General features: G+C 29.1%; 9 protein-coding genes across 13 annotated transcripts in view; 4 read left to right on the top strand and 5 right to left on the bottom strand.

The window, feature by feature from the left end:
• Positions 1 to 5,829: 5,829 nt before the first annotated feature.
• LOC113548133 (hormone receptor 4) lies at positions 5,830 to 19,651 on the bottom strand. The gene is made up of 2 exons (XM_026948833.1): positions 19,479 to 19,651; positions 5,830 to 8,958 (listed from the first exon to the last, which is right to left on the bottom strand). Exons 1-2 carry the CDS (start codon positions 19,486 to 19,488, stop codon positions 7,811 to 7,813), a joined length of 1,158 nt encoding a protein of 385 aa, XP_026804634.1. The 5' UTR covers positions 19,489 to 19,651; the 3' UTR covers positions 5,830 to 7,810.
• Positions 14,479 to 18,788, top strand: LOC113548132 (vesicular glutamate transporter 1). Its single transcript, XM_026948832.1, has 10 exons — positions 14,479 to 14,607; positions 14,780 to 14,918; positions 15,894 to 16,127; positions 16,221 to 16,395; positions 17,444 to 17,575; positions 17,643 to 17,771; positions 17,837 to 17,970; positions 18,040 to 18,182; positions 18,245 to 18,365; positions 18,428 to 18,788. Exons 1-10 carry the CDS (start codon positions 14,582 to 14,584, stop codon positions 18,590 to 18,592), a joined length of 1,398 nt encoding a protein of 465 aa, XP_026804633.1. The 5' UTR covers positions 14,479 to 14,581; the 3' UTR covers positions 18,593 to 18,788.
• An 18,610-nt stretch (positions 19,652 to 38,261) lies between the features above and the next one.
• On the bottom strand, positions 38,262 to 42,700 carry LOC113549532 (transmembrane protein 17-like). 2 transcript variants are annotated; one of them, XM_026950881.1, is made up of 6 exons: positions 42,614 to 42,700; positions 40,076 to 40,208; positions 39,747 to 39,850; positions 39,554 to 39,667; positions 39,385 to 39,440; positions 38,262 to 39,305 (listed from the first exon to the last, which is right to left on the bottom strand). In XM_026950881.1, the coding sequence occupies exons 2-6, from the start codon at positions 40,164 to 40,166 to the stop codon at positions 39,131 to 39,133; spliced, it is 540 nt and encodes a 179-aa protein (XP_026806682.1). In that variant the 5' UTR covers positions 40,167 to 40,208; positions 42,614 to 42,700; the 3' UTR covers positions 38,262 to 39,130. The 2 variants fall into 2 exon arrangements, with proteins under 2 accessions (XP_026806682.1, XP_026806681.1); XM_026950880.1 differs by having other exon boundaries at positions 38,262 to 39,440.
• Positions 42,701 to 44,892: 2,192 nt separating this feature from the next.
• On the top strand, positions 44,893 to 49,563 carry LOC113554726 (LDLR chaperone boca). Of its 2 annotated transcripts, XM_026958701.1 has the most exons (5): positions 44,893 to 45,198; positions 45,367 to 45,441; positions 46,058 to 46,215; positions 47,643 to 47,787; positions 48,083 to 48,257. In XM_026958701.1, exons 1-5 carry the CDS (start codon positions 45,049 to 45,051, stop codon positions 48,113 to 48,115), a joined length of 561 nt encoding a protein of 186 aa, XP_026814502.1. In that variant the 5' UTR covers positions 44,893 to 45,048; the 3' UTR covers positions 48,116 to 48,257. The 2 variants fall into 2 exon arrangements, with proteins under 2 accessions (XP_026814502.1, XP_026814495.1); XM_026958694.1 differs by lacking the exons at positions 44,893 to 45,198; positions 45,367 to 45,441; positions 46,058 to 46,215 and adding an exon at positions 47,445 to 47,573 and having other exon boundaries at positions 48,083 to 49,563.
• A 3,150-nt stretch (positions 49,564 to 52,713) lies between these two features.
• LOC113549658 lies at positions 52,714 to 55,166 on the top strand. 2 transcript variants are annotated; one of them, XM_026951056.1, is made up of 4 exons: positions 52,714 to 52,914; positions 53,877 to 54,026; positions 54,682 to 54,840; positions 54,919 to 55,095. In XM_026951056.1, the coding sequence occupies exons 1-4, from the start codon at positions 52,861 to 52,863 to the stop codon at positions 55,093 to 55,095; spliced, it is 540 nt and encodes a 179-aa protein (XP_026806857.1). In that variant the 5' UTR covers positions 52,714 to 52,860. The 2 variants fall into 2 exon arrangements, with proteins under 2 accessions (XP_026806857.1, XP_026806856.1); XM_026951055.1 differs by lacking the exon at positions 52,714 to 52,914 and having other exon boundaries at positions 53,633 to 54,026; positions 54,919 to 55,166.
• Positions 55,167 to 56,962: 1,796 nt separating this feature from the next.
• Positions 56,963 to 60,056, bottom strand: LOC113561311 (COP9 signalosome complex subunit 3). Its single transcript, XM_026967647.1, has 7 exons — positions 59,760 to 60,056; positions 58,865 to 59,125; positions 58,576 to 58,796; positions 57,755 to 58,104; positions 57,529 to 57,688; positions 57,360 to 57,473; positions 56,963 to 57,269 (listed from the first exon to the last, which is right to left on the bottom strand). The coding sequence occupies exons 1-7, from the start codon at positions 59,827 to 59,829 to the stop codon at positions 57,126 to 57,128; spliced, it is 1,320 nt and encodes a 439-aa protein (XP_026823448.1). The 5' UTR covers positions 59,830 to 60,056; the 3' UTR covers positions 56,963 to 57,125.
• A 317-nt stretch (positions 60,057 to 60,373) lies between these two features.
• Positions 60,374 to 64,575, top strand: LOC113547787 (caspase-3-like). 2 transcript variants are annotated; one of them, XM_026948286.1, is made up of 9 exons: positions 60,374 to 60,589; positions 60,697 to 60,927; positions 61,003 to 61,148; positions 63,108 to 63,237; positions 63,300 to 63,467; positions 63,562 to 63,791; positions 63,855 to 63,997; positions 64,090 to 64,199; positions 64,278 to 64,575. In XM_026948286.1, the coding sequence occupies exons 2-9, from the start codon at positions 60,793 to 60,795 to the stop codon at positions 64,443 to 64,445; spliced, it is 1,230 nt and encodes a 409-aa protein (XP_026804087.1). In that variant the 5' UTR covers positions 60,374 to 60,589; positions 60,697 to 60,792; the 3' UTR covers positions 64,446 to 64,575. The 2 variants fall into 2 exon arrangements, with proteins under 2 accessions (XP_026804087.1, XP_026804086.1); XM_026948285.1 differs by having other exon boundaries at positions 60,692 to 60,927.
• Positions 64,576 to 65,643: 1,068 nt separating this feature from the next.
• LOC113548565 (corepressor interacting with RBPJ 1) lies at positions 65,644 to 68,823 on the bottom strand. Its single transcript, XM_026949510.1, has 7 exons — positions 68,600 to 68,823; positions 68,013 to 68,107; positions 67,784 to 67,933; positions 66,783 to 66,883; positions 66,475 to 66,647; positions 65,986 to 66,065; positions 65,644 to 65,911 (listed from the first exon to the last, which is right to left on the bottom strand). The coding sequence occupies exons 1-7, from the start codon at positions 68,669 to 68,671 to the stop codon at positions 65,785 to 65,787; spliced, it is 798 nt and encodes a 265-aa protein (XP_026805311.1). The 5' UTR covers positions 68,672 to 68,823; the 3' UTR covers positions 65,644 to 65,784.
• A 2,747-nt stretch (positions 68,824 to 71,570) lies between these two features.
• LOC113561140 (leucine-rich repeat extensin-like protein 2) overlaps positions 71,571 to 72,089 on the bottom strand; it is a 3,211-nt gene continuing 2,692 nt past the window's right edge. The window contains exon 2 of the mRNA XM_026967379.1: positions 71,571 to 72,089. This exon is cut by the window's right edge and continues 946 nt beyond it. Coding sequence (XP_026823180.1) covers positions 71,869 to 72,089 — 221 coding nt within the window. The 3' untranslated portion in view covers positions 71,571 to 71,868.

Here is a 72,089-nt window from a genome sequence, read left to right as displayed (position 1 = left end):
TCTATATTTATATAAAGTATACATGCGTGAAAATCGTGAAATGATCTAACGACTAAAAAACAATAATAGCAATGACGGCGAGGCCTTTTTCCAGAATAACATTTATTTTCGTCCACGCGATTAAATTTCGCGATTACAAACTAACATTTAAGACAATAACCACAGGTAGTAAGAATAATACACGTACAATATATTATTATATTATATTTATATATATATATAACACAATATTTAAACTTGTTATGATAAGTTATTATATAAACAATACCTTTCATCCTACACGCACACAATTTGTTTACAATAATTATATAATATGACATTATCGACTTACGATTTCGTATCCGCAGCCATAAAATGTGTTTTATTTCCTCCGCATGCATGTGTAGTGGTCATATAGTAAAAACTTCAGCTACCTATCCGATAACTAGATGCCGTTTACAATAATAATAATATGTAATATTGCGTACAACTCGTATCAGTGGCTTCATTGTGGGGGGGGCACGGTGGGCATTTGCCCCCCCCCCTATCATTAGCGGGCCACTAAGTGGGTATGTGCTAGTTTTGGTATGTTTTGTTTTAATTTTCGTGAATACCTTTATACTCCTATTTATCGTAAATAGGACATAAACTGAAATAAAATTCCACTCAAAATTGAGTATACAATATATACTAAATAATATATATAATACTTTATATACTCAATGCTAATAGCCAATAGGTAATATTGGGTATCTCTCTACGTATTATATATGTATTCTTTAGTCATTGTTATCACTCAAACTTCAAAGCAATTTGTTATTTATGTCTAGAGTATAACCGCGATAGTAACTACTAGTTACTACCCCACAAGGCCATACCTGGGGGTGGATCCCCCCCCCCGAAATGTTTTCATGTTATATTATGTGGTAGTAAAATAACTATTTCAATCTCTGTTTTAATCAAAACACAATTTTTTTAGCTTAACCCCCCCCCCCCCCTAAATTAATTTCCAGTTACGGCCTTGCTACCCCATTATGTATACAATCATGTAAGAAGCATAAGCAGACATTTGATTGCATTTTTTGGGAGACTATGTCCAACATGGTAAGAACTAAGAAGGTTGTTTATATTGAGATAAAAATGTGAATTTTAGGGAGTGGTTTTTTTTTTATTATTTTAGGCCGTTTAAAATTTTTGTCTCCTCCTCTCAAAAACTGAAATAACGCCACTGACTAGTATTATGTTAAGCAATAATTTCTCACAATACTTTCTATTTATGATAAGTAGTTAAAACGAACCTAGGGTACCTATAAATTATAATATTACTCGTGGCTACATCCAAATTTCTCCTATAAGTACCATACCTAAAAATTATTAGAATAACGCGATGTTATAAAAATAAAAGAGAATGACAAGCTTATAATAATGTATACCTGATTGCATATACTATAGTAGATAATCCGAGCTTCTATTTCAACAATGGTACATGTTTTCCTTTATTTTCAACACGAAAACATTTTAATCAGCATAAAACTTAAAAGCGGACTACACACAAGTTAAATTATGCTTAGATACAAGATAATATATACTAATATATTATAGTGCCTACGTACCTACGAGGACAAATATAATATATCATATCTTGAATAACAAATCTCTAAATTGTATAGATTAGTTCGGTACAAATGCAGAATATTTAGTTAATTAGCTGGTGTTAGTTAACAGTTTGGTACATCACTTTTAGTTATTACATTATATTTTTAGGTAATAGCATATTATAAAACGAGAAACATAATACTATTCTCGTTATCTTAAATTATGATTAACCAATAATCTTCATGATCTTTAAAGTGTAATATTATTATTAACAGTCATATACTCATATATAATAGGTTTAAAAAAAGAATTTTTAAACTGTATTAGTTGAAATAATATTAGCTTAAGTAAGATATCCGTGATCGATTTAAATTTTAAACACAAAGGTACTTTTGATATCGTTAGGCTGATGCTTTTACAATAATTTATATTATACTACATACAATTGACTTTATTTTCGCTAAAATATAAGCACTAATATACTCGTAATTTACACAATATGCTTAGTAACTACAAAATATTGAAATATAAATGAATATACAAATTACAAATATTATCAATTTTAATCAAACAATCTTTGAACTATTAATTTTCTTAGTATCAAAATATCTGTTGTTGTTTTATTTTTTAACTCTTTTTCATAATAAAATGAATTAACAGACTAATTAGTGATAACAATCATACTATTTTCGAAAACGTGCAATTTGTTAACACTCTATTTATAAGCAAACCAAAAAAGGGGGAATTACGTCTTAAGAAACAATAGGTATAATCATAACCGGAGATTTGATTTAATCTTTCTACACAAAATGAGCCAATTAAAATAACATAAAAAAAAAATATTATTATCATTTTGGGGAGAGCATTTAATAATTTCTAGAGCGAACCACCCCGAGCACTTTTAAATAAATAATTAAATCGTGCAATCCGTTTTACCGTGTATATGTATATTTTTAAATTGCAATAGTTATAAAAAAAAATAAAACATCGAATTTTACAACAAACGCTTCATATAATAATATGCTTACAGGAAACTTTACGCTGTATATATTAGTATATTATAGTCTATAGATAGGTAAAGTTTTGTATTCCGAAACCCGTGGCTATTTACAGCAATATGATGCGGTTATTCGTGCGGTACAATTCAGAATCGGAACACGGAGGCCGGGGTTATATATATTATGTCGTAAGCTTATATATATATATATATATAAGAGGATATGTCGTATTATTAATAAATCTTTTAAAAGCGTGTGCGCGAGAAACCACTCGCGGTTTGTCGACTTGGCGCGGCGACGGAGGCAGGGGTTGTTTTTCCTCTCAGAGGGATTTATATTTCCAGCTGTTATCTACTCGTACAGCCCGTACCGCGGCTGTGTATTATATCGGACAAGGATATATAATACACACACACATATATATCATATAATAATAATAATAATAAACGTGTACGTATGTACGTGTATGTATATAATATGATGTGTGTGCTGCAGTGTGCGTATATACATCCATTGGCAATGGCGGCGTCCGGGTAAGGTTAAGACGGCAGCGGTATGGTGGGCTGCTTGTGTATTGTACGGCGGCGGGAGAAAAAAGAGGAGTAGGAGGAGAAGGATATAACACACATAACGCGCGGGGCGTCATCCGTTCCGGCCACCATGAATAGCGCCGCCAGGCTCCGTCTTGTAGATTTCCACTTTTATTGACCTCCCTACCCCGCGCCATACGCGCGAGATCGACCCTACACACGCGCACATATTACACTCGGCAGTCTGAGGACTAACCTTAAGGACTTGCGTGCGAGCACGAGTGTGTGAGTGTGTAAGTCTTTCGCTTTTTTTTCTCCATCATTCCCCCCCCCTCTCGCGCTCTCCGGAAAAATATGCGAAGGAACGCGGGGGTTATATATGTGATTTATGGTCATCTGCGGTAATAGTCGTTAGGGCTTTCTCGGTGCCCTCGGTCAATATGGATGGCGTATGATAAGAGTGGGAGAGAGAGGGGTGAACGACAGTGAGTGGGGGGTGAGCGATAGAGACAGAAATGAGAGACGGCCGGAGAGCGCCAGCCACAGATAGACAGCGACGGCAGGATGCGCGTGTTATTTTTTATTTTGCTTTTTTTTTTACGACGGTCTATAAGATATTTCCTTTAACCCTCGGATGAGACGAGACAATAAAAACTCGAAGTTTCTATATTATTATACATTTTTTTTTTTTTTTTTACGACGGATTTTTGATTTTTGCATTTTTATAAGACGTCCGTACGGGTATTCGCGAACAAATTATACATTCAATGGAAAAGCGAAAAACTCGCGCAAAGTAATAATAATAACGCACTGTTGTTTTATGATCAACCGGGGACCCGATTTAGCTCGGAGATGAATAAAAAAAAAATTGAACCTGTCATGGTTTAAAAATAAATTATTGTATAGTGGGAAGATCGCAATAAAAACAACAAATGTTCAAGTTGAACTTTGGCTTATCGTATATTTAGTGGTTGTTTCGCTAGAAGTTTTCAGGGTACGACACCTACTGTATTGTATGGGTATTACGTCTCGTTTTATATTATTCTTATGAACAGCATTGTGCCATTGTACGTATAATGATGGTAGTAGTAGTAGTAGTAGTAGTAGTAGTAGTAGTAGTAGTAGTAGTAGTAGTAGTAGAAGTAGTAGTAAAGGTTTGAATATGGTCCGTTGGTAAATATTTGACTCGTTTTAAATTATTTTATTCGTACTTATAATATTGATATAATATATTGGTGATTATTAAAATAATATTATGGTTATATTTTCTTATTGGCGTTTAAACTTACTTAATACGCTTTTTTATAATTATCTTTATAAACGCATTCTATAAATCATGACGTTTCACATTGATAAAATTTTACAAGTAATAATTTGTCAACCATAATAAGATATCTATTTAAAGCCTAGGCTATGTATAATCATAGGTATTTTAAATTAGAAAAACTCAATTTTTAAGCTTTTATAGCATTATCAATAATTAATTGAACAATATAATAGATTATACTTTAAAGTTGATCTTGAGAGAAATGAGGAATGTGTTTGTGTTACAAAGTTTATTTTCCATTATTATTAAACAGCCTCTCTTAAGTAGTGTTTCCATACATCGGAAATCTTATTTCAACGAAACTTTCACCGAATATTTTTCAAGTTTCGCAACACCTATTTAAAGCTTCCCGACAAGAGCGTACTTGAATTTTTTTTTAAGTATAGCTTCATTTTTAATTATTTACATATTATTTAATATGACTTAGTAGAATAAGTACACTTATTAAAACAACAATGCATTTCAACATAATAAAAAATAACTTGGGTTCTAAGTGTTTTGATTGAGACACTCTAAACTGAATTAACTTAATTGAAATAAGTTGGTTTTTCGGTCAATTTAATCTTGTTTAGGGAACATTCTGGATTGCTCAGGTGTATTTTGTATGACAGTTTTGAAGACAAGGTTAGATTAAATTTTGAATTTTAGTGAAATCTTAGGTGATTAATTACGACAATTTCGTCCAATTGTTTTTATACTTAGGTTTAAATTAAGAGATACATTTTAAAAAAACCACGAACCTATGGTAATGATTTGAAGGCACGTTGACTGTATGATTCCGCATAAATATTTAACTGGAAATATTAGCATAAGCACAGATACATTATTGTTATAAATGATTGAAATTCTAATTTTGATAACATTGAATAATTCTAATACATTTTTTTAGACGCGTAATATAAAAATTTCTCCTTGAACAGTTTTAGTTATTTTATTGTAATTCAAAAAACATTAAGTGAATCATTCCACTTTTAATCAAATATAGTTTTCTATACAGAATAACATTTTCAAAATATTTAGATTAGCTTTTATTTATAGGCATTTGAAATGTTTGAATTATATTCATAAATTTTGATAACATTTCATATTTTTTTATTTATAGGTTCATTGTATTATGCGCATAATAAACTCATCATTCTAGTGACTAATTAATAAAAAATGATTCAAGAATATAAGTTCCAAGTATTTTAAATTACTTAATATTTACCTTAATCTTTATTAACACAAATAAGTTCTTTTGTATAAACAAAGGAAATTTAAAGGAATGATTGGAAATGACGATACAATATTATTTTACGTGAAATGTAAATAGGAATAGGTACATAAAAATAACAAATTTAGATATTAAAACTTTTATTTATTTTAATTCAATAGTTCTAAATAATATTATCAGCAGGTTTTTCTAATCAATACTAACAATAATTTAGCGAATAACAATTCAGACACTTGACTTTCTATGCATGCATAGCAAAAAGAAGATATAATAATAAATTATGTTATGTACCTCTAATGGTTATATTATATGACACATAGAAACACAATTTAACATAAAACAAAATAAGAAATAGTAAAACGCTAAATAACGATTAATTTCAGTAACAATATTTAGATTAAATAATATTTATACAATAGAAAATACACTTAAACATAATTACTATTATATTGACACACTCGATTAATTTAGTTTAATTTAAAATATTATGAACCATTCATTCAATAGTAGCTAATTAATATGTATTGTTTATAAACAGAGGATATGGAACCTAATATTATCGAGACATTATAAAACGATATACTGACTAACTGGATATATTTTACAATTTATCAAAAAATTAGTAACAATGATAATACACACACACACACACACACGCATCTATACAGTATTGACGAGTTCACTACATACGTCATAACGAAATACCACGTAGGGAAAGTGTAGTGCGTGAATAGGTAGTCCTACAGATGTAATATTATAGAAATGAATTTTAAAATCGCTATCATTTGATTTCGGTCCATTTAATTTTAATACTAAAATCATACAAACAGTGATCACGTGACAATATTTATTAAGGCCAAAGGGGCATTTTAATCTATTTATCGGACCCCATTACAGAATTAAATTTTCCCACCCCTCAACCAACCCTCGTGGACACGGTTAATTATTACTCGTATTCGACTATGATTTGTATGGACATTTGTCATTTTTGTCGACCCTAATGGTCACCCTTGTTTTCGCATTAGAGGGTAAAGTGTATACATACATATATATATATGCTGTGTAAAAAAAGAAAACTACAAGACCGGCCAAAATCGAATTCGAGTAAAAAATATTATACATATTATCCATGCAAAGTAATTGAAAATTATAGCCGTCTTGGTCGTAGTTAATTTTTAATCCTATTTGAACGCGAATTCGCGTTAAGCTACACGATTCTATAACATAAAAAACATGCGAAAAGAAACAACTGTGTAGGTATATATTACAATTGTTGTGAATAATATATTTCTATAAAACAAATCTCATTAACTATAACATAACGAGATCTGTGTGAAATGAGGATGGGTATTTGGGTATACATTTAAAAAGATTCCTATAAACACCTATATTATTTAGTGTGTTACATTCACGGTTAATATTGGTACCTATATATTGGTCTATATATTTAGGATATACATACAATTTTTTTATATCGACGAATAATATGATTTCAATGTATTCTAAGAACTATTAAATTGAAACGTTGATTAAAACTTCGGTAACAGGACAGTATAATATAGTCCGATCTTCGTTGAAATTTCACTTTGTTTTGTATTTTCGAATATTTTATTGAATTAAAAATAAGATTATGAATTGTTCGTAAAATAAACCCAATAAATCAATTAAGACATACATACATGTTAGTCAGATAAATCTATATTATATAATATTATATACACGGTGTATCGTGGAGATATGACAGTTTTACATTAAAATTACATTTGAATGTATCAGATCGTTGTGATACACCCTGTTTACACAAGAGTCGTCTGACTGGAGAGATCTTCGCGTGAGGACATGTAATAATATGTGTATGGCTTTAGATTTTTCGTGTACTTACGACGAAAGTTCACGCAACACACCATTCGAACAAGATTATACCGCTGCGCACCGTTTGCAGTGACTCGAGGCACCTACACTGAATCGTGATAATATGACGTATCGTACGCTTAACGGACGAGCAATGAGATTCGCTCAACGTTGCTGGGGAGAGGTGGCTGGTCGACGGAGGGGAGGGAAGGACGTATGAGTGGCGATGAGAGAGGAGGGGCGTCTAGACGCGATGGTCGTCCGCAAAGCGTGAGTACGAGGCGTTGCGCCTCCGTCCGCCCGCGGCCGCCTTACGTCATTTAGCCCCTTGGTGCTGGTGCTGAAGCGGCTGGTGGTGCTGTTGCTGCATCGGCGCGTCATCTTCGTCGTCGAGCCGGTCGCCCTCTTTGTCCTGATGGGCGGTCATGTGCCGCGTCAGGTGGTGCCGCTCCCGGAAGCTCTCGTCGCACACCGGACACCGGAGCTTGTCCATGTCTCGTCGTTTCTTGGCATCTGCACCGACGCCCGCCGACGGCCCTCCGCCAACGCCGCCGCCGCCGATACCGCCACCGGCGCCACCGCCACTGTTGCCGTCGCCGCCCTTGTGGTGCGATCGCATGTGATACACCAGATCGGAAGTCATGCGGAAGCTCACGTTACACTTGGCGCACACGTTTTGCGACGGCAACGTGAGCGCGGCCGCGGCGATTGACGCGGGCAACAGCATGGCCGGGAGCGCAGCCACGGCCGCCGCTGCAGCAGCCGCTTGCCCGAACTGCAGGGGCGAAGGCGACGGCAGCGACTGCAGCTGGTGGTGGTGCTGCTGCTGTTGCTGTTGCTGCTGCTGCTGCTGCTGCTGCTGATGTTGGTGGTGCGACGGCGGTGGTGGTTGGAGTGGCGACTGATAGTCTTTGCAGCCGACCGCGGTGGGCTGCGGCCGGGGCGGCATCATCAGCGCGAACGGCGACCGGAAGCCAAGCGGAAACGGTGACATAAAGTGCGCCGCGGCCGGCGGCAGTGGTGGACTGAGGCTGCACTCTTGTTGCGGCTGGTGATGCGAGAGGAGCTGTTGATGTTGCTGGTGATGGAGCTGTCCGTGGTGCATGTAAGCGGCGAAATCCGATGGAGGTGGCGTGGCCGGCGACGACGCAGGCGACAGCGATGACGGCGGGTCCGGTGACACTTTAGTGAACGCGGACCGGGCGACGGGCTGCGTGGCCTGCAGTGGTCGCGGTCTTCGCTTGCTCAAGTCGTCCGGTGCCATCAAGAACGCCACGTCGAAACTTCGCTTCTGCGGCCTCTGGTGCAGTGCGACCACGGCCGCGGGCAACGATGTCTGTACGGGCTGCGCGATACCGGCGGCCACTGGCGGCGAGTACCGCGACGGCGGCGACGAGGACGCGGCCGTCGTCACGTTTCTGTGCTGGTGGACGTCCATTGTCATTCTGCTAAACTGGTTGTAATCTGAAAACACAAATAGACACATGACATTATAGTTTTCGAGTTATCACATATTATATTTGTAAAATTAAAGCAACGATACCAATGTTTAAAAATATTGTATTCACTGATTTCATCGCTATAATTAATCGTTAAACTTTACTGCGCTAGATTTTTTCGTTATTATTTTGTAAAAGTATTAAATTCAACTACTACTACTACTATTAGTCTCTGCCCAGAAAAATTTGCTCCAACTCATATAAACAAATTACAAGTTCAAATTAAAAAATCCTACATGTGACTTCAAATGTTCACTGTAGTCTGTACAAAACGATGCACTGTATACAGATTTTAAAAACAAACAATCAAGAGCTACACCTAAGGGAACTATCGGTAAACGTTTTCAGTCACTTGAAAGTTGCAATGCAAGCGGTCCACAACACTGCAAGCTCAATGACGTCATTTAGTAAAAGCAAACTCAAACGTGGTCGTCCTCGTGTTCAAATGTATACACCTAACTCAAGTTTTCTTAAGTCGAAAAAAAGTATATTAATAAAAAAAACAGTGAGTATATATTGTGTTATGGAATCTAAAAGGCTGATTGGCCGTGCACAGCATAAATATCGCTGTGGGTTTAGGAAAATTCAATCATCTATGAATATAGCTGTTAAAAGTCGAAATATGATGTACCGGTGACGAAAAATGTAATATATTCAACGAATGCATATTACATGGGAGAATAGTATAGAAATAATATTATTAACGCAGAAATACATTTCATAAGGTTGAAACATTTCGAGTACTTGGGTCAACAAAACGGAACTCGACATTAGAATGCTAAAGGCCAACGAGTGTCACTTCGAGGCTTAAGAAAATTTGCATTTGCTATTGAAGCAATTAAATACAAAAACTAATTACAGCTTAGCTGTACATGTGCTATATCTAAAATTATATAGTATATATTATGTATATAATATCCGTATACAAATATATAGTTAAAAACAAAGAATGGAATGAATGGATGATAAAGCAACTATTGTTATTTATTGTATATAATATACTACTATGACGTCGTGACCTGTGCGCATTGATAATACATTTTTAGATCCTAATCGGTTAACGGAACTTTATCACTATCATATTGTTTCGACGACAAAACTCTACTACAACCGTAATAGTTGACGGTAAAAAATTACATTTGCCCTTACACGTGATGAAATGATAATGTAACAACATTGGTCCGCGACGCGTATTCAATTACCTCCGTAGTTACCCCTCGTTGGAGCTCGGTGTAATAATGTAATAAAATCATGACTGTACGTGGGGAGACAACCGGACGGACGTCATGCGTATTCGTAACGATTGAAATGACTTGATAGACTTAACGTTCTTTGTGCGTGTTCAAAAACGATACTTGAAATTATTTCTCACGTGAATTTATGGCAATTAATTATAAATAGTAAGCCGCCGATAAGTATACAAACATATTATATTCCATTTACATGATCAGTACATTTATTTGAACAAATTTACGAAAATTAACAATTTTTTATATCTTTATAACCGCAAATATATCAAACTAGATTCTGAGTAGATAAAGAAAGATATCGGTTTAACGACATTGCGAATTAGTATGAGTATTATTTTTAATACTTTTTGTTAAACTAAATGTAAATATTCGTGTGGATAATATTATGCTGAAATAACCGTAAGACGTATACTGTTTTTTTTTTCATTATAATAATGTAATACTATATGTACCTATTATTTGTCTCGAATTCACTTTGAGAATACACTGTGAAAATTTATTTCGTATCTCTTATAATATATACACCAGATGCACACTTTTCAGAAATTTCGTCTTGATATTAAACATCGTATCACACGGCTACTCATTATTTAGCGTCTTCGGAGATTAAAAGCTAAATAGATAATTTATGACTTTTATTGTACTCAATTAGCTATTAAAATAACATACAAAATTAATCGCTATTCAGATATAGTCATATTTTATGACTTATTAAAAATGCACAACTAATAATTATTGCATGTTATGTAGATACATAGTAATAGTATCTACCTATAATAGCAATTATATTTATCCATATTTCAAATTAAACGCATTTTGGACACATGATATACAAATAGTATACAGATAACTATATTATAAAATACCAGTTGTCATAAATGATACGTGTTTTGCACCAAAATTGAGTTTAATATTTATACATAAATAAATAGTAGACATGGTGACAACGATTTATATGACATCCGTCGTGTACAATACTAGTTAACCGTTAGAATCATAAACTCGTGGAACTATAATACAGTTTATGCGGTCATCCAGTGGTTCTTAATAATGAACATTTAATTTGATAATTATTAAAAAATATTTTAATTCTTTAAATTAATATTTATATCAATATGATTTTGCAAGTTTCTCACTTTTTTAAAAGATAACGTCTTATTACATACATTTTTTATTTAATATTCCGAAAAGAGTTATTTTTCTGAGAATTTCGATAAATAAAAATCAAATTTTAAAATAATACATATTTAATTAGCTATAACTTATAATACTTATAAAATTATAACTTATAGGTAGGTACTTCATACACCTACTTATGAAGAACGAAGTTGAGAGGAACTGCTGCGGCATCTCGCAAAATGTTGCTCCCTTCTCCTCTTATCAGGTAGACTTTAAATACCTAGATATAGGTTTTAAGGTTTATGACTACCTAATTAACTATTGACATATTTAACGTTAATACCTATTTGATATAATGAGTAGTATTTACTGTTAAATGAAACACTCTGTTTGCATAATATAAAATATATTATAGTGGCTTGGTGTAGTGCGATCGTACACTCAACTGCGGAAACGCTCTGAGTGTACGTATCGGCCGGTGTTGCTAGCTCCCGGATGGGTGACCACCCGGGTCTTAGTGACAAATCCTTGCACACATACAAAAAACGTGTTTCAACCTACCGTTCCTCCCCTCTACAAATGAATAAACCATCCAATGGCCTTTGCTGCCGCAGATTAATTAATAAAAAAAAAAATAAAATAGAAAAATATATTATAATATTGTACTGTTATCAGGTGGCTGCAATATACTAATATACAGAGTGATTCTTTTATCAAACAACACTCATTATTTCAAAAAGTATTTATGTTTTTGAAAATATTTTTTTACATAGTTTCAAATTGTTAAAATAATAACGTTTTTATTAAAAAATATTTAAAAACATAATTCTTTAATAAAAACGTTGTTTTTTTTAACAATTTGAAGCTATGTAAAAAAATATTTTCAAAAACATTAATACTTTTTGAAATAATGAGTGTTGTTTGATAAAAGAATTACCCTGTATAAAGATTACAGGTAATCCAATGTACTCATATATTAGTTGTATTGTTTTATCTATTAAATACAGGTTGGACTATATACCTGGGTAATAACATTAATTTGTAAATGTATCGTAATCTAAAAGTCTAATTAGGACGTAAATTAATTCGAATTGATATACTATTTTAGTTCTATGATCTTTGTCCTTTGATAATTATTTTATACCTAGTTTATACCTAGCTGTAAACGGTGGTGTGTTTGTTAGGCTTAGATATATTGCCTTAATTTATAGATATGTAAACATTTTTTTATTGGGATACATACTTAATAATTATTGAACTTCATAGTTTCTCTTTTATAAGCAAACAAATAAATCATAATTATTTTTTTAAACGATTTAATGAATCAAAGTTCATCAACCATGATTTCACAAATTATATTTGGGCCTATTGCCAACACTAAATCATTTTAATTACCTATACCTAGCGTGACGTGACACAACAGGTGTTCAATTACCAAGGAACATTATTGTAACATGATTTTAACCTTTAAAGTTATGTGTTTATGAATTCAACTATGGGCAATAATATTATAATATACTATATAATATGAATCATGTATAACGTGTAGTATATATTGATATGTTGTACAAGTCCTAAAATATTGAAAATATTATATAATGTACCTACTACCTACATCGGATACCACTTACGGTATTTTATAATTTTATTATTATGATAATATCTCTAATTATATGATAATAAGCGCGGTTAGGTTTAATAACCACAGTGAATTACAGTATTGGCAATATTGCTTATCAGTTTTTATGCCGGTCTATGAATTTGATGCACTGAAATATTATGAAATATTTGTATAATGATTGCGTTCAAAATTTCAAAATATTTTAAATTAAGTATGTGAATTGATAGGTCGTATATTAATAAATAATCAGTATGAAATATAAAAAAATTAACATAAACAAATTTATAATATAAAAAAATAAAAACTTGAATAATTTATGCTAGATTAGCTTTTTGTATTAAAATATCATAATTAAATAATAATATATCACAGTACCTATATATATCAAATTTTATCAAATCTATGCATTTTTTTTTCAAATATCTAAAGAAAACAACTTATAAATACATCTCAAATGTGTAAAGTAAAAATATATACTTATAATGATAATGCCTTAAATCAAATTTAGTGACTAGCTTATTTTTAAATCAGAATGAAATTCATAGATTTGAAAAATCATTAAGTTCACTACTCGTTATCAATATTCGATTGAGCAAACTTGTGTATCCTCACGTTAAATAGCAACAACGATGATGTTAAATTAAGTAAATTATATAATTTAAATAAAAGAGATTAAAGTATTTTAGTAATATTAAAGTATTATGAATTTATGAATTATATAATATATCATGTATAATTACACACGCATGAAAGTATGTATAAATCAAATTGGCGCCTAGAGGGAATATAATAAACGAAAAATTGTTTGCTTAATAGCAAAATAAATATTTTAAGCATTAATTTAATATATATTAAATTGACTCTTTTATAGTACTTTAAAATACAATCTCAAATGTTCTATAATGTGTATGAGAACGATTTTAGACAATGAATCTAATCTTAAACCTCAGTATATGAAACAATATCCTATACGGTACGCTGAACAACGAAAAACTGACCACTTGTTGATCAAAAAGGGATAGACGATTATGACGACTAACACTTTTGTTAGATAAAATAAACTAAAGACCAAATGGTACGTAGATCGTATACTTTTAGACATCCCGCCTAATATAGGCGTAACATTTCATATTCGATTTTACTTAAATAAAATAGTAATATCCAAGAACTAACGACCGGTAGCTTGTTAATACTTCTACAGTTTTATCCGGTAATAATATTATCATAAATCAAGGCATTGGTTTACTTCCACATTTTTATCGATCTTAACGAATTTTGTATGATTTTTTTTAAATTGACACCCATAATCAAACGAATTGTTTTTCGTGGCACATGATAGATGGTTTTCGTTTCAATTAATATTTGAATTTTACCCGTGTTTCGTTCAATAAAACAATATCGCCGCGAGCTATAACGTGTATACTATTACACAATACCTGCGCTTCAAGCGGTTGATACTGTATTGAAGTAGGTTCGGCCAACATAGACGCCGCCGAACTGTAGGTATACAACTAAATCGCCGATCGAGGAAGTGGTATAAGAATAACATTCTAATAAACCAGTCGTTCGTGCTACTGCCGCAGCGAGTTCAGTTAGCCATGGACCGGCCACCCGAAAACCATAGGTACATACATATGCATGCATACTTATACATTATACGTTTCGCGGTCACTGCTTGCCGTCCGACGGCAAAGACGATCGCGAAAAAAATTAAAAGACATAATATAATGTTTAAAAGTGTTCTGAAAATCATCAACATAATATATCTAAGTAGTTGTGTTTTGTGTTTCCGACAGCGATGGCCAACCACCGTTTTGGAAGCAACGCAGGAACTTGGTCGCGTTCCTGGCATTTCTGGGTTTCTTTAACGTCTACACACTCCGGGTGAATTTAAGCGTCGGGATCGTAGCCATGACATCGTCCTCAGACACGAAAGTGAGTACCTAGTTTAATAGGTATTTTTTTGGTGGTTTTAATTATCAACATTGAGGCTGTTAGGCTGTCGTATTATCGATTTAGCCCAATGACATGCAAAACGTATGCTAATCGTATATTCATATCGTGTACACTCTTACGATTTGATCAAAACTTTTTTATTTTATTTTACATTTTTATCTCCACACATCAGTATTACAAACGTGTGTGTCAATAGTTTCAAATAAAATTTATATATTATTATTATCAAAAGAACGCCTGAGGAAATGAAAGTAAAACGTGAAAATGTTATCATTAATTTAAGGTCATTATAATGCGTTTTCTCGTGTATATATATATTAATATATATATACAATAAAAACCACTATAATATTGCAAAAGTTAAATTGTCTGATACAACTATGCTGTTATGTATTTTATGATATGTCATTTTTAATTTTTTACTCTGTTCATAATATACATATATACTGACTAAAATGTGTGGAAGTATGGTATATATGTATAAAGGTAATACGCGGGTATGACCGCAAACATTCACGTACCATTTCACTTTCTTTTCACGCTTGTTTTACTGTTGTATAGTGTCGTTAGAGATAATATTGCAATCTAAATGAAAGTTGAGTACTGCGGATATTTTATAAACTATATATTATGAATAATAATTATTTACATCGAAATGAATAGATTCAAATGCTCGTAATGTGTCCGCGTAGTCTGTATGTACTATGTATTAATGGACCAAATCTATTTTCATAGGATATAATCTCAGATAATTCTCAGTAATTTATTAGTTAATTACGTGATATTATAAACAATAAATAAAAAAATTATGTTATCAAATGGAGCTGAGACTATGCGAGTATTTATTAACATTATGGAATTTAAAAATTGTCTAATTATCTCGCAAGAATATTTTAAAATTTCAAATGCATATTTTATATTATATATTATAAAAGTGTAATGTTTTTACTTCAGGCGAGCGAATTCGACTGGAGCCCAGAACTTCGTGGTGCGATTTTGAGTTCGTTCTTTTATGGATATATTTCTACGCAACTGATCGGAGGTTTGCTGGGCGCAAAAATAGGGGGTGTAAAATTGATCGGTTACGGAGTGTTGTGCACCGCAATCCTAACGATACTCACCCCCGCGGCTGCCAGATATTCGGTTTATCTAGTCATTGTTCTCAGAGTCATCGAGGGAGTATTTGAGGTATGGTACATAAATATAAACGTCGTACGCGATTCGCTCTTACTGATAAATATCACCAACGCAATATTGAAACTTAAAACTTGTTGTACCCAGGGAGTCGTATATCCTGGTATACATGCCGTATGGTCGAGATGGGCGCCGCCCGCCGAACGCACCCGACTAGGATCGTTTGCTTTTTCCGGCAGTTTTGTGGGCACGGTTATCGGATACCCACTGTGTGGTTGGTTAGCCGAAAAATACGGTTGGCCTTCTACATTTTACGTACCAGGTTTGTTTGAATAATTACATTTATTTCATCAATATGATTATAATACCTACCATTTAATAGTTAAATAATATGTATCAATACACAATATACATAATATATTTATTTTGTTAAAATATCACTGTAGTATACACTATACACATAATATACTGATGGATCATTATACTTTTATTGAACAACGCTCATTATTTCAAAATCTATAAGTTTTTGAAAACATTTTTTTACATAATTTCTAGTCAAAATAAAACAACATTTTTTTATCGTTGCGTATTTTAAAGCAGAATATTTTACTTAGTATTTAGATACATACAAATCGAAATCCGAACAAGTAGCTTATAAATTATAAGTATTTTAAGCTTTAGTGAGTGGAGTAGTAGACCAACATTCTGCGGGGTATCCCCGTACCACTCCACTGCGCTCGCCTAAACTTTAAATACTTATAACTCGTAAACTACTCGTCCTAATTTCCATTTTATGTATCAAAAAACATCAACAAATATTCTGCTTTAGAATACGAAATAAAAAATGTATGTTATCATTCAAAAAAATTAAACAATTTAACAGATTAAAACAATAAAATAATGATTTTTAAAATATATTGTTTTATTTCGACTGTAATCGTGTAAAAAAAAGCATTTTGAACAACATTAATAGATTTTCAAACAATGAATGTTGTTCTATAAAAGAATCGCCTCGTATATTATGTATTTTATAAAAAATAGTACAGAAAATTCCCATTACAACGAATACTAATACAACAAAAAATTCCATTATAACGAAAGTCATAGAAGTCCCCTGCCGAAAAGCAGGGCTTATAAAGAGCTTAATCGAATTTTCGTTACAAAGAAATTTCCGTTATAACAAAAAAAAATTAGGTCCCCTGGAGTTGGTTGTAACAGGATTTTACTGTATATTGTAAACATAGGCAGATATTCGGTTGAATTTCGGCGTTATTAACTAAAGTTAAGCAAATCATCCCTCCTCTTCTGTTGTCCTCCTGGTTGTAGCTTGTAATAATGTTATATTCACATATTATTTCGTACATTTATAGGTTTCGTAGCTATAATTTGGTGTGTAGTTTGGTTGACGTGTATCACTGAATCTCCAGTAGAAGACAAACACATCACGAAAGAAGAACTCAATTACATAGTCGATTCAATTGGTCCGACAGATAACAATAAAAGTAAATACATTGTTTTTCATTCTTATTTCGTGTACATCATAGTCATATACAATTTATTTTTTTATAGTCAGCTTTCTTAACTATCCCTGGAAAGATATATTAACATCGATGCCAGTTTGGGCGATAACATGTGCCCATTTTTGTGAAAACTGGGGATTCTACACATTGCTTACCCAATTACCAAGCTACATGAACGGTAATTATAAAATTCTGTTTAAAAAATTAACTCGTCAATCCAATTAATTTTCTTTTGGTTTGCAGACGTATTGAAGTTTAACATTGGAAAAGGAAGTTTACTGTCAGCTTTACCATATCTCGTCATGTCTATTATTCTCCAATTTAGTGGGTTCTTTGTAGATTGGCTTCGAAAAAATGAAATACTCACTACTACTCAGGTTCGTATTTATATGTCTTATTTAACTGGAATATATAAATTTATAAATTCTCTAAAATTACTTTAATAGGTGAGAAAGGTTTTCAACTGTGGTGCTTTTATAAGCCAAACTATATTCATGTATTTAGCATCAAATTCTACATCTGAAAGTGGATCTATAATTTGTTTAACACTAGCAGTGGGTCTTGGAGCGTTTGCTTGGTCCGGATTCAGGTAATTGTTTGTTTTATTTTAGTATAGAAAAATCATAATTAGTATTTGTTTGCATTTCCCAGTATTAACCCTTTGGATATAGCACCTCAATACGCCAGTATTTTGTTGGGGATCTCCAACACGTTTGCCACTATACCTGGTATTGTAAGTCCTATGTTGGCTGGTATTATTGTACAAAACAAAGTTAGTATTTCTATACTATTATTTGATTCACACAAACTAATTATTTATTATTGTATTTCTAGAGCGCAGAAGAATGGCAATGGGTGTTTTTAATTTCTAGTGGTATATACATGTTTGGAGCTGTATTCTATGCCATATTTGCTTCAGGAGAACGACAACCTTGGGCCGAAATTAAAATTGAAGAAAAGAACGGTCATGATAATAAAACTTTTGATATAAAAGTTTAGCTCAAGATAAAATTGTGATTTCTAATTTCCATAATTTTAATAAAAACTTGTGAATAGGTACTATAAATTATATTCGAGTCAAATCCACCCTTTGAAAAAATATGTCCATTTTGTAATGTTTAGGTAAGTTTATGTTGTTTTAGTTTTAATTTTGTGATTGTGATACAAAAAGAGTATTTAATACTGTTTATTGAAAGACTACCTTAAACTATAATCATTTATTTTAAAAATATGATTAATTTGTATTAATTTTTAATACACTGTTTATTAAAATACCTATATTGGTAATATAAAAATGATTTGTATAAAATATACATTATCTTACTTATGTAATATATGCATATTATTGTGTATATAAAGCTTTGAATAATAATTATTCACAATATATTTTAGTTCATTTATTTGACTTTTAATACCTAAATTTTTTAGGTTTAATTCCTACGCAGAATAGAATTAACTTATTATTAAACATTTAAAACTAACACTAATAATATCCATATTATTATTACTTATTATTATTATTTCGTATTTACCATTATTTTATTTCAGTAACCTATATTAAATAATATAAATGGTATATACTATCATTACGAATTTAAAAACAAATCGAAAAATTCGTCACGATAAAAATTAATGCAGAATCGTAATTATCGTAAAATAATTCCTATACCAATAACGGATAATCTATGAAAATGAGACCTAACCTAACTGTATTATCGAGTATCATGAGCCACATCGTAAACGACAACACACACAACATATATATATTATATACCTTTATATTATTTTATATTTTTAAACCTTATTATTAAAACACACTAATATTATATAATCATATTTTTATAAACAGCTTAAATTATTATTATTAAAACATCTCGTTTCTTACCTGTATTCATCCACGAATCCGGACGGTTATCGTTATTCCGTAAAGGCAAACGGCATCAATCCACTTGCGACCGTTTCGAACGCCGGCGATACACTCGTCCCCGCGGTGCACGTGCTGCTCGCGATAATTTTCGAGGACTCCGAAATCCCGGTGGCGTGTATTCGGGGCGGGACCGGGACAGACCAATCCCGGCTCACCGGGGGCGGCTCGGCGCATATGCCCTGTGCCGCCGACGCCCCGCGCAATTCACCGCGGTTACTATACGGTTCGCATCGTTTTAAATATTATATTATTTTCGTGTGAGTGAATGAGTGCGCTTTGGTATGTGTTTCATCACGCCCGCACTTTCCACCCGCAACCGCCGTATAGCCTGACCGCGACCATGTGTATATTACGGGCACTACTCTGCGAGAGATGTTGTCCGGCTTCCGAGGGGTGCGTGATCCGGCAGGGGAGAGGGTTGGAAGTGGACGAAATTTGGGGTAGTGCGAGAGAAAGAAATTAAAAAACAATAAAATGTAAACCCGGAGCGCAGACGTACGTATGGCTTATGTATATATAACGTACGTAATAATATGTATATTATATTATATCGCATAATATACGCATGTGGTCTAAAAGTCGAGTGGCCTTATGCTATGCGTGTGGGGTGTACTGCAGCAGAAAACGTAGGAGAGCCGTCCTTAGACCGATGAATACATCAATCGATCTATAAATGTTTGTGTGTAGTGTGCGTGCGCGCATTTTCATTATACCGCGACAAGTGTCTAGGACTCGAGTGTAATTCGCAAATGTCGTCTATGTGTGATCCGACCGACAAAACATAATATATTTTCTAGTGTTCATAAAATTACGAATTTGATTTTAAACACGAACATTTGAGAATACACAAAGTATCAAATGACAATAACAAACATAAAATAATATAGCCAATTGATTTAAAAATCTGTTTCGTCGTGTAATATATTATGTATAATAAAGAAGCAAAATATTGAAAATAGTACATTATTAAAAATCACATCATAGCTATTTTTCATAAAATTTTAAATGCTTAACATTAATCTCACTGATACGGAATAGTCAGGGCTAAATTTTGAACTGGGTTACCTTAGCCTCATCAGAACTCAAGGATTTTTTTAATTAAAATAATAACATTTATCTACTTACGTTTTCAATATATTATTTTAACATTAATATACCTTTTTGTCATAAATAAAAATACTAAATAGTAATAATTGTAGTTATAGTCAGTCGTTTAATATAATATATTCATCGCATAGCTGAATAATAAATATTAAATTATGTTTCTTTTCATAAATTGATTGCCTACTAACGTAATAATAAAATTATAAAAATTACCATGAATTATCCGAGACCCATTTGAATATTCGTTGCTGATAAAATAATATTTTAAATACCTTTTGAGTACCTATAAATACCATTATAACACTACTATAGATATTATTTATTACCTACTTATAGCATGTTTTATGAGACAATACGAATTAAAATAAATTACAATATACGAAAATATGACAAAACTCTGTCTATTTAAACTTTAAAGTTAATTTGTTCAAAATACTTTTAGACGCAGTCATGATCTGTCGACTGTTGTGATTTTTATTTTGTATAATTTACTTTAGTCCCATAAATGTATTAAAATTTGAATTAAATTTAGTCAACGTACAATATATTTTATAAATATTAAAGTTTATAAATGCTAGCTAATAATTAATTAAGTGATATACATAAGATACAATTACAAATTACAATAAACATATTAAAGTAATGATAAAAATACTCAAATTGATAGATTTTTAAGATTTAATATAGATGTGTTTACTGATAACTAGATAAAGCAAAGAGCCTCAAATATAAACAGTATGTTAGGTATTCAATATTATTATATAATTATATATAATATTATTTATAATGAAAACAGATTTAAAAAAAATTTGTAAATCATGTATATAGTATAAATGTATGTATTATGTATAAATAATTTAAGGTAATTGAATTTTATATCAGTATAATATCAATTTTAAATGTTTTCTTTTTGCTTCTCTTATGCCAGATAATGCTAAAAAAATAAAGTAGTTAGACTGAAGCATTAACTTTCTTTATTTTAGTGTAAGAAGTATCTCACCTTTCAAAAGATTCACCTTTCCGTAAAAAGAGGATGGCACTTAGTTCTTCTAGACTTTTCCTAGTTATGCTCTAAATCGTTTGTTATTAATTCGCTTAGAATTCGCTGAGTACATAGTTAAATCTGATTCAGAAAATTATTTTTGAAAACGCCAATAAGTAAAGCGATGAACGTATACTATTATTTTAGTAAGTTATTATTCAAAATATTATACAATGTTAATTTTATTATTAACTAGAACTGATTGTTTTCATCATTTCATATACCTAATCGTCCAGTCATCCAAATTCATTGGTGTGCATAAAAAGGTTCCGAAGTAACACCTACTGCTGCTGAATAGGTCATCCAAAAATATTTTGTATATTATGACCCGATGTTCGCCGAGCTGGCATAGAAAACTACACAGAAAAAACACATATAAGCAAATCATCTACACTTTAAGAGAAAAACTCATTTTTTTTTTTTAATAATTTTAATTTTGGTCCTATAGCAATAATATTAATATATTATTCCACATAGATTCCATACATACTCATTTATTGCGTATGATTAATTAGCCGTGTATATTATGACAATGTTTAATGCATAACGTCCATTATTTGAATTAGGTACAAATACGTTATTATATTTCAACTATGAATATGGTGATTAAATATGAAAAACGAATAATGACTATAACATTTATTCAGAATATAAACCACATGGGTTGAATTAATTTTAGGATTGCACGGAAATGATTGCATTATATATATATATATTTCAACAAAATAATATTGGTTATTAATCATCGCTGTAAATAATATTTTATAGTAATATGTATAATACCAATTCCACAAAGAAAAAAAGTAGAAGCTTAAAACGAAACAAAGGACATTAAAACAATTGTATATTCGAACGAAAATATACATTATCGACTATAAATAGTATAATAATTGTATAATAGAATAAAATGTATATAGTGTATACTATATAAGACCTAACTATCGTATTTTTTACATCAATTTACCCGGAGCTGATGAAACTATATCTGACGGAAACTCGAACCGGATAAAGCATGAAACGACTTTTGTTTTGTATAGAAAAAGCGAGCCCGAATAAAAAAATATAATAACTGAAAGAAAAAACACACTTTTAGCTAACACAATTTTTTAATGTCATTATTATTCGGGTTAATGTCATGCCGAGTTTCCGTCATCTCAGAAAGTGTATGTATAAAATATTCAAGAAGAGGCAGCAGAATAAATAAATAAATATGTATATAATATATATATATATATACATATATATAAATAATATTATGATGTTTCTTTTTCTAATATAAAAGAGAATATTCAGAGAGGGATAAAAAAAAATATATTTCAGGACCTGCGAAAAGATAAATGCCTTGTGGAAGTCGTTAAAGAATAATGTTCTCCGGTTCAGTGTTGCCATGCTGCGGTACACTGGGATAGACGGAAAGCCATCGCAGCAATATGACCCCTCGACGATTTTTCATATCCTTCGCCTTTTATATTCAAATAATATATATTCGGCCATAAATATGGCTGTTTAACAGTAAAAAATGATAATTTTCCATCCTCAACCCACCACCGCCGTATACCGAACCGCAAGGTTTTGTCGTCTCGAAATTCTGATTTTTATTGTTCCGACGTCTCCGCAATAGCTTTTTTTAAACACACAATTTCTTATTATTATTTTTTTATTTTACTTGTATTTTATACTTTTTTCTTGGATACATTACAAAAATACGAATATATTTATAAATATATATGTATATATGTATATAAACTTCTATTCTAGCTTGTAGAGAACGTACGTAAAATGTCTATTTAAAAGCTGCGTTCGATTTCAGCATTATAACACAGTATAATATAGTATCTATTATCTACACGAAAATTTCTTCGCATCGTACACGAGGTTTCAGATCTTTAATTTATTCTATATTATGGTCTTTTCTATACTTAATAACTGCATTTCCAATAGCCCAATTTATGTGTGGTTGTTATATAAGCAGAATTAGTGACGAATTAGTATTATTTGTAACCCTATAATTGGATAATCTTCTATCAATAAGTTATTGCTATAGAAAAATCAAAACCTGACAACAATAAACAAATAGCTAGGTATAGTACATACTTCTTAGTTATAATAATTATGTATATGATTATTATATTTCTGTAATATAAATGTATAATACATTTTTATACAAATATGTAATACATAAGCAGTCATATACTCATATAGTTAAGTGAAGGTTCGATATCATAGCATCTCAGTACCTCCCCCCCAACCCGAAAAACATTGAGTTGTATGTACATCGCGGGACCGTGTAAATAATTAATGAATGTATAAGAAATGAGAATACATGTAATGCTATATTACTAGTTTAGTCAAACTTTTAAGCTATATAAATTTATCATGGTTATTATAGTTGAAACAAATTCTCAATCTTGGAATATGCACTTTTAACCATGATATACCTTATAATTGAGTATGAATAAGTTATAAACAGTAAGGTAATAAGTAATAACACTAACAACTAATAATATTATTCATGCAAAAACAAATTTTTAATGAGTTTGTCAAACTTCGTCTTTAGACAACAATACAACAATCAAAAAATTTAAAAAAAAAACTATCTTATAATCTAGTCGCTAGTTAAAAGCTTATTATTTCTGCACACTGTACCTATGAATTATTATAAATACCTATCCTATCATTTACTGCGATTACAATTTACTAGTATTACGTATTACTGCTTAATATTTGTATCACAATATAAGTCAATACTATTTACAAGATTTATTTAGATTTTATTATTATTATTTCGTTTGGTTCACTCACTTGTAATATAATTTATTGTTGTCGTTAATTTTTATTTAATTACTTTAAATAATATTCGAATTCAATCAATAAAAATTCGAACAGTTAATTGTAGTTATACAATATTAGCCTATTAATAATTTCTATTACTAGGTAAATATTAATAATTACTTAAATGTCTTGTAGTGAATAGTATAAGACATCAGTTAATCATCAAGTAACCTAACATTATGATAAAATTATCAATCAACTGATAAAGAATACGTTAAAACAATTTTGAAGATAAATACGTTTTTCGTTTTATCGTTATTTTTATTTTTATCTTATTTTAGGGAAATGCCGAAGGCCTAGTCAACTCCGGTTTAAGTCTGTGCTACGTAATCCCGGGTCCATGCCCCTTTCCTCGGTCTCGTCCCTTAGGCGTGACAAAAGAGGAATTAAGTATCCGGGAAAGTGTTTAGTAGAAGTTTGTTAGTGTGGTTTTGTGTACGTGCAACGAATACAGCATCAATTACACATTTTCATAGCCGCTTGCCGTCCCCCTGATTGTTTTCGTATTCAAGACGAATCCGTGTGCTGGGAAATCCTGTCGAATAAGTTCACAACAGCTCAGTGCAATTGGACAGGTCGTTCTTAGGATTTACTTCTCCGACGTTAATCAAGTTCTTTCTCTATAAAATAAATTTCATCTAATCTATTTAATATTATTATGTTATATATATAGTTAAAAAGTCTATAAATGCTGAAAGTTAGGTTAGGTTATGTTGCAAGTATTTAAAAATGAGCGATCAATTTAAAACGTATGAATGTCGATAAAAATATTATAGTGAGTCCATAATATCCAATAATTTAATAATAATAGGTAAGTAGCTTATGTACTTAATGACATAAGTCATAAACTACCATAAATCATAATTATATGTTTAGTACCTACCTAATCTTTTTAAGTATTCGAATAAGTAAATATAGTAATATAAATAAGTTGAAGTACCTATACCTGTAAGTGGTTAAAAAAAAATGTATTTAACTAGACAAAAAATAATTTTTAAAGTACCTATTGTTGTTTATATAATATTCATATACTTTTGAAAGAAAGTATTCTGAAGTTTTTGAAAATTATTTTTAATAGGTATGTACCGAAAAAACTATTTATGAGAAACTTTCAGTCCTCGTTTATGAGTTGCAGACATTTAAAAATATTATAACATTTATACATAAAATATAATGCATTTTTATATTTTATTTAACATTTTCACAAGTTTAATTATTTCCGATAATTATCATTTGTCATTTTTGATAACTTGCATTATATAATATCATTCTCGTCTCTCAATCTTTCTTTATATCTATATTACTATAAAATACTACTGTAAATGTGAAACCTGTAATATAATTTCTCTAGCTACCTATTTAACTATATTTATAAGTACTTAGACGAAGGATTAATGTATAAACGTTATTATAATATAATGTAATATGTATTTCAGTTTTCAGTTCTTATTGTGGATTTAACTATACGTCACACGAACACCATAGGTAAGTTTTACATTACCTACCCTCAATACCAGTTTTTATGTGATATAAGTATAACTTATATTATATAGTATATCTTAATTAACTTCTAGGTTCACGCGTGCTACGTGAATTTTTTAGTAAAATATTTTATATTACAATATGAACCATACTATACACTCTCCATTGTGTACGTTTACTCTTGATATATGTAATATGTATATGCATCACGCAATAACCATAAATGATGCATCCGATTAAAATCATTTAAGCTTATCTACGTGTTATTTTTTTCAAATCGAAATTACTTTTTCAGATTTAGATGTGGCAGATAGAAGATCGCATTTAAATTCAAAAATTGCGCTGTGGCTTTCATACGTCACCCACGATTTATGCGCATTTTTTTATTTTTTTACAACAAGGGTGTGATAGAGGGTGTCCAGCTTTGAGCAATTATTGAAGATTAGTTTTTTTTTATTCCGGGGTAGAAACTGATAACCACAAACAAAAAAATAAAATAAAACTGTAAACCGATTTAGAAATGGACAGTCCCTCTGCGGTGCGTGCACCATAAATAATCATTTTGTACGTACTTCTATTATATTATTATAATTTCTGAGGGATTTTTTTTTCCGATTGCGAATAATATATATGGTTTAGTGTGATGGATTTATAATATTTATAATATAAAATTTTAAAATAAGCCAATAACCCGAATAGTAGTAAAGGCTCTAATAAATAATCATAAAAAAAAATTTTAAATCTGCAAATCGGACGTTTCAAATACAATTTTGTACTTTGAATTTAAAATTTTACTTGTACCGCCTAAGCGCCTTTATATTATATAGGTAGTATATTTCTCTATACACTTTATTAATCAATATAACAACTGTAAATTATACGAGGTTTAAGTTTAAAATGAAAACAGTTAATAATATCAGTGGCTTATTACTTCAGAACCTTTACTATACTTATCCAACATTTTATACAATTATTATCATATTTCTAGGTTCTTCAAAACTAAACGATATTTTGTTTCTCACAAAATATTCATGATCGTTGTTAATGCCACAAAATGTATTACAACCATGAGTAAAATTGAACAAATCAGATTATTAGAATTTAAAAAAAATTAATTTCTTGAAACTATAAGAAAATTATAATATTTTAATTTAACATTTATCACCATTGACTTTAAAATCGTTCTTCTAAGCTACGTTATTCCAAAGATCTTTTTCATAAAAAATGTTAATATTATATACCTTTTTTTCAGATTTATAACCGACGACGCCGCGGGAACAGCTTTCTCATTACTTTCACGGCGCAAATATTGTATGCCTATTACCTATCAAGTCTCACATGAAACGTAGGACGCAGCGATTTGGTATTCGCATACCATTCCGTATATATATATATATATATATTTATATATAACATGTGTGTGTGTGTGTGTATTAATAGGTATAAGAACTAATAAGGGGAATCGACCCTTGTCTCTGTGCTGCAATCGGACCCTGCACACATCATAAATAGCACGACGTACTAATCGTCGTGACGATTCCGATTTGTGTACGCGATGTTATAATATTATTGTAGTGTAACATTTTATAGTCGTACTGCGGCGAGTCTCAGAACGTGACGTCACGGACGATAAAATATAATAACAACGTTTGTAATGTATTCATTCGCCGCGAACACAACTGCTCCGGTGCTTATTGTTATTTGTTCGGGTGTTTAAAAAAAAAAAAATAAAAAACCAATGAACTCTTATATATTATATTTATTCATATAAACGAGCGCGCACACACGCGCACAAACCCTTCTGTTTGACGATAACAATGGTCTCCGGTCGCGGCAGTAATAACCCGGCGGAATGAAAAATAATAATATTCGAACGAACGGTAATAAACGCATTTGGTTTACTGTCGGAAACTTCGAGGGCACTGCCACAGCGTTGATTACGATTCTATTAGCAGTCGGATTTGGCGCGTCACCCGCGGCGAGGAGAGACGGAATGATGATGGGGAGACGATTCCTTCTTTTTTTCCTCCGCCACCGATTGATACGCGAGTCGTCACCGTGCATGTGCATTTCGCGTCGTTCCCGCAGACCTTATAATATTATACCCGACACCGGCCCGATCCGCATTACTAACGATATGTGTCGTGGGCCAAGAATCAGGATCGTGTGAGCGATTACGTACCGAATGAGTATACCTAACACGGTTTAACCGATATACGCACGCAATCATGTAAATACTAATTATATATAGTCATACTGTTATACAACTTATGCTACCACCAGTTCACTTTATCATATGGATCCGGTTTGATTTCACGGGATCGGCCTATGAGTATAAAGCTATTGCCTATTGCCAATATCATATTGATGCTATTGCTAGTCTCCACTCTCGGTGTGTGTGTGTCTCGTACACTCAGTATGCAGTAATACAATATATATATATATATTGTATGTTGCCGCAGCATAATACAACATGCGACGTTATCGTTGCAAGTATTAAATATTATATAATATATACATTGTCATGTGGTATACCTACCATATATTATATTCACTGTCGTCATCTCCGTATAATATATTTTGCTCGACATATTATACGATACACGAACCACAAAGCAATATTATATATACACGCTAAAATCCACAACGCCCCATTAGCGAGCCCGTAATTGCAAGGGTGGCCGAGTGTCCCATATGTTACCTCTGTGGCTTATTTATATTATACAATTTTATAGTGTATATATGTGTCTGTGTGTATAAAGTGAAAATTTATAACGCGAAATGAAACTGCGGTTCATATTATGACTTGTACAGCTTTTGTCTCAAATTATAATAATATAGTATTGGACACTCGGAATTTCGTCATTGCACACCAACCTTATATTATTATATAGTATATAAAATATTGAACATAATTATTTTAATGGGTAAATTATAATGTTTAACGCTAAATTGTCAGACTTCTATATTAATCTATAACACTATGATATTTAAATACTCGTAGATTAAGTTATTTAAATAATAATATTAATATTTTTTTCCTCGATATACCTAGCTAATCTTGTATTCTTTTTAAAACAGTTTTTTCTTTTTTTGACAATCAATATTACTGACAATATTATGTTACTTGTAAACAATTATGATTTAATATGGTCTGGTGATTTTTGGTTGGCAGCCTTACTTAAATATTAAATAGAGATTGTAAATGGTAAACTTTACGAAATCCTGGTCTGAAGTTATTAATCTACTCAGCAGTTTAAATTTAATCCAATATAAATAAATTGAATAACGACGAGTTTATCAATGTTATATTAGGTTAGGTATTTTAAAATATTGTCAAACTCATCGCAGAGTATATAATATTATGCTTGGTGTGAATTAATTAGAGTCTAACTTTAGATCACTGTGCATGTCAGCGTGCTAAATAATTGATATGCTTACTTTAACCTTTTTTTTTATACGGGTACATAAGTTATATTTTAATAAATAATAATATTACATATTTAAAAAAATGTTTTGAATGATAATTCAATGAAGAAAACGTTTCTTAGAGACTGCGAGTTTTTTTTTTATTAAGTTTTGCAAATTGTTAATGAACATTATAAAAATGAATGTGGTATTATTAATATATATTATCACATTGTATTACAGTATAAATTGTATAATATGCATAGAAAGCGACAAAAAAAAAAAACAAAAACATAAAAACACAAGGACAAGTGGGGCGACAGAGATTTGTTGACCTGTTCCAAGGGGTTGTAGTAAATACACATAGGTCCTATCTGTCGCATGGTGGTGTATAACTGCGTGACAAATGCGCGATCAGTCCTTCAATTGCCATATAACCCACCAAAACGACCCCGAAAAAAGTTTTTTCTATCGACGCACCTCTGACGACGTACTTAAAACGCATTTCTGAGCGTTTCAGTGATGCTTTCGAATATTTCATCTAATTCAATTCTAATACATAATATATTATTTTATAATTTTTAATATATTTGGACAATGGTAGTACTCGACAATACTCAGTATATAATAATATCCCACCATAACCGTTTATTAATAATCTTTGAAACAGACAGTTGTTCTACGTGTTGAGTGTTGACATGCCCTATAAACAAATATATTACCCTATACATAGATACATTCAAATTCATAAATTTGATTAATATTTAAAAAAATGATATCTAAATTATTTTTTAAATGGTTCATCACATCGTTGCAGATACAATTTTAATAATTCATCCATATTACCCTAACAATATTAATGCTTATTATACAATAAAATTAATTTTAATTCAATTTTATACCCTTATAATATTTTATACAAAATGTTCGTCTAAAAAATATAGCGTTTGAATAAATTAGGTTAGATTTATTTATATAGTAATACTAAATCAACGTATATAGCACTGTACGTTCTTGTAAACCAAAAACTGCCACAACATTCTCCAGCCCTTTTCTAATATGATATATGCAATAAAAATAATATTATATTGTAGTATAATATTATACGTGTGTAATATATCGTTCGTGTATAACATAATAATAATATGGTTTATTGTACATTTTATTGTCGCGCCTTGTCGCTAGATTATCGAATTACGATGTGTCTCGCGGTTTATAAATTTATGTTTCATACACCATCGTACACACATACGCATACACATATACACAAACACACATATTTTAGGCATAATTTATATATATTACAATATATTATATAATAGAAAGTAGTTTTACGAAAATGAAAAATAAAGAACCAATATTTTTTTTCTCACGCCGTTGAATAGACACACTATGCGCATATCGACATATCGGTGTAATCAATTATGACTTATACGAGTAATGTGTATAATATGTATAGTCGATTCTGCGTTAGGTTTTCTGGTGGAATAAATCGTAGCCGACACGTAGTCGAATTCAATTAAAACCGGCGTAGGATATGAAACTGCCGGACGGGACGAATAGTATCGCGAAGGAAAATTGCCGAATCATCGCGTAATTATAATATATCGTTCGGCGTTTCATCGACGACCGGTTCGCCGGAGCGTCGATGACGGGCACACGTAATGGCGCTTCGATTTCCGCAAATCATACCACGTGTATATAATATACATAACATCTTTCTCACCCCAGCCCGATCTACACGTCAGATCGAGTTATTTAGACCGTTCTTCGAGTGTTTTCTTTTGTATTTTGTAATGTCTATTTGTATAATATATTAAATTGAATTTTAATCGCCGTTGAGTAAAAAGAATAAGCAACGGCGCATATACGATTTTTGTATTTTTGGATGAATTGAAATAAAACTATTACACCCGCGGGCAGACAAAAGTTCAAGTTTCCTCCCTAATACCAGAATTAATTATGAAGCGATGATAAGAGCCACAAAACTAGGCCTCCCCGAAGGCTGCTTTTCGGGTATTATTAGTCCCTCAAATCGAGTTCTTAGGATTAGTGCTAGCTTTACTCACCGACCATTAAATATGCAACATACGTATAGCATTCGCTGCATATGTAGACAGAAATCCCTTCAAATTCTGAAAGAGCTAACATTTTAATTTGTAGTCCGTTTAAGTGGTCCAAACGAAAAAATTAACAAAAAAATTTTCTAGTAGCAAGACCTGTAAAAATATTTAAATAATGTATTATTTGTACAGGTGGCAAATTAAATATCTAAAGTATCACATCTGACTTATCAACGGAACACGAAAATAATGCATACAATACTTACAAAAAAACAGAATAAAAACTGTCTGCACTTACCATATTTGATTGACGTGGTCTTGAATAAATTTCAATCGAATTCCTAAAATATGGAGGGAATCTCAGTTGGTGTAGTGGTACTGCTCTCTTTTTGTACTAACCTATTGCTATAAACCTCATCGTGAATACCTACGCTATCAACCATAACGCATTTACAAACGCGAATGAAAAATTACGAATTGTAAGTAGTATAATATAATAAATGATATGTTATTTAAACGCCACACAGTTGGAATATAGTCGTCGAGGTTATCGCCGGATTCGATTTCGACGAAGAACGAAAAAGAAAAAAGATTTTCTAGGACACGATCCAGCAGGACGCGCGGAAGGGACTTATTGCGCGACAGTCACACAACACATAGACTCCGCTGTGGCGGTTCCCATGGGGGGAGGTGAGGTTTCCTGTATATACGCGCACACATAAGTACTTTTCGGTGGAGCCAAATCATCAATAATTGTGGCTCCGGGGCAGACAGTGCGACAGGACGACTGCGACGACGACGACGATCGCGCACATTCGGCGATTCCCCAGGTGGCAAAATACCAATTACACAGTGCCCGATCAATCAATCGCGCTATCTATCTGTATATATATATATGTATTTTCAATCGGCCGGGAAAACTGATCGAATTTGGTCGGGCGTAACGAACTGAAACGAGTTCGCCGCCGGAGAATTTCATACATATATATATATGTATAGTGACACCCGGTTAATAATAAGGTTGAGACTTTGACGATTGAAGAACACTTTGGAAAGCCATTAATACTTTTCTGTACACTTGGGTTCGCGTTCGACAACTTTTTTTGCGTGTGTCATGTGTGTTACATTTCTTCCACGCACCCGTATCCAACCTGCATTTCGTGTATCCACACCGTTGCTGATGATAGTAGGAAATTAACTGTCTATATTGTAGTGCAGAATTATTATATAGATCATCTGGAAAAAATGAATCCTTAATTTATTTTGCCCGTTTTGATGTACACTCGTCGTACATCTAATTCGCCGGTTTATAGGTACCTATATTATTACATTTATCGATCTCTGAATTATAAATAACTGTATGTGGTTAGGTCACGCCTCACACGTGTATCCGTTATAGACTATAGTCGTTACTATTACACAAAATATAATATTGTATATACACACTACACTTTCGCAAAGCTACGCACGTTTCGTTAAGCTTACAATTTTGCTGAAACACGTCTAAATTATCCTAGTTGGTCCACTGCTTTTATTCGAATTCTTCGTCACGTCACGCTTTTCTAACAATATCACGTATTTAATACTCTCGGCATTGTACAACACGTATTATCCGATTTGTCATCGAATTAATTGGATATGTAATAATAATGTAATTAAAATTTACTCATCGTCGGGGTCACCACGTGGTAGATTTTTCGCAGAGATTGGAGTATCAAATATAATATAATACAATAGGAACCTAGTAACCTACGTAGAAGAGTGTACTGTGTTTCCAAACCATCCTCGAAACATTCCTGACCTTATTTTTTTTATTATTATTAAATATAAATACTTGGTGACCTGATCAGTGGCGTATTTTGGGGGAGGAGGTGTCCTCTATGTCTGGACACCCCCCCCCACCAACTTAACAAATAATAACCTAATGTATTGGTATTTTACATTTTTACTCATGTCTACCAAAATATTTATATTATTCAAACCACAAAAGTGAAATTAATTTTTTTACATCCGATGACATGTATCAAGGTATACCTATTTTTAAGCTAAGTTTACAATTTATCTATAATACCCAGCAGTTATTCCAATTTTACATAGTCATTAAAAAAATCCCGAAAAATCAGCAAAAATACACCCTTGGGTCTGGTATTGTATTTAAAATTGTAATTTTCAAAAACACCTACAACAATTTTTTTCTCGATAGGTACTGCATAATTATATTGTTATGTGTTTCCTGCTACGAAAATATGCAAAGACCTCGCCGCGGGCCGGTGCCAAAAATCACGATATTGTTCAAAAGTCAACATCATATTCGTATAAAAGATTATAATTGATTGTCAATGATCAGTTCTTACTATTGCGGTCGAAATCGACAGCAGTATGATCTGATCTCAATAATTATACGAGCGCTACTTGCTCAATCAAATTTACCCTGTCAAATAGGGTCTGTTTGAGCGAAAACTAGGTTTTTTAAAAATGTATATACCACGGGTATGGGCACTGTGTATAGTATAGAAGAAGCTCTCGGCGAAGACAACTGCACAATAAATAATTCTATTGGCCGGTCAAACGACCACTGCCCGGTTGCGGGGTAATAATCTGACATAGGTCCATCAGTCGGCCACCGTTCGCGAACACGTTACGATATCGGACGAGTGTAATTATACGCATACAATATAATAACATTATCGTATACACCTAATATATATATATATATACATTATAATACGTACGTATAGTAACTCTGCATTATATACATATATCCGTGTCCGCGGCGTATGACTCAATGGCCGTGGCGAAAAAGGCGAGCGTAACCCTCGCGGGTCGCCGCGTATGCCGTATATATATATATATACACAATATACGTATATAGTGCGTATATCGTATAATACGGGCCGGCATATGCGCGATGAAAAACGTTCCATATGTTGTGCGGAAAAGGTTGATTAACGCGGCCCCCGTCGAGCGCGCACAAATATATATATATATAATATTATAACGGCGACATCGACATCGACGACGACGGCGACGGCGACGACGTCGACGACGAGTGGGTGAGGGTGCAGCGCCACTCGTGATCCGCACAAAAGGATCGCGAGCGGCGGTCGTGTGTGTGTGTGTGTGTGTGTGTGTGTGTGCGTACATGTATTGTGCATTATAATATATGTAATTGTGTGTGCGTGTAAGTGTGAGCACACCGCATCTGCCGCGCGCGAGACTATTGGCCGCAACACATGTTAGCTGCCCGCGACGCGTAGCTCGTTAAACGTTCTGGTCGCATCGGGCGGGCGGGCTGAATATAAAAAATTATTATAATGTACAGAAGAGCGGCGCGGTGTCGTCCGGGCGGATCGTGATCGATTCCGCGGTCCGGTCGATATTTATTATTTGTATATGAAAATAAATAATGTGCGCGCGCGCGTGGTCGTCGGCCGGATAATCGTTTTAATCCGACGCCGCGGCTGAAGAGAACCAGATGTTCGCGGCCCACGAACCGTCCGACGCGAATTGACTCCCGATGGATTGCAAACCGCCCGCGTCCCGACACCGCAACCTCTATGCTGTACCCCCCCCCCCCAACCCCCTCGTCACGACGACCCCAAAGACCAATTTTTCTGTGACTTCCGAGATTTTTTCTTTCAAACTATTTAAAGAAAACGTCCCAGCCTCCTAGGCAACACTTGTTAGGCCCGTTTCACATGTGCGCGCACCATACGCGACGTATCGTACGCGCGCGTTTTCTATTACATTATGGGTTAAATACATACGCGCCACTCCGGCGATAGCGCGTTTCCCCGGCCGGTATAGCGCGCATGAACTTAATCAATGTAAACGTACGATACGCGTCCACGTGAAACGGGTCTTGCCTACTGCATCTGATATTACCACGATTTAAAATAGTATGGTTGCCCGTCGACTATAGTAAAATGGCTTATCATACGGCCCCCAATCAGAAACCATCTTAAATCATGGATATCACCTATCATGTCATGTCATGTTGGGTGCAGGCGTGCAATGTCACATCACTTGTTTATATTTTTAGATAAATAAGACATGCATAAGAAAGAGAACCTGGCTAGTTTTCTATATTGTATAACTTGGACATACTTTTCAAAAAAACCGCAGATAGGCGTAATAAGTACTACTTGTCAGAGATATGGTTTTCGGCATTATAATCGTAATAATATAATAACTGAAATCTAGAATCTAGATGTATTTTTAACTTTATATAAGGTTTGTATTAGTTGTATTAGATGGGTACATAAAAAAAAATCTATGCAAAATCGAGTATTCATTTCACATTTGCAACTCCTATTGTAAATACTTACTGATAATTCGAATACAAATATTCTATTACAGACCTTATTGACTTTTAATGACTATTTTCAGAAATTGTGCACGATATGATGTGTTGACATGTTTGTGTTTAGCAATTCGGATATATATAAAGTCTATTTCAATAATATTTACATGTTTAACTTTGAACTTACCGATATATTTACTTTATATAGCCAAATAATTAATTATCAAGTACATATAGTAACCTTAATAAAATCGTGTATTGTGTTTTAAATTAAAAATTAAATATAGTAAATATTCTATAATCATATATAATAATGTCTTAAGTGTTCTTTAATTATTAAATTTAATATGCTTCTCTGCTAAGTGAATTTATATTATGAGTTTGTTTATTTACGTAGGTATTATTATTATATACTGACATACTGCAAATACTAAATGGCAAATGCACCAATTAACCACTGTATTAATCGTCTAAAATGTCTAAACAACAATTTTTTCTTGTTTTTCTAAAAATATTCTTTTTTATTCGTTATTATGTATTGATTTAAATTTAACAATACTTATGATAATAACTATATTTTACTTAGCATACGGACGTGTCATGTCAATAGGCGATGTCAGAGAAGTACATGCGATAAATGCATTTGTAAACGAATTACAACTACAACTGTTCTAATCAAAGTTTTTATCATTCCGAACGAACCAAAAACCATTTAGTCTGGGGACGCTTTTTTTAAACATACTCTAACAAAATACGAATGACTATTAAATTGACCTGCCAGCCGGGATTGCCCGAAGGGTGAGACGACCCTTCGTTACAACAACCAACCAACCACCCCTTATAAAGGGCCACCTGTTCTCTGCAAGTGCGATTCATTATGTCCCTTCGTATACCCTCTTGTGTGACACTCGTTTATCGAAGTGTTACGAACCTATGAAAGAAGTGGTAGAATAAAAAAATAAAAATAAACCCAGTTACATTGAAATGTGATTATTTGACCGTGTCTATATCCTATTGACTATTCAAAATGTACACCTAGCTTATTATTCCACTGTATCATTTTCTAGTTATTTATTTTGTAGATGACAAACTGGTTTTAAAGAAAAAAAAATATTTTATCACAGACAAAATATAAATTAATTTTAAAAGGTTTATAATCAATGATAACCAAAAACAATAAAATACAATGAATAAGTACACAAATGTGTTTAGAAATATATTTTTATTAAACCAATGTGATTTTAATTAACATTTAAATTGTTAATATGACTAACTTAAATATATAATAAGAAGTCTATTTACTTCTAGTACTTATTAAGTACAGTTGCTTCTTTACAATACTCTGACATTAAATACATAGGTATTTTTAACTTACGAGGTTGATTATTGGATACTCAACAGAAGGTTTTTTTTAATTAAAAAAATAAGTAAACATTGCTGTCAGCCAATAGAGTATTAGATGACGTTATTTATTTTAATAAAAACTTACTAAAACTTTTGAAATGTAATATTACTTACTACATACTTAACGACACAAAAACTCATTCCATAATTATTTTTACCTAACAATTAAACTACATATAATTTAAACTGTACTAATATGTTGAAAATATCATTGAAATAGATATATAGTTAACAGTAATATAGGTACGTATAATGAAAAAAAGTATCGAGTCCCTACAATTTTTTTTTTTTTTAATTACAACAAAATTACTAAAATTGTTTTTTTTGTTCCATATATTCTAATCAATGTAAGTACAACTAACCAGAAATATTGTGTTAAATTTGTAAGCGCTTTAAATGCTTTAACTAAACCTAAATATTGTTAACAACGTTTATAAAAAAAAAAAACTAAAAAAAAAAACAAAAAATTAAATGTATAAATAGCTCAAAAAGTTCTGAAATATAAATAAATTTGTTCTGTGTCTATAAAATGCTATTTAAAATATTTAATGAAAAATTCAAGCATTACGATATCCAATTTTCTACAAAAAAAACCTCGCTCAAAGTTGAAGTTTGGATCATTTTTATTGCTCCAAAAGATAATAATAGAAAAACAATTTTTAACACATCATTGTAAAACCAATTTATTCATCGCTTTTCGGATGTATGATAATCTAAAAAAAATCACTATATAAATATGAGATTAAAATTACAGCACTCATATTAAAATTATATTACTTTATTAGACTGAAATTAATTAAACATAAATACATATAGGATGTGAATGATGAATATAATTAACATAATATTTTTTAAATACAACGAATTTAATAATGTAATACATATTATGCAGTGGTAATAGTATTTTTCATATTATATTAAACTATTGTCACTCCTTAGAATACAATAATGTACCTATATTATAATTATAGTATCTATATTAAAATTATTGTATATACAATATTATAACATTAATAAAAATATATTGACTATGGCCTATGGGCATATCACGTTAACTTAAAAAAAAAAAAATTAATAATAATAATCAATTATATGAGCGAAATATTTTCCTCTTTATCGACATATTTTGCTCTATTTACTTAGATAAAGTAAAGGAAAATAATATTATTAGTATTTAGATGTATTATAACTGTATATGTTACGGTAATTTATAATATGCTATATTATAGTATTGGAAACGAACCGATGTCTGTCGGAGAGTATTGTATTATATTATATCAATGCAATTCAACATAAGATAGATCTCGGGAGACCAGATAACACACTCTGGGCTGGATTTCCTGAGCGACACGACTTGTTCGTCCGGCGTAATAAAGTTATTATCGCATTGTTTCCTCCGCGAACGGGGAGCCATTAATCAGCGAAAACGGTACCGTCTTGCTTTGCAATCTGCATTTCAGCCTCATTAACTTTCATTATATTATACACGCGGAGATATGGCGCACACAACTGTAAGACAAACGGCGCACTAGCGTATACCGGAGTCCCTAGACAATGGTTTAACCCTTAAAACGTCCCTTGGAACACATACCGCACATGTATAATATTATATTAAATACTTCTGTGTTTCCGCGTAATATTCTATTATCTCTTCCATCTGGTGTTTGAATATGCCCGACCAGTCCTTCTCTCGACTCATTTACCTCTTTCGGTCGTTAACTCGCCCTTAACAAAGTTCTTTTGTTGTACTACGATGCCATGCGATTTGCAAACATCGTCTGCATGCACAAAAAACCCAAACCGAAAATATTTTTAAACATTTGTATTTCTTTTGCGAAAGTGCGATAACATGACTCATCAATTATGAATAGGTATATAAAATATTATTAAATATGTAAAAAGATACTTGATGTAATTGCAATTTGAATAAGGTAATTAAATTTTGCGAAAAATGAAAACCCATACCTAAATATTATGACACATTTGAATGATTTAAAATGATATTTTTACATGGATAATACAATAGCAGATCATATATTTTTGGTTTATTCAGTTTTACTGTGCTGGCTGCAATAAAATTGCGATACATGGAAACGGAGCTTGTGATGTTTTGCCATGTCACGTAAAACAATGAACCCAAAAATGAGCTGTGACAAAAGTAAAAAGCACATTATACCTTGAACAGCGATTTCAACCGGCATAGTATTCAGGCACAAGAATACTAACTGTAGAGGTAATTGGAGGATCAACGAAAACATCCAAAATGCAGCCAAATCTGGAATCTAACGTAACAAAAAATAAAATAAAAACATTGTTGACATTTAAAGTATTACTAATGGCACATTAAGAGAAGTCCTAGTGGGTAACATACCCACTCTCTAAACAATTTCATTACTTTTTCATTTAGATTTCCTTGAACACCCAAGTACAATCGAGCGCATTCTAGAATCATTATCAAAAATAATGACACGCAAATTATAGTTTGGATCAACATGCTTAAACAACCCAACTAAAAACAAATTAAAAATAAATATATTATATTTAAATATCAATAATTTAACTATAAATTTACCACGAATATTACTTACTTTAAATGAAATCAACGATAAGAACGTATAAAGCCAAAATGGAAAGTATACAATGTTAAAATACAGTGACATTTGCAGTGGAAGACTAGACACAATTTCGTTCCCTAAAATTAAAATTCAAAGTGTATGGATTTATACTTCTTTTTTTAACTATTAGCAAAGACAGCATTTAAAATAATATTTTGAATATATATGTATTTAATATTTATATAAATACTGATATTTATATTATATTTTAATATTTTAATATAAAATGTCACGAATAAATTGCAAATACTCCCATTATTAAGAGACGAAAATTATATTTATTTACAAAATTAACCACGTACCAAAAGCTGGCCCGATTTTTTCTTCTGGCGGAAGAGATGGAAATATACGATCAGTAATGTTCATCATTGTTTGCCGCCAACTATCACTCATTATTAATCGTTATTAACAATAAAATTGATGTAAGTAATAAAACTAAAAAAAATCATATAAATTAAAATATTGCTGTTAACAAAAACCTGCTCAACAAAATATTGTAAAATATATTTGTTTATCCTTATGGACTTGATATAAGTTTATACACAAGAAAATATAATAGTACAACACTTATTTAACAACAATTCTCTATAAATTATTGACAAATTTTCCACGAAATTGGCTCACTGACATTCGATAAATTGAAAAAATGTACCAATATTTAGCAAATGAATTAAAAATAATATAGCTTTTAGACTTTGCAAATCAATATTTTCAGATGCTATAAGCAAAGCAATAAATGTATTAATTTTAAAGTTATGTTTTTTTACACATGTGTATTTATCATCATCTTTTAGAACAGTAAAAAAGAATCGACAATAATCTGTTCTGTAAATTATTTTGTACTTCTTGTAGTTGAAAATTTATGGCAAAGTTGAGCATACGTAATTCATATTGAAACCATATAATATCTTAAAAATATATAATCACATATTTTTATAGACATTTAAAGTTCAAATTTAGACGAAGCATTCCATAATACAATAAAGGTATCTAAGCGAAGAATAGCGATTTTAGTATTTCGTTATAATTCAAAAATTTAAAATACCATATTACTATGCATACTATTACTATTGTCTATTACTTAAAACTTTTACCTATAATTTATTTATTATAATTTTAATTTGCCTACACAATATTTTCAAAATATGTAGATTTCATTTAAGCTATATTATATTTAAGCCTATTTATACCATAAATTTTACAATCAAGTGATAATGACTCAAAAGTTAATAACAATAATACATTTTACAAATATATAATATTGAAATTGAAAACAATTTAATACATATTAATATTTAATAATATGCTTAAATTCGTTTTTCGTTTCAATGATGTAACATGAAATTAAAATTTAACACATCCAATCATACATACAATGACGAAGTACACTTGATACCTACTGTACAGTACTACGATGTACAGCAAAGCGGTTAACTACTTTCCTCTTTTTTATTTTGATATTCAAAATAACAAAAATAAACACAAATAACAATACTGATAATTTATTAGGGATACCTAGCTGCCTAGCTAAGTAATTATAATATTATGAGAATAACAAATTGTTAAATTAACCTTAAAATTCAAATAGCTAACTCCAAGTGGCTTAAAAATTGACAACAAATAAATTAAGTTTTACGATTTACTAAAATGTTATGATTAATAAGCTTATCATATTTAAAAGAACATAGATTAGGTTATATATTTAACGTATATAGTTTACTATTGATTCATTAATTTTTTAATTAGTTGTTTTATCTTTTATAGTGTCCACGTTTTGTGAACGACCACGAGCTAACTATGAATTTTAATAATATTTTAGATAAGTAAATCACGTGGTACACATTTACACAGTTAAGCATAAATAATCCAACTATAAACTACAATCTACTATTATCTATTAAATATTGAATAATATTATTACCTATGTACTTCAAAGTACAATTTAATGAATTGTCAATAGTTAATATCATCTATAACATATTTAATTATATTTAAATTTATCTAAAAAATTTTAAAAATAAACCATGTTTATAATATTGCAGTCGGAAAAGTCGAAATACAATAAATTATACTATAGTAGTGCAAGCACACGATAGTTAAACAGTAGTGTGTAGTGAATAATGAATATAATAAAATATTAAAATGTATATTTTTTATTTCTTAATGCTTATGGAAACAATAAATATGCAAGGTAAGTAAAATTATATTAAATTTTTAACTTGTACATAATGTATAGACTTAAAGTAATTAAATTAAATAAACATTTACAATATTGACTATCTACTTAATATAGGTAGGTACCTAATAAAAATATCATTATTAATAACTTTACTATACCGTCTATACCTACGTATAATGCCTATATTTCATGGCGACAGTTTACCTGTTTACTTACATGTTAAATTGTTAATGATAGATTACAGGTATAGTATTGTAAGTATAGTTAATTATTTGTCACAAAATGTTTACGAAGTTAGTTAACTTTTTGAATGATTGCCAGTTAAATTAATTTATAAATATAATGTAGAAATGTAATTTTTATAATTCGTACCTAACGATAAATCAAAAATGCTTGAGATATTCAGCTATAGTGTAGAATCACAATTATGGTTAAATAAATATATACCTACGTACTATTGAAAATTCTAAATTTGTCTCTGCTACTGCACACAAAATCGAAAGATAATACAATAACAAAAATATTTTTTCACGGTTGTATAACATATATTTTATTCATCGCCAATAATTGATTACATAAATCATGGAGTGCTTAAAAATCAATAATTCGAATTGACACAAAAAATGTATTATATTATATAAGGAAAAAATAAAATATTTACCAAGAAAAATAAAATATCAGCGACAGCAGCAACAGACAAGATTTTACTAGCACATTTACAATTTTAACTACCTAGTACTTATACGCGTTTTGATTGCGAGAAAAAAATAAACAAACATTCGCTGACGAGAGCCGTTTTGTTTTCCAGCGCGTTACCATGACATCGGTGCACACCTACGACCTACCACACATACCAGAAAAAGAGAATAATTATGTAGGTACCTGGATATATTTTGTTTGAGCATATAAATTCAAAACAAACGGCGTTTTAAAAATTGATGTCAACTTTATTTCGATTGCTCGAACCCTCGAACTAACTCATTCCCATAACGTACATCACGGATAACGTTAAGGGTACCGAATCTGCTATTACTTGTAATACTCAACGATACTGAAACGAATTTATATAGTTTTGAAATTATCATAGTACCAAACCAAAGGTTAATAAAACCTTTAAACCTATAATATACTAACTTCTGGGTAGCAGGTAGCGGAAACCTAGCTGTGTAAGACGGACACTCAGTACCTACTTAAACTGAGTTAACTAAATAATTTTTAACTTATCATGCTAAAAGTTGTCTAAAATCTAAATCATTATACATTATGAAATATCTAAAACTTCAATAATAAAATTTTTTTTTACCCAAATCGTACTTCAAAATGTTCACGATGGAATAGGTACACATAATCAAATACAACAAAATGCATCATTCATTTATAATAAATATATTTCATAGATTTAATTAGGTACCTAATAATAATGTATAAGTCTTTAACAAAAGTTTTATTCTCATTACTAATAATTACCTTTGGGTATAAAAATAAAATAACTGTAAATGATTATGATAATTTAAAATTAAACATTTAATACAATTTATAAAATAAAAATTAAATTTTAAATAGGTACCTAAACCTAATAGCTTAAATAAGATTTACATATTACATATAAATAATTCAGATAGTATGATAGAAGATATACATATAAATCTTAATACCTAGTCATAGCTTACTAGGTAGGAATGGTAGGATCTCACATTGCTTTTATCGTAGTTTATATCTACAATAATACTTGCAAATATCACAGATAAATATGATAAAGTTCATCGTTATGTTTGATGCGCATAATCAGTTTCCACTTTTTATATTTTTAATATTATCTTCATAAAACTCATCCTTAATTTGACATCATGTACCTAGTACTTTATAAATTATGATCTATATATTTGTTAACAGTTTAAGCATTTAGCAACCACTGGCCAACCAGCATCATCTTCATAAGATCATTTTTCTACTATAAAAAGTAGTTGTTGTGTATCTAGATATTTTCTTTCTTTTGGTTTAAACTGTTTAAGGTTCCTTAAATATTTTTCGATTAATAGTATTTTATTCTTTAATTATTTTATTTTTTGATTCAGTAGTTGCTCTTGTTCCAACTCACTTTGATAAGGAAAATCTTATTTTCATAAATTTGGTGTTGAACAGGTATTATATCACTATATAAATGATAATTTTATTGTAAAAAATGAATAAGTGTTGATTTTTATGATTGGAATAAATTTAATATACAAAGATTTAATGTAGCGAAGTAAAACAGTTTTTAAAATTGAAAATACTTATACGATCATTTACATCTTATTGATTTCATTTTTAATAATTTGAGATAATTTCCGTTGGTTATAAATGTTATACGTGTTTATTGTTTCATTTTTATTATTATTGTCGTATTATCCTTCTCGTACATATTCTACATGTTTAGAAGCTACGAAATCTGAACCTAATAACCTATGAATATTGAATATATTTTGGTTCTATTTTTTCAATTATTTAACATATCGTAATAATATCGTTCTATGGTAGGTATGTGTTTTAAAATCTGTCAGTTTCGCGGGCGCTGGATGCAGTCTCGTCCATGAAACACGCGTTATCATTGACATCGACATTGTCAACCACAATAAACAATACATTTAAATTATTATTATTGTAATTATTCATGTTGTCAACCATATGTAGGTAAAAATAATTATAACATAATATTAATCTTAACGGCTAACAGTAATCAGTATTAATGACGTACCTAATCGACCACCTTCGTGTGCATGTCACAGTTATCAGCATTTTCATGTTATCAAAATATCAACACACCGGTTGTCCGGTTATCACTAATTATCATGGACGTACGGACTCGAAGAATTTCAACACTTTGGTTTTGAGCGGATTGACAACGGATTCCCGTTAATCTTGAATTCGGCTAACGGTCCAAATTTCCATTGATAAGTACGTTCTGAGTTTCTGTCTGCCGTGTAATCATCACTTTCTTCTCTAAACCTCTATCGTTGTACGCTTATACCGCGTTCTGTAAATTATTTTTTCCTTAATTTTTTTACCGCAGCGTAAACATCCTATTTATAGTAAATTAATAATATTGTCATTTTAAAAATGATTCGTTCAACGCTTTTGGTGACGTTGATGCTGACGGCTGTAGTAGTTGCAAAAAAATCGCCCGATGGTCAAAAACCGTCCTGGGCTAAAAAAGATATTAACTCTTATTCCGAGGCCGACATGGAGCGATTGCTTGACCAGTGGGAGGTAGATGTTATTATAATTATAGCGTTTGAATATAACCTTGACAAATGCATTACAATTTTCAATACTAACTAAATCAAAACAAGTCATAACACAGTTTATTTGGAAATACACATGTTTTAGAATTTTATATTATCAATGCATTTTTTATATATCTGATAAATTCTATAGGAAGACGAAGAGCCTTTGGAACCCGACGAGCTACCTGAACACTTGAGACCTCCCGTCAATATTGATCCAACTTTGGTAACTTTAAAATTACTTAATTACTATACTTAGTATTATTTTTAATATTAACTACTTAATTACATTTAATATTTCTCTAACTTAACAAAATATTATTACATACCAGTCATTCAAATTTAATTCAATAATCAAAAATTAAACAGAATATTTTATTAATTACTTTTTACTTTTAAAATACAAATAATATAATATAAAATTGCTGATAAATATTATATGCAAAATTGTCAGCATTATTATTAAAGCATTTGTAAAAGTACCTGACAGTCACTATCCTTAGATCGTCTGTTATGTCATAATATTAGAAAATGGTGGTATACATTTTTTTTAAACGTAATTCAGTACACTCTTTTAATTTCTGTTAGAATTCAGCTTTCTTTTCCAATACGTTTAATATTATATTAATATTTAAAAATAGTTAACCTTGTTGTCTTCAGGTATAACCATTATTTATTAATATTTAAAAACTATTTGGTTTCAATCAATATGAAAGATTATAATCTACATCTACAAAATAAAATGATGATAATTTAATAAATTACTTTCTTATTTTATAAATTACTTGTCCAACTTTTCTATGCTGTTTTTAAAGTTGTAATGATTAATTTGTGGTTTACAGTTAGGTAATGATCCAGATGCCTTGTTAAAACTATCAAAAAAAGGCAAAACTTTAATGACTTTTGTGAAAGTTTCACCTAAGTATAATAAAGATGATGTCGAAAAAATAACCAAAATCTGGCAATCAAGTCTTTGGAACAATCACATTCAAGCAGAAAGGTTTGAAAAGTTTAATTTATTAGATTTTTTTAGACCATTTATTAATATTTTAAATACGTAGAATAATTATTTTAAAATTATAATTCAGAGGTGTCGCTAGACAGTGTTCGAGGGGGACCTTTTTATTTTTATTACATAAAATTTTGACCATTATTATTTTGTTGACAATTAAAGTAATTTATTATGGAGAAGGGGGCTACTTTGCCCCCTCCTCCTGGAGACTTAACTATTATAGTAAAATTAAATCAATATTGGTGTAGCATTATTTGTGTTTTTCTCTAATCGTGCTTTCAAATATAAACAAAACATGTTTTAATAGTGGTTAGCCCATTCACTTAATTTTTTAATTTATTAATATCTGTCTATATATATGAATATTAACTGTTTTTTAGCATTATTATTACATATATAACGTATTATAATTATTGATAGAGCTCAGATCTTAAATAAAAATCACAAAATATGTATTTATATTCCAAGAATGTTGAAATATAAACTGTTATATTGTTAAATGTTTAGTTTAACCATATTATGTAAAAACAATTATTATTTTATTTTCAAATTAAATTAAAAAAACAAGGTTTAGTAATATTTATTTATTTAATATTTGTTATTTTTGTATAATTATTTAAAATTGTCAACAAAACTAGTATAGTAAAATAATAATTGGTTAGGTCGACTTCAATTTTGTTTGTAAAACTTTCAAATAATTTACAAAATAGTGCAATATCATTAAAATACTAAATAATTTTATACAATTGTAGCTCTAAAAACTATACAATTTTGAAACACACACAAATAGGTTTTATCTAAAATGATTATTATTTTAATTGTATTTCATTAATTATTTGTGCTTGTTTATCATACAATACAATTTATCAGTAATAATACACAAATTCTAATATTACTTATAAGCAATTTGCTCTGTAAAAATTTCTCAATTGATTATTTATAAATTAAAATTAAATTTAATAAAACTATGATATTGCTTTAATAATATAGAATATCATTTAATGTAAAAATAATAATTACAAACATATTGTATTTTATTAGTTTTTAGTTTATAATATTTATTTTAACTTAAAACTTATAATTTTATTTTTGTTAAAAAAATACTATTTGTACATTTGCCTTTTGTAAATATTTAAATATTCTTTATTGATATGTAAATACAATCTAGAAAACTAGACTATAATAGAAGTCAGCATTGTTCATCTTATCTGTAGTGTTATCTATAGATGAACTTTGTCAGAGTTTATATTGGAGAGAACAAGTCAGTTGTGGACTAGTATTTTGCAAAATAAATCATTCGTAATGCACAAAATATAATTGTATATGATTAGATATTATTTATTACTGTGAGATAAATTAAAATTTTGTGAATGTATTATAATCAAGTTTCAGTATTAACTTAATTTGTGTTATAGATTTATGGTTGATGATAATCGAGCTATATTCATGTACAAGGATGGCTCACAAGCTTGGGATGCAAAAGATTTCCTGATACAACAAGAAGACTGTGTTGATGTGACAATTGAAAATCAAGTATACAAAGGTCCAGCCTCTCCATTTGTAAGCATTTAATATTTTTAAAATTCAATATTTGTTATATAAAATGTTTATTTTCTTAAGTAGCCTATTTTATATGTGACTTTAGGAATAGTTTCAATTTAGTCAAGTTTTATTTTATGAATTTTATTCAACTAGTTTACCATTTCAATTAAATTACATATATAAATATATTACACAATAATATTTAAAAAAATTAAAATAATTGGTTTAACCTTTGATCTTAATTATAAATATTAATATTAATTGATACCATTAGTTACTAAAACCAATTTTAATGAGAACTAATTTTTTTCAGGTTGAAGGAAACGTTGAAAAAGTGGAATTATAATTGTTTTTTTCTATTAGTTTAAGTTATTTATTTATCTCACTTAATATATTTGTATACAGTTGTTCTAAAAATGTCAAACTTTATTTATATATATATAATTGGCTTTTTAGACATTGCCAGTCTAGCCACAATCATGCCTTCCTTTAATCGTCGTCTTTTAAAATTTGGAGCTACTCATTTACAGATAACTCTTCTAGAGTCTCTCTTCTCAAGTTTTCAACTAATCACTGGCCCCATTGTTGGAACATTAAGCGATCATTTTGGTCGTAAACCATTGCTTTTGCTTTCAATGATTTTTAGTGTTCTAGCATTTTTTGCAATGGGATATTGCGATTCTTATCTGTCAATCGCAATAATTCGATTGTTATTGGGATGTTTCAAACATACCCAAATGTTAGGTAAGTCGTTGATTGGCGATAATGTACCTAAAACTCAACAGTTAAGTGCCCATGGAAAATTGAATAGTTTCATTTCATTAGCGTTTATGATAGCACCAATATATGGTGGTTATTTATCTGAACGTGAAAATGGTTTTTACTACTTGGCTTGTTCAACCAGTATACTTTGTGCCATAAATGTCATTATTATTACATTTAGTGTTCCAACTAAGATGATTAAAACAACTGGTCTAAAAAAAAACATGTTTCACCATTTAAAAGAAGTCGATTGGATAGAATATTGGCCATTATTATTCATGAGAATGATGTACACTGCAACACTATCGACAATGATGGTGACATTTGGTTTTGTCCTCATAGAAACTTATAAACTCACACCGTCCCAAGTGGGTTACACATTATCAGTTAATAGTTCAATTGGTGTTGCTACCGGATTTGCAGTTGCTAGATTGGAGCCATTTTTTCGTAAATATAGTTCATTTAAAAAATGTTTCTTTAGTTTTATTTTACTGTTTGTTGGATATGTTTGCTTATCATTTGCTCTAAATATAACGTTTCACATTATATGCATGGTTCCAATCATTGCAGCTGGTACTCTTATTGAAGTATTTTTAAATGAAATTTTATCGGAAACTTGTATGGGTGAAAATAGAGGGACTCTGGAAGGTGCTATGACTAGCTCTATCTCAATAGCTCGTTCTATTACACCAGTAGTAGCCGGATTGGCTATGGATGTATATGGTTCTAGTGGAGCTTATATTTTTGCAGCTTTAGCTGCTATTTCTGCTGCAATGTTGGCCAAATTTTATGACAAAAAAACCAAAAGATCATAAATTTCAAAAAAATAAGTGTTCATTATGTTGCAACAATTTATATTTTGTTTCAAACTGTATTTTTTTTATTAAATTTAAAGTATATTGATGGTAACAAATCATTTTTTTATGAGTTTTGTTGAATAAAAAATAAATAATATTTTATTATTTCATCAATAATTTTGTATATTTATACTGTTAATTAATTTAAGTTAAAAGTTTTGGATTAAATACTGTATTCAACTTGGTATAATGGTATGTATTTATATTATATTTAATATTATATATATATTTTTTAATATTTAACAAATTAGTATTTTTTTTTTATATATATATTATTGAACCCAGTTAGAAAGTAAGTTTTATGTGTAATATCAAATAAGATAACCTAAAATAAATGTATTAAAAGATTAGCTATAAATAGATAATATCATTGTTTTTATAAAATATATATTGTAATATAAAAGCAAAAATAGAAGTAAAATCTAGCATATTGTTTGTTTAAATAATTAAATAAAAAAATTTATTTTTTTAAATTTTTACTTATCATTTTTGTACATAATTTGTTATAAAATAATTATACCTACTAACAATTCTATTATTTGAATATGTCAAATTCCGTTTAAGTAAAAAATGTTTAACTAAAAATGTTGGTTATCTGAAGGTAGATATAAAATAAGTATTATTAACTGGTGCATACAAGGGGTATGCAGGATATGTGATTGTTACCCTGGGGGGGGGGGCACTTTATATCTCAAAATAACACTTAATGAAAATAATAAAGTAATAAATTGCTTTCAGTTTTTCCAATTAATTGTAAATCATGACTTTTACATTCATCCATACATATGGATACTAATTAAATTATTTAGAATGCCTATAATGTAAGGATATAATACAATTCATTGTATTGCTAGCAAAATTATTTATAATTCATAGGTAAATAATAATAAGAATATATATATATACTTTAATGTGTTAACTTAGTTAACTAAACATGCTTAACCCAATAATGGTTTTTTATTTTTAATTTATTATAATCTTCCTAGTTAAGTACTACTCAAACTCATTAATTTTCTTTTTCATTTGATTTTGAATAAAAAAATGAAATAGGAATCATCTAAGTATTTAACAATTAAAATATTTTTCTAAAACAAATACTAATTTTATTTTTAATTATTACAAAGATATTATGTTTTAATTAGTTTATTCCACAATAATCCCTCTTTCAAAAAAATAAATTTCAAACTTAAATCGAAAAAACTTATTTATTTTAGTTCATGGTTTTTTATATTCATATTATCAGGGCCCCCTAACAATTTAAAATGACGGGGTCCTGATGAAGCTTGCACCTATAGATTATCAACACTATAATGTAAATAACAATAATAATTAAAAATAAAATTATGTTATGTATAGAAATAAGCAATGATTACTTAAAACGGTTATTAGTTTTTAAATTAAAAGAAACAATAAAAATCATTTGAGCAGTAATAGTTATTATATGGATGAATATCCATTGTTGTAAGTCATTTTTTAGTAAACTTTGTGATTATAAAGAATTCAAATATGTCTTATTCGATGACTAGAATTTTCAGTAAAATTGGCAGTATAATATAATGATAGGTATATTTGACTTTAAATGAAAAAATGCCAAGTCAAAGATCGGCATGTAAGCTTTCTTGATTTTAAATTTTTAGAAATTTATTAATTGTATGCAATATGTATGTATAATGTATTTTATTTTCATTTTCATTTAGTGAGATAGATATCTGAAACTGGAAAGCAAATTTTGTTGTTTGGGGTCTTGTTAGATTTACATTGGCTAAGAGAAGTGCAGTGAAAATGTTCAGAACTTTATCTTTTATAGTTAATTTATCACAGAGCTTCAAAAAAATTAAAACACATTTTATTGAGTATTTTTTTTCAGCTTTATAGATTTGAAGTGAGTTAACGATTGAAGATCAAGTTCTGAAAATTTTCACAGCACTTCTTCTTGCCAATGTGAATCTAACAAGACCCCAAATAATAAAATCTGTTCTCAAGTTTCGGTAATCTACCACGTTAAATGAAAATCTAGCAAAAAATAAATATTTTTTTAACTGTGAAAAATTAATTAATTAAATTGAAAATGTTTAATTGCACATTTTGTATCTAATTTATAATCCTTTTTTAATGAGCTATCAACCAACTTTTTAGCTATAATAGTTTTGGAGAAAAGTTAAAAAATAGAAATTTCGGGACTGTTCACGCCGAAGTTTTTGGGGATTCAAATCATTATACCGCTTGGATGTGATATTGAATCTTTCTCAATAATATTTAATGTTAGAGCTAGCTTAATTATCCACCTACTCATTCCAACTGAGTTACATTTTTATCATTTTCCTATTTAACAAAAATTCTTGAAGTTTTAAAAATTCAGACTTTCTTCATTTCAAATACCATGCTTACTTGATTAAAAATCAAGAAAGTAATACAAACAAATCAAAATTAAATTCCCTAATATTATAGAGCTGGACATTAACGAGTTAAAAACCTAAAGTTATATTAGCTACTTTTACCTAAAGTTACTTTAAATTAAAAATTAACTTATCGAGTTAAAATATAAGATTTTGAGGAGAGAAATAAATGCATTGATTTTTACAATGTTTTTTTTTTTTTTGTTTGTCATCATCCTTAGGAGTAACTAGTCAAATTCGTTATAATTGCTAAAATTTTCAAACAATATCTTATTTAGAAATTCATAAACAGTTTTCTTTTTGTATTTAAGATTAGAAAATGTATCACAAAATTTCTCTTAAAGAGCATATATTTTGTCGACATTTGAAGTTCAAATTTGGACGTTTAATTTAGACAAATATTGTATATTTATAAAATGAATAATGATTTTAAGGTCATTACACCTTTAAAACACATATTTAACACAATATCAACACTCTTCATGACACTTTAATATTTTAAATGTTTTAGCTAGGTATATGGTAAATAATCATAAAAATAAGCTATCAATACAATATTGTGTATTTTTTACTCTGATTTAAATCTATCAATTTTAGATAATTGAAGAATAATTTAGTTGTAGTTATGAATTTCATGGTCGGAGTAAAACAATAATATATTTTTTTAGTATTTTTTATTTCCAATTCCAATGTATATCTCTTAAGCGCTTATTATAAAAATCTATAAATATAGGTATCCACTTATTGTAGGTATATACTATTAATATACAAAAACACATAATATTTTAATATTTGTATTTTGCTAATCATGTATTTTTTTTTTTATTGTTATTAATTGCATAATAATAGAAACAGATTGATAGATATTTGTGTAACAATAGAAATAATTTGTGTATTGTGTTTCATATGCATTTCCAAAACATAATTATATGTCATAGGTGTATTATAGTTAAGGTAAACAATTTTATTTTCTACTTTAGTTAATATATATGTTTACCTACCTATATGAATTTAGTTTACTTACACATTTCTACTAGCTAGGTAATAAAGCTGTATTTTTCAACAATACAATCAACATGGAATTTTTGGTATTTTTTATAATATTTATATCTTCGTTGAATTCGATAGAGGTATATTATATTATTTTAAATTTAAATTATTATGCTAATGGTAGTCGTAGGCGTAACTAGTCTTTTAAGTTAGGGAGGGCTATAGCACATTTTTTAAATTTAATTATTATTTATTGTTTCTATTGGTGTTTACAAATGATTTGAATGATTATTCGTTTAAATGAAACAATATATTTTATTATATTATAGTTAAAAATAAAATTAATACTAATGTGTTTATATGCACACACATTTACCCAACATTTTTTAGGTAGCTGAAGCCCACCAAAGCCCCCCCCCCTAGTTATACCTATGATGATAGTATTATTGCAAATTAGATAATATTCATAGTATTATGTATATATTTATAAATTATTACCTACTCGCAAATGTTAGTACATAATAATTTAACTACCTATATAAGACTATAATCAAATTGACTAATTGACTTTGATTATAAATAAATCTAGTTTAGTACCTTCTTAAAATATTTTTTCTGGTTAAAAAAGTAGGTATATAGTAGGTATTATTTATTTGGTTTCAAAGTGGGTCAACAGTAAACAGGCAGTAATAATATTATACTATTCAAAGCAATAGGCAAATTCCAATTTTTAATGAAGTATATATTTTTAAATGGATAGAGATAGATACTTTATATATATCCAACATAATATGTAAATACCTAATTATTACAAAATCTATGCAAATGGACATAGAAAAGACATAAAAATATATGACAGCTATGATTTTAATAGCATTAATAGCAATCACAATAAAAATTAAAAACTTTAAGAAACGAAATTGAGTTTAAAATTGAAAGGCATTTTTGATTGCCTATGCTAGTAAAATTGCAGAAAATGTGGCAACTCAAAAACATAGAGCTAATAATAATAAATTGTTTTAATTTGTTTCTTGGAACCAATTCAAGCTTTCCTTATACATTATTTTATCTATATTATTATTTATATTTTAAATTGTTTCAGTCTCGTTATGCACTTGTTATCAAAGAAGCCTTCAGTTGTATGCAAAATTCTAAGATTAACATAATTATGTTTAAAAATTCCTCAAGTTTAGTAAAAAATAATGTTGGGTTTGTTGAATTTTTAGAAGCAATTGAATACAATAACTTTCAGGTAAAACTATTTATTATTACCTACTAATCAGTTATCATCAATCTATTGTGTTGTAGGTATTGATTTAATATTAAATATTAGTGTATTATAAATTATAATATACCTACTATATAGTAACTAGTACCTAATTACCTACAAATTATTTGTACATTACCATATACAGCTTGGTACAGATATTTTACTCACATTAAAATGTTTGAAGTAGTACTACCTTCTACTCATAATTTAATGAATAGAACAAATAACAGTAAGTAGGTTACTTACCAGTGCCAGGTCTATTAGACATCTGAAATAAACATAATATTTGCACCCTCTCCTTAAAAAACAATAGAAACAAATATAAAAACTGAATTAATGTTGAACATAAAAATAATATATATTCTATACATAACACCATTCTCCTTATTTAGAGAATTTTAATAATAATCTTTTATTTTTAAAAATAAATGTATTTTTAAATAAATTAATACTATTTCAAGATACATCATAATTAATATTTGTTATGAATAATTTAAATAATCCCATCATACCAATAGGTAGTTGTCACCTGTGTGTATTAAGTTGATATTCAATTAACACATTTATTTCAGTTACTCATAAATTATTTTATTTATGAATGGGAATAATTTTATATGTGTAATTTGTATTTTTATAGGTGAGAATTGAGACCCATCACAAAGATATAAGTAACTCAATCAAGGCACCTTCATTAAATGTTCAGAGAAATGATCTTTGTGCATACATATCAACAGATCTGTTATTTGTACCATTGGTTCGACAAGTTTTTGATTTAGGAAAATGTCCTATTGCCAAAGTAAATTTATCTTTAATCTTGATAGCTATTGCCTATTTAATTTAAATATAATAATTTATTTGATTTAAAATTTTAAAGGGTAAACACATTGTTTATAAAGATACACTAGTTTCAAAGTATCGACCTTACATTCCATTTGGCTGCTGGATAATTATAACTAGAATCACCAAAAAAGATACACAACCATTTACGTGTTTTAACATTACACTTCAATCATTGCCATCATTGAAATCTGAACTCTACCAGTGTACATGATTGTATTTAATATGTATTTGGTATTTTACATAATTCATCACAAATTATCTTATACTCTCTCTTTCTCTCTATACCTATATATATATATTTATGTTATTACACATTATAATGTACCAAAAGAAATATTATATTACATTTACAATAATTTTTTTTATCACATTTAAATTATCATCATGGATACAAGATTTATTAAACTGTATTCATTAATTAACAGAATTATAAATATCATGAATTACGAACCAGAAGTTATAGATAACTATAAATCAGCAAGGCTGGGCATTAGCAAGTTAAAAAGTTAGTTACGTTTGGATTCTCATTAACTTAACTATAAACTTACTAAATTTATTTTTTAATTAACATAAAGTTAATGAATTTATTTTTCATTTTAAGAAATAAGTTAAGTTAATTTATATTCAATATTTATATTACAAACACACAAATAATGTCTGTATGAAAAACTTGATTAAATAATGTAAATTAATTATTTTCAGCTTTTAGGTACCTATTAATTATTTTTAGATGACTATTGTTTTTTTTTTATTTTTGTAGAAACAAAAAACTAATAAAATACATACTAGGTATTTAAAAAAATACTGTATGTTGTACGAAGTATAAGCATTATAGTCAATAATTTAGTTTTGTGTTGGTAAGAAATAAAGTATGCTAACATATAAAAAAAATAACTTTTTTTTTAACTTCATAAAAAGTTTAAAAGAAATGTGTATTAACTTTTAATTTAACCGAGTTAACCAAATATTGTATTAACATTTTCTTATTGATACATGTTAACTTAAGTCAGTTAAAAAAAATTATTAACTTGCCCATCCTTGCAAATTAGTGGTGTACATTCAGGGAAACCAATGTCCAGTTGAAAAGAAAAAATAAGTTTAAAACGTATCTATTTTGTTAAATGATAATGTGATTTATATATTAAAATGACTACTATTAATTAATTATAATATGAGTATTAAGTTTAAAACAATTTTTTAGATTATTTTGTGTGAAATTAAAATAATTCTTTTTTGTAAAAGCAAATTCTTAACAAAAGCACTCATATTTTAGATTGTCTGGTTTGCATCGTTATTAATACACTTTTATCTTATAAATATTTAAGTGTTACACAGTTAATTTTAATTTTATTAAAAGACTAAAGTGGCTAGCTAAATATCACAATAGCACTATAATTTAACATTATAAATTTAACACTATAATATATTGCACTTTAAAAATATATATTTTATTAATTATTTGAATAAAATGAGAGAAAATGAAATTTTATTTAATATAAATGTTTACATTACAATCTTGTTATAAAGTACCTAAACTTCATAGTTCATATAATCACATGCTTTTTTATATTCAATATATCGATTAAACTTTGACAAGATTAAATATTAATAAATAATATAACTGAATTTTACTATTTGAGTAAGCTTTCTCTCTCTAACAAACCTTGGCATTTTACAGAAAGTATTTTATTTTATTTATATACTTATACATTATGCTAATCAGTTTTTTTTTATATATGTATACAGTATAGTTTAATCTTGTTTCATTAAGTTAAAAGTTACTAATATTTATATATTTTTATGAGTTTTTTTAAAAACTACTAATATGTAAAAATTTGTTTTTGACGCTCTAATCCAATTACCAGCTAGAAAGGTCACCACTATCAGTTATAGACTGAAGCATGTTTACTGCTTCAAGAGGTGATGACAGACAAAAAAAATATGTTTTGTGAATACCTATTCAAATTTTTATATTGTGTATTTATATATTTATATACAATACATTATTAACATTATTAATTTAGGTGTATTTTTATAGGTATTATGTACCTTTTTATATGGAATAATAACAATTTAAATACTGTTTTTGATGTGATTTTTGTGTTATTATAGTAACATTTGTAAAAGAACATGATTAGATTGATAGATATTTGAATTACAATAGAAATATTATAATTTCAGTATTCCAAGCTATGTCCAAATCAATAAATCTACAGTATAAATACATTGTTGAGCCTTAGATCATGCTTGATAACTTTTGGATGAACTTTGGCCTAAAGATAATCCATCATCTTCACTACTAGTTTTTTTAACAAATGCTGGATTTATTAGTATAGCTTCATCCATCATTTGTACTGTACTGCTAAATGATATCTTATTAGTTACCTGAAAAATCATAATTTAAATAATATTATACATATTACATAATATATTATGTACACTTATAGTGCATAACTAATATTTATATGCATTTACTTCATCTAGAATTTTCTTTAGAACACTAGGGTCTTCATATTTTTTGGGTGGATCATTAAACATAATTGTACCTTCTTTACGGTTGATCTTGCCATATATTTCACCAGATTCAATCTAAAATTGTAAATATATTTAATATTTTACAAACAATTTTTCTTGTTATAAATACCATAGACATTAAATGTTCTTCAGCTTCTACTATGTTAGGAAGATTGATTCTTTGTGCTAAATCAGAAATTGACATATTCAAAAAAGTGTTTGTCAATTTATGTATATTCTTCCTGTGCAATGCTTTTACGACTTGTTTTACTAATCCTTTATTATTATCTCTATATTTTTTAACAAAAAATTTCAGTCAAATTTATTAGTTTAGAATTATAAAAATAAAAACAAACCTTATATAAACATCATGATATTTGCTGATTGTTCTTTGTAATTCTTCAGGATCACCACTTTGATACGCTGGTATTATATCCAAATAGGCTTGACATACTGGTTTGAGAACTCTTTCAATGAGGGCAGGTGATAATTTTGGAAGTGTAGGTACAGTTCCTAAATGTATAATTGAGACCAAAACAAATTTCTTATACGATTCAACCATGACTTGAGATAGCAAAGGAAGTAAAGTTGTTAGAGCAATTTCAAAGAATGTAATTGCTCTTGAATAATTCTTCATTGCAGTGTAGATTACACCACCCAAATAGTAGTAACTTAAAAAAAATTTTGGATCAAATGTCACTCCAGGCTGAAAATAAAAGGACTCTAATTGTAAATAAATAAAAAATAAATTATAGGTACAAAGATTTAAGTTTATATTAAGTTCAATAAAATACAATTTCATAAGATTCAATATAAATATATGTATATATATATATATATTAATATACTTATATGATCTTCATTTTAAATATGACCTACAAATAATTTAGAGTAAATATCCTAAGTAGTATTGATGTAGAATAGTATTTACAAAATTATTTTTTTACTTTTTATATTTAATGTCTATATTATTCATTGGAAATATTTTAAAGGTTAATTATTTTATTTTTATAATCATTATCATAAATATATTGTTTTAATTTCTAAGTTTAAAACCAAAAATGATGTGCTAATATTTTTTAATTGAGTTATTAATCAAATTCATTTGTAGAGCAACTAATGACTAAAAATTCATTAATCTTTATATTTACCTACAAATAATAATCACATTACTTACTTCATCAGTCCCCAATACATAAATATCCTGATCCAGGAGACTTAGGGCAGGTTTAAGATTATTTGACATTAAACAGGCTTGACATAAAAGACAATGAAGTTGAGTTAATTGATATGGTTTCTCTTGCAATTTACATATAGCACGTCTTATTATTGGAATAGCAGACATAGGTTTCTCCATATCACCAAGGTTAGTCAACATAGATTTCATCACATTAGCCACTATAAAACAAAATAAAAATTACATCAAATAATCTTTATTACAAAAATAAAATTATAAATTAACTTACATGGTTCAGCTAAGACTCTGAGTTCATCTTCACTGATGGTGATAACAAAGTCATTAATTTGTGTTGCTATAGCTGTATGGTATTGAACCCCTGGTATGTCAGGGGGTTTTTGGGCAGTAGCTTTAACACCCAAAACAGTAAGTACTGTAATTGAGTTTTCATGGACATCAAGTGCCTCAAGAACACTATCTAAATTAGAAACATATTTATGTAGTGTTTCTGACTGTTTGGAAAGATATTCAGTAAGTTCTCGATTATCACCTGCAAAATAATAATTTATCCTTTACTTCAGACAAAATACACAAAATGCCAATTTATAATGATAATAAATTAATAAAGTATCATGAAAAATTATTATTTTATTAATTATTAACAATTGATAAAAATGAATAAATAAAATTACATAATTAGGGATAGATCAGTTAAGTTACATTAGTAGTACAATTCTTAAGATTGTCCAATAAACCAAGAAGTAAAAACTGGAATACATTGTTAGAGAATTGGATTGTTTGTCGCGAAGGTTAAACATTACTAAAAGCCTAATGAACTTGAAAAATATTCATTGGGCTCAGACTTTCCAAATAAACAATAGTAGTAGAGCCATGGTCAAGAGAAAAAAAAAGTATTTGAGTTATAGAGCTTTCCAAAATCAATAATAATTAATTTAGAATCATAGTTATAAATTTTGGACACCAAATAGACTAGAAAACTAAGTTAAACAATCAAAAAGTATTTATGTTTGGAATTTAAATATACATAATATAAACATATATGAATACAAGTTAAGAAATTATAAAGATTTTTAACATTACAATATTCGAGCGAGGTCTGGCAATGTTCAGAATATATTTTTCAAGCCGAGCCGAATTTTGTGTAGGTAGGTTTCGGTACTCACCGGAGTTTGCCAAGTTTCTGACGGTCAGCACGAACTGATCAAGTTGAGGGACCGCCATATCGCTATCCATAATTGTGTCGCAATGGTGTTTATAAATTTAAAACAACAATAATTATTAATTTCACGACCGTCGTGAAGCAATTCAACAATATTTAATGCGTTTTTACTGCTAATTAGTCAATATAATATAGGATGTACTATGCAGCATGCGTGAACACTATGAACTATGAGTTTCTGAACGTCTCCAGCAGTCCAGTCTCCACTCACCAAACTGCTACACTATGATAATATGATTGTAGTTGTCAGTCAGTGTGTGAAACAAACAAATCGTAACAAAATGAAAATGTGCGTCAATAGTACCGCTTCGAGGGTTGGTCGGTATAAACCACTATTCAGTGACAAGTGAAGATGGCGATAACACAAAAAACCAAGGTTACGGTGATGATGGTAAACCGTGGTCACGATGTCTAGATAATATATAGATGATAAGGTCGACGGCGTCTTTCAATGCAGTTTTATAGCTGCTGATGGTTATATTCTGCGGTTATTATGTCCATGAGTAGTTCATAATTTTTCTCACCAGAGTACGCTAGCATTTACCCGAAGACTGATCTTTTTGAACGTTGTAATGGACATAATGCAATATATTAATATGTATGATCATGTCCAAATATCGAATATTTGTATCATGATTCATGTCTTCACAATGATTAAAACCGGTTGATCAACAACAGTATTTTTATCAATATTGAACATATGTGTATGTCAATAGTAGTAGTACATAAAATATAATATCACAATAACTACTTCGAATTATTAATAGTCAACAGGTATTAACTATCAACAAGTATCAATTAAAATATTAAGTTACTATTAGATTAGTATAGTATACTATAATTATTAGTAACTAACATATTGTAATTTTTTTCAAGTGAAGTTATAAATCTACTAAGGACAATAATTTAGTATATCTTCTACTTCATTTTGAGTGACTATATACTTCTATTAAACTCGCTCAATCATATTTATCATAATGGAACAATATCATCGAAAATTGATTAACGATTGTATGTCCGAATTAGTATATGTTACTTTTAATTTAAATGCTATTGTAGATATTCTATTAGAAAAAACTGTAATCAATGAGTGGATGAAAGATTATATTTTGGTAAGAAATTTTTATTGTTATCGCATATATTATGTATGATATAAAAATGTTTAATTTATACTTGTATTGCTGTAGGACGATGATGGGGAATCAGACAGCAAAACAAAATTGTATGAATTAATTCAAGGGCGAGGGCCTCAGGCATTTTCAGCTTTATGTAAAGTATTAGAAGAAACAGGCAATCTTGAAGCTCGTGACATTTTAACATTATACAAAACAAGGTACCTCCTACTTATTTATATTAAAAATTAATTTGCTTATTGAATAAAAAAACAAATAGTAAATGTATGTACAGCGCTAGATTGGGAAATTATCGGCCTACCGAGTTTTAGAATTTCTTATGTTTGAATACAGCTACAACAATTACTGTATGGTTTAAGTAATTCATATCAATTATATTTTCTACCAATGTTTATAATAATTTATCATGAAAAAAAAATATATATATAAGACCAAAAATTTAAAACCGGCCCATATTTTGAGCAGCCCACTGAGTTTTACTCGGTAGCTCGCCAGATCAATCTGGCTCTGTGTATGTATTATCCTTTTATTTATTGGAAACAAAATTTAATATATTAACAATCTGTATTTACATGTTATACAATTAGTAAAATGGATGGGATTTGATTGACGGGAGGGGGAAGTTACCCAGTGGCAATATCCCGCAGAAAGCAATTTTAAGGAGATTTTCAGATGCCTGGGTGGATTACCTAGAATTTCTTTGGATAATAGTTGGGTGATTATAGGATTTGAGTGAGTACTGTATGTTTTGTGTGATTTTTTGTAGGTGATCGTAGCAAGATTTTCTAAGGTTGAAGTGAGTCATTGGTAATATACCATATACCAAGGGGCACCTGATAATAATCATAGACATATAGATTGGAATGCCTGTATTGTTCTGGTATTTGACGGTTTGGCTGAGCCTCAAAGTTGAATACCATAGTATTACATGGGTCTTAGAAGGACCACATCTAATATTCTTTTTGTTTTTTAATAAAAGCTTTGAGCGGAGTAATGGTCTAAGAAGGTGAAGTCTCAAATTGAAAGCTTTAGGCTTGTTTTATAAGTGAGGGCCCCATGTAAGACGTTTGTCAAGGATTAAACCCAGATATTTGGTTTACATGTAAGATAGAATTTGTGCATTACTGATAAAAGTTGAGGAACATTCCAAAAATCGAAGTGCTAAAGTAATTTGAGAGGGTTTTGATGGATTGACTTATGTATTATCCTATTTTATATTTGAGTAATGTTAATGAGTATGGTTTTAGTGTTTTATAATAATCTTGTTTTTATTTTATTCTAATTGTATGGTATGCAGAGTGCATACTGCTTACCTGGATAGGCTGGATAGGCATAGTATATATATACATCAGCTTATCAATTAAATGTTAAACAACTTATTATTTAAAGATCTATTATATTAGCTATTATAAAAAATGTATTAATTTATTAACCTAACTTAATAGCATTTATACTCTGTAGACACACTACTTACACTTGGACAGTTAAAAAACTATTCCAGGATTTGTTATATTAGCCCATCTTGGGTTGGTCTGTAAAAATGATTAACTTCAAATAGTTATAACAGAGATGGTTACTAAAATGAATTTTGGGAGCCGTAAATTTATGAAACTAATTCTAAGCAAGCCGCATTGTTAAGAGATGTTTATAAAATAATTAAAATAGTTAATAAGTTAATAAATCTAAGCTTGATATCAAGAGCTATATGAGACTATGAGACTGACTTAAGAAGTTAAAAATCACATACAATTCGTGAGCCTCGTTGTGGCCACCCTTGAGTTATCACATTAAAACTTAGAGCTTTTACAAAATTCTGATTTCACTATTACTTTCTGTATACAAAATACCTTTATTTGTAGAAAAGAGTAGTATATTATTATACTAATAAATAGTAGTAAAGTAGTTTTATACCCAGAATAATCAAGTAAACTATAGGCTATCCAGCGAGATATTAAGCTGATTCTGCGCAACCTCCTGCGTCATCATGCTGTCAAAACTGGTTTGCTTATGGCTGGGTATCATTAGGGAATGCGCAGAAAAACTGATTTTGGTTGGTTTGGGGCATGTTCTCTCGCTGGACAGAGTATATAACATTTGTATTTATTAATCTTAGTTTTTTTTTACTCCTATAATATTAACAATTTATTCACATTTTTCAGTAAGGAAAAGGAAGAACAATTATTGGACAAAACATTTGACAAACTCATTTTGGAACATGATGATTCATACGTCAAAGTTCATCCTGAACGAAAGCGCATGGATAATTATAAAGACAATTTAAATCCTCGTGTATGTTTATTTTAATATTATGTTAAATTTTATAATGTTGCATTGGGCGTATATTTTTACAGGCTTATCCAATGGGATCAAATCCTAAAGGCCATGCTTTGATTTTAAATATTAATATAATAAAAGATAGAGACGAAAGAAAAGGATCAAAAGTAGACTTGGAAAACTTAAAAAAATTGTTTAAAGGCCTTGGTTATATTGTTCACCCAAAAGAAGATTTGACCGAAAAAGTAAATAAACAAATATATATTAATTAAATAAATATAAAATTACATAAAGAAATTCATTATAAAATATTAATATTTAAATTGTTTTTGTTTGTAGGAATTTAAAAATGTTATTAAAGAGTTCATTAATATATGCCATACTGAAAAAGCTAATTCTATTGTTGTATTTATAATGAGTCACGGTGAAGCTGGAAAAAATTCAAGATCAGCAAATATATTAGCTGCTGATGGTATTGCAATAAATACTGATTGGATAATTGATCAATTCTTACCAAAAAAAAAACCAGCTAAAACTATACCAAAGTTATTTTTTATTCAAGCGTGTCGGTAATGTTCAATTATTATTTTTTTTTATGATAAATACAATAATATATTTTCTATTTATTAAAGAGGAAAGAATAGTGATTTTGGTTGGAAACACTGCGATGGTGAAAATAATGCGTTACAAAATGACAGTTCCAATATTTCTGCAACCGAATCAATTTACAATCGGAGTTATAATGATATATTCATAGCATTTGCCACTGTTCCTGGTAAATCATTATTGTTATATAAATGATTTTAATAATTTGCCTTCTCTTTTATCAACAGTTTATTAAAAAACATAATTTGTATTTTTTTATAGGGTATACAGCAAAACGTGATCCGATAGATGGGTCATGGTTTGTACAAAAATTGTGTGAAGTAATTCGTACAAATGCCTATAACAAAGATTTGGGTTCAATGATGCTAATTGTAAGTAAATTTTTTAACTAAAAATTATTTATACTATTATCACCATAACAAGAGTAACATTTTCTTATATTTATTTAGGTGGATAGTGAAGTACAAAAACTTAGTAGTACCCAGCATGGGTCTCAAACTGTAGAATGGTTATATAGAGGTTTCAACAAAAGGTTTTACTTTAATCCAGGGCTGTATGACGATAATTCAGATAATGATTCTTCAATAACTACTTCAACCAATTCCACTGATCTTTAAAGCAGAATATCATTCTTAAATTATTATTTACTGTTAACTATTTAGTTTAATTAATACTTAGACTTATGTTAAGACTGCAATTTTTTATATACTTATACAAACTTTTTTATGATTTTTATTTTAAACATTTTTAATTGTACTGAGTATGAATTTAATGAAAAATGTTTACTGATCTATTTTTAAACATACTATTTGTATTCCTAATAGATAAATAACATTTTTATTATTCCAAAAAAAAAATTGAATTAAGTGTTAAGCCATGCATATATTGGTTTTTTATATATTTATATAAACTTTTTTTATGATTTTTATTTTAAACATTTTTAATTGTACTGAGTATGAATTTAATGAAAAATGTTTACTGATCCATTTTTAAACATACTATTTGTATTCTTAATAAATAAATGAAATTTTTATTATTTTTTGAATTTTTGAAATTATTTCAAATTTAAAACAATCATATTATATATTCTTCACAATTTAAAAATATAATTTAAAGAGTATGTTTGTTTAACACATTAATTGGCCAATTTTTGTAGCAAGAAGTAATATATGTAGGTATGTATAATATGTTTAGTTTTACCTTACTCAATGGCATAGAGGTAAATAACATTATCAATATTATCTATAATAAGCCCTTTAAATAAATATATGATACTCGTAAAATATCTTAATTAACAAGCTTCATATTAATTAGTCATTACTTAAATTGATTTAAAGAATTAAAATTAAAAAAAATTATGCTGCATGAAAAGCACACGGTTCTTTGTTTTTTTTTTTATGGTACAGAACCAAAGCATTTTTTCATACAATCATTTAACATTTAGGGAAAAAGTTGTATTTAAATTTACTTATTATTCCTGACCTTATAAATTAAATTTACTGAGCTCTGCAAGTTTATTTGTAACCTATATAATCTTATGTTTTTGTTGATAACTATGTTTTTCCTCTTGTATAAATTTGTTGTTGTCAATTCAGATAGAATTTTTAGTGATTGTCTGCCAAGGATAGACCTGCTGCATAATATGATTTTGATAAACTTGCCTACAAATTATGAATATTAAATACCACTTTTTGGTAAATCTCAAATGTGTCAATGATATAATCTTGTTCTTATACACAATTTGGATAATATGAAAAGTGAAAGCAACTGAGGTAAGAGGAACATGTTTTAGGTTTAATTGATTTGAAAACAAGATGCAATAGATGCATGGTATATAAAATATTTTGTACACTGAGATTCAGTACAATTTTAGATTAGTGAACTTTAATGTAGTACTATTTTGCATATATTTATGCACAGTAAGTAAGTAAAAAAAATTATACAATATAAACTTAATTAATCTGAAGAATCAGAACTGCTACTACTTTCTTTTTTCTTTCTATTTTGTTTCCTAGAAAGTTTTTCTTTTTTTGAAATCAACTTTTGTTCTTTCATCATAATTTTGTCCATTCTATCCAATCGTCTGAAACAAAAAACAAAAGTTGTTACAAAAATATTTAAGTATTAAAGATTTTGAATAAAGTTGAATTAATTTACTTGAGTAATTTCATTTTTTTCTTTCTACTTAATGTTTTTACATACATAAATAGTTCTGTGTCACTATCCTCTCCGTTGTTCTGAAAATAATAATAAGTAAATGTATAAAGATTAATACATATTAAAGATAGAGAAATAGTATTCCATTAATTATAAATATTTTTAGTTTAAATTTTAAATAAAGAGTATTTATTTAACTACTAAATATTCAGGATTTTAAATTTGTATTTAAAGAAAAATAATAGGAATATCATATTATTAGTTATATTAGCTCATATTTTATATCATTAGTACCAATAAAAGAGAATAAAAAAGACAGGTTCATAAAAAAAAAAAGAAAAGATTAATATGAAAAATCTTATAAATAAAAATTTTAATTAAGAACATATTGAAAACTCATTTGTAAATATTATTTATTATTTTTATTATATAAATAATAACAGGAAAAACTTATATAATTCCTAATTAACAAGAAATTTAATAACTTACAAATGATATTTGTTGTTGAGTAGAAGCAGCACTTTTTTTCAATTCCAAACCATCTTCTCGCATTTGTTTTATTAATTCTTGTGTTTTTTTATTAGCACTACTACCATTTGTTGTTGCATTACTTGTTACAGCTTCTGATATACTTGCCTGATTGAATAAAGGGCATTCTTTGTCTATAAAATATTTTTTATATCATAATATTAAAATTTTTTAATTGTCTTTTACTTAAAGAATTAAAATAAAAATTATACAAAAACCAATATAGAATAATATAAATTTTATAGTAACATATTTTAATATTTACTTACCAGTATTTATATGACCCCATTTGTGGCATTTGATACATCGTACATTTCTGACTTGAATACCAAATGGTTGATCTCGAATTTCTTGATCTCCTTTGCAATAACTATAAAGAAAAAAATACTTGCAATTAGTATAGATTACATAAAATAAAGCTTTACTATGCAATTTTCATTTTATTACACTAAAATTTGATTTAAACACAAAATATAGAAGAATTTGGGAAGAATGTTTCTATAAACAAGAAACATAATTGAAGGTAGTAACACTGAAGTTTGGCCAGTTTAGTATAAGTAGTTATTGATTTTAAAATAATGATGATATTTGAATGTTAGTAATAGTAAATATAGGTTAAAATAATAATAATAATAATGGCTTATTTATTTTAATTGTAAGATTACTGATTAAGTTATTTATATATTGAATGTTATATAAATATTAGAAAAATTTCCTTTTCTCCATTAAAATTACTAAACATTTTTATAAATTTGTGTAAAACAATTTTGACAAAATAAAAGAGGTCGAGAGTGAATTGGTAATCACAAAAAATATTGATATAGTAAAGAAAGCCAAGAACTAATGGAGTAATATTTTGGCCGAGTTGTTCAAATCAAAAATATTTTATATATCAAGTCTATCAAGATGTGGATTTATCAAGTCATTAAGAATACCTACGTAGTCTATAGGTTTACTTTAATTTTTAAATCGTTCATTGATTTTAGGTTAAAATTTTCAAATAATATTAATATGTTCATTTTATTTGCTGTGTACAATTCATTCAAATTATATACTATAAATCAATTCTGAAACTCGTGCAACCTAAAGTTGGGTCATGATCAACAGGTTGAAAACCACTGGTTTAAGTGAGAATTGTTTACCTAAGATACAAAATAGGTTTAAAAATTAAATGATGAAACTCAGACAACAATTATCACTAGTAGTATTAACACATGCAATAAATACAGAATCAAAACAATATTATTATTTATTATTTCATAGTACTTACTCTTCTCTAGGGGCATTAAATTTTCTTTGCCATTCAAATTTATATTCTGGCTCGTTATCTTCACGTTCCCTTTCTTTTTTAGCACCCGGTGGTGGTTCATACATAAAATTTACGCTTAATTTATCCTTGCTTTCTTTTGACAGCAATGCTCTGGAAAACATAATAAATATAATAAATAAAGCATATTATCAAACAAAGTATACATTTTTTTTGTAGTAAAGTATTTTACTTATTATTATAAAGATCTTGTTCTTTTTCATATTGTAGACGAAGTTCTTCTTGGCGTTTTTTATCTTTATCTGATTTTTGTTCTGCCATCCATACCTGGAAATTGTTAGCATAAATATAGATAAAAATTGTAATATTTAAGAGTATATTATATTATGACACACTCTTACATGTTGTTTCCATCTTAAAAAAGATTATATAGAATATTTGTGTTTAGTTGTATGTTATTAAGTTTAATATTAGAGGAAATTTATCTATAATCAATCGTAAAGGTAAGAATATGATCTGTGTATTCTTGTTAGTTGTTTGATGATATAATATAATATTTGTGAGTTATGAATATTTTTAAATTTTAAAAATTTACATAACTTCTTAAAACTGGAATTTTTAATTCAAAGAAAAGCTTGTAATTTAAAGATAATCATTTAATATCTAGATATTTAAAGTATAACAATAACATAAAAATACTTCATAAAATCTGTGTACATGGTTATAAATTTAATTATATAAGAAACTAATAAATCATTGAATATTTTGCACTTTAGTTAGTTAGGTACATAATATGTCATTTTCTGAAGAAAAACTTACTCGTTTTAGATTATCTCTTGATGCCGGATGGAAGAACTTTTTACACATGTAGTTATTGAAACCTTTCCCCATTTTGTACTGGAAGTTACTGTCACTTATTAAAAATGTATAAATTAAAAGATGTGTATTGTACTTTGTGTAACAGCAAACGCCAAACAGGTATAGACAATTAGACAATGATTAAATGATTGAAACAGAATATTCTGTGATAGAATTATTTTTATTTAAGTTTTATTTTGATAGCAATATTATTGTACATAATCTTCTGTAGGTGCATAGAACGGTGATATATCATCTAGATCCTCATGCAACTAGATCCCCTATAAGTCAATTAGTTCCCCTGTTGACTAAATCCCCTTGGAGTATCTAGTTCTATAAGCGTGAGGGCCATAAGTACAATTCATAAAATTAATATTTTATTATTTTCACATTAATTACAAGGTAGGTAGTTAATAATACTAAAAGCTTATTTAAATTAAATGATATTAAATATATTAAGTAATTGATGGTGATACTAACACTATTAGGTACTAATTTATTTCTAATAGGTACTTCTTATCTTATGAATTAATAGTACCTATTATATTAGTAGGTAATTAGTAGGTATTACCACTATTACCTATATACAATGAAAATATTTATTACTTGTAGGCAGGTATAGGTACACAACAATTGACATTTTTTATTAAATTTTCATCAATAAAAATTCATATTCTGTCGAGAGAAATTTATTATATTAACATTTATTTTACAGGTTTCTACATTATAAATACATTTATTTAATACGTTATAGGTAATAATAAATTACCTTTTATAATTAAATATTATCATTCAAAAGAAAGGCTCCAAAATTTCGTCTTCGGATTCTAAATCTTGTGGAAAATGACCAAATTCAAGAATTTTGTATTGTTTTTTCTGTGACACTGCAAAAGTATGTTTCATATAATATTATATTTTTACGGCCAGAGTAAACTATAATAATAACTATGATTTTCAACTGTAGGTACTATAGTATTTTTTTTCATGTAAGTATTTAATAAATACAATTATTTTAACAGTTTAAGTATTAATTAATAATGGTTGATGAATGATGATTGTGACTATGTTACATAAAATAACATTACTTTTTTAACTTCTAAAAATAATATACTTGCTTAAAATGTTTTGGCTTTCTTTCACAAATCGAATCAATAAACCCAGTGAATAGAATATAAATGTTACGATGGCCATGCAAGTTAAATACATACAAAACGTATCAAATAATAAAAACAAGATATTTTTATCAAAAGGACAATGTTCAGTTCTATTGAATAAACGCAAAATATTATTTAAAAAAAAAAAAACCTTCGTTTAAATTGTTATTACTTTGAGTTGTAAATTTTAACTGTTTTTACCGTAGAATTTTCTGTGGTCGAGACGAAACTGTAGCTGTATTTCTTTGTGTCGTAGTGTTTTGGAGAAAACTATTATTTAATTCCATGCTTAATTGGGTAAAAATTGTGTCTGACAACCATTCAGCTAATCTTTCATGGTTTATTTTTCTTAAGCAATTAGCTATACTGAGAAAATTTTTTTCCTTTCCAGCACTATTATTCCATGTCATTAATAACGATAAACAAGTCTCATCTAAGGGCAAATCTTGTTCTGCAGAGAAAATAAATATATTATTTAAATTATTGAACTAAATTGCGTAGCTAGTTCACAATAAGGTGTTACTGTATTTCATATAAAAAAAATTAAAACTACCTATACAGAATGCTGTTATTTTATGTTTTATCATGGCTATCCTATACTCATCATAACAGAGTAGGTATACCTATATTGACTATATTATAGTACTTATATATTGTATACACTGATTACTGTATAATTAAGTAGAAAATATAGGTTACTATATTTTTAAAATTATAAATAAGAAGTCTGAACTTAATTATAACATATATTATAATACTAGTATTTTGCGTTAATTTTTCTTAATATTTTTAATTCAAGTGTTATTCAGTTGAATGACACTTTATACTTAACAAAAAAAAACGAAAAAAAGATGTATTCACAATATTCATCAATATGTATATGTAGTAGGGACATTTATAAGTTATAAATGTATAAAGTATAAAGTTAATATTTAATATCACAATTGCGTTATCCGCTATAATCATCTCAATTACTGTGATTTATCAACATTAGTAGGTAATTATCAATAGTATCTGTACCTCCTATTGGCTATTTATTCACCATAATAATATATAAAATGTGTATTAATGAAATATGCATAGTATTTTACTATAAAGTTATTATTTTCAATCAAACTTGTACATATTTTTATAATAACTATTTATTTTATATTTTATAATATATTATATTGTATGAATAATTAGTATTCAAAAAAAATTACAAAATTATATACGAGCGACGGTTTGAGGATTGTTTACCAAGTTCTTTGACTGCCGTTAGTTCAAGGCCCTCGGCATACAAATAAGCAGTGAGTTTTACACATTCTTGCGGAGTCAAATGGTTTACTAAATACATAAACATGGACAGGTTGACGTCATGTGTGCAGACGATATTCGACACCAACACTGTGACGAAGACGAGGGTGTTTAATTTGTACATGCGATTTTGTTTTAAAACTGTTTAAACCGAAAAAACATGTATCAACTGTAAATAGTTTACGGTAATCGTATAAAAGTAATACATACTTATGGGAAACAGATACGCATTAATTATTATATCATACGATCGGCAACAACAAATCACAGTTGATATAGTGCGTATTGGTCAATCATATACTCCATAGAAACGGACACATTGTTCATACAGCGCGGTCGTATACATGTATCTATTTATGAACAGTGTATGTATCACATGAATACATATTTGTGTAGAAACACCGGGAACGCAGTTCGTTCTCATGATACCGTTTAAAGTTTTTAACCACTATTTATAGGTATTGAAATATGCAGTACAAATTTTAACAAAAATGACATTTAAGATTTATTTTAGCAAAAAAAAAAGTCACAATAAAATGTATCTAATACGGACTACAGTCGAGTCGAACGACTCGATGGCATACTAAACAATATTTAATAATAATAATAATAATATAACAATAAACAAATTATATACAGTCGTCTCTCCGGACTTGATGTCCAAGTGGATGATTTGAAAGAAATCGTTTTTCATTACAAGTCCGAGAGTTTCGAGTCGACTGCTGATACGCGGCTCTGCTGCAGTCTTCTGGAACGTCTCCCGTCGTAGTGTACCGCGTTTCATTTCTTCTTGCCCGTGTAGTCGGTGCTCGGCACCCCCAGACTGGTCTCGGCCGTCAACGACGGGTAACCCGCGCCGGAACCTAAACCGCTGTCCTGGTCGATCACCCCGTGGTCGTGCAGGTGATGGTGATGGGCGTCGTCGTCGTGGTGATGCACATCGGCGGCACCCGCGTCCCGCTGCTCTTGCAGGAACGAATATTCGTCTTGGAGGGTCTGCT

Source organism: Rhopalosiphum maidis, chromosome 1, assembly GCF_003676215.2.
Source record: "Rhopalosiphum maidis isolate BTI-1 chromosome 1, ASM367621v3, whole genome shotgun sequence".
In the NCBI taxonomy this organism is placed as follows: Eukaryota; Metazoa; Arthropoda; class Insecta; order Hemiptera; family Aphididae; genus Rhopalosiphum; species Rhopalosiphum maidis.
This window is presented reverse-complemented; position numbering and strand designations above follow the sequence as displayed.

What these genes read in the sequence shown, in the direction of transcription:
- LOC113549532 (XM_026950880.1), bottom strand. Translation starts at nt 40,166, where the DNA reads ATGAGTGATAGTTGGCGGCAAACAATGATGAACATTACTGATCGTATA. An exon ending in AAAAATCGGGCCAGCTTTTG is followed by an intron (nt 39,851 to 40,075) that starts GTACGTGGTTAA and finishes TTTTAATTTTAG; the next exon opens with GGAACGAAATTGTGTCTAGT. An exon ending in TATCGTTGATTTCATTTAAA is followed by an intron (nt 39,668 to 39,746) that starts GTAAGTAATATT and finishes ATTTGTTTTTAG; the next exon opens with TTGGGTTGTTTAAGCATGTT.
- LOC113548132 (XM_026948832.1), top strand. Translation starts at nt 14,582, where the DNA reads ATGGACCGGCCACCCGAAAACCATAG. An exon ending in TTCTACATTTTACGTACCAG is followed by an intron (nt 16,396 to 17,443) that starts GTTTGTTTGAAT and finishes GTACATTTATAG; the next exon opens with GTTTCGTAGCTATAATTTGG. An exon ending in AAATACTCACTACTACTCAG is followed by an intron (nt 17,971 to 18,039) that starts GTTCGTATTTAT and finishes TTACTTTAATAG; the next exon opens with GTGAGAAAGGTTTTCAACTG.
- LOC113549658 (XM_026951055.1), top strand. Translation starts at nt 53,730, where the DNA reads ATGCTAGTAAAATTGCAGAAAATGTGGCAACTCAAAAACATAGAGCTA. An exon ending in TTGAATACAATAACTTTCAG is followed by an intron (nt 54,027 to 54,681) that starts GTAAAACTATTT and finishes GTATTTTTATAG; the next exon opens with GTGAGAATTGAGACCCATCA. An exon ending in GAAAATGTCCTATTGCCAAA is followed by an intron (nt 54,841 to 54,918) that starts GTAAATTTATCT and finishes AAAATTTTAAAG; the next exon opens with GGTAAACACATTGTTTATAA.
- LOC113554726 (XM_026958694.1), top strand. Translation starts at nt 48,186, where the DNA reads ATGTCAAACTTTATTTATATATATATAATTGGCTTTTTAGACATTGCC.
- LOC113561311 (XM_026967647.1), bottom strand. Translation starts at nt 59,829, where the DNA reads ATGGATAGCGATATGGCGGTCCCTCAACTTGATCAGTTCGTGCTGACC. An exon ending in TATCATGATGTTTATATAAG is followed by an intron (nt 57,689 to 57,754) that starts GTTTGTTTTTAT and finishes TAAAAAATATAG; the next exon opens with AGATAATAATAAAGGATTAG. An exon ending in AAGAACATTTAATGTCTATG is followed by an intron (nt 57,474 to 57,528) that starts GTATTTATAACA and finishes TTACAATTTTAG; the next exon opens with ATTGAATCTGGTGAAATATA.
- LOC113547787 (XM_026948286.1), top strand. Translation starts at nt 60,793, where the DNA reads ATGGAACAATATCATCGAAAATTGATTAACGATTGTATGTCCGAATTA. An exon ending in TTAACATTATACAAAACAAG is followed by an intron (nt 61,149 to 63,107) that starts GTACCTCCTACT and finishes CACATTTTTCAG; the next exon opens with TAAGGAAAAGGAAGAACAAT. An exon ending in AAGACAATTTAAATCCTCGT is followed by an intron (nt 63,238 to 63,299) that starts GTATGTTTATTT and finishes ATATTTTTACAG; the next exon opens with GCTTATCCAATGGGATCAAA.
- LOC113548565 (XM_026949510.1), bottom strand. Translation starts at nt 68,671, where the DNA reads ATGGGGAAAGGTTTCAATAACTACATGTGTAAAAAGTTCTTCCATCCG. An exon ending in CAAGAGATAATCTAAAACGA is followed by an intron (nt 68,108 to 68,599) that starts GTAAGTTTTTCT and finishes AACAATTTCCAG; the next exon opens with GTATGGATGGCAGAACAAAA. An exon ending in CTCAACAACAAATATCATTT is followed by an intron (nt 66,066 to 66,474) that starts GTAAGTTATTAA and finishes TATTATTTTCAG; the next exon opens with AACAACGGAGAGGATAGTGA.